Source organism: Vicia villosa, linkage group LG3 (genome assembly GCF_029867415.1).
Source record: "Vicia villosa cultivar HV-30 ecotype Madison, WI linkage group LG3, Vvil1.0, whole genome shotgun sequence".
Classification (NCBI taxonomy): Eukaryota; Viridiplantae; Streptophyta; class Magnoliopsida; order Fabales; family Fabaceae; genus Vicia; species Vicia villosa.
The window spans coordinates 51,546,594-51,607,541 of NC_081182.1; the positions used below are offsets into that span (position 1 = coordinate 51,546,594).

The 60,948-nt window shown below is 35.7% G+C and overlaps 4 protein-coding genes across 4 annotated transcripts in view; 1 reads left to right on the forward strand and 3 right to left on the reverse strand.

The window, feature by feature from the left end:
* Positions 1–104, reverse strand: part of LOC131655701 (NAD(P)H-quinone oxidoreductase subunit M, chloroplastic-like) — a 1,032-nt gene extending 928 nt beyond the window's left edge. Inside the window, exon 1 of the mRNA XM_058925525.1 lies at positions 1–104. This exon is cut by the window's left edge and continues 490 nt beyond it. The gene's annotated coding sequence lies outside the window, so the exon portion shown is untranslated.
* A 33,708-nt stretch (positions 105–33,812) lies between these two features.
* LOC131655702 (protein kinase STUNTED-like) lies at positions 33,813–37,357 on the reverse strand. The gene is made up of 9 exons (XM_058925526.1): positions 36,962–37,357; positions 36,786–36,883; positions 36,461–36,713; positions 35,661–36,362; positions 35,160–35,572; positions 34,985–35,064; positions 34,756–34,903; positions 34,521–34,670; positions 33,813–34,405 (listed from the first exon to the last, which is right to left on the reverse strand). Exons 1-9 carry the CDS (start codon positions 37,116–37,118, stop codon positions 34,160–34,162), a joined length of 2,247 nt encoding a protein of 748 aa, XP_058781509.1. The 5' UTR covers positions 37,119–37,357; the 3' UTR covers positions 33,813–34,159.
* Positions 37,358–52,961: 15,604 nt separating this feature from the next.
* Positions 52,962–54,044, reverse strand: LOC131658036 (uncharacterized). Its single transcript, XM_058927373.1, has 2 exons — positions 53,396–54,044; positions 52,962–53,311 (listed from the first exon to the last, which is right to left on the reverse strand). Exons 1-2 carry the CDS (start codon positions 54,042–54,044, stop codon positions 52,962–52,964), a joined length of 999 nt encoding a protein of 332 aa, XP_058783356.1.
* Positions 54,045–55,498: 1,454 nt separating this feature from the next.
* LOC131658037 (uncharacterized) lies at positions 55,499–56,326 on the forward strand. The gene has a single exon (XM_058927374.1). It carries the CDS (start codon positions 55,499–55,501, stop codon positions 56,324–56,326), a length of 828 nt encoding a protein of 275 aa, XP_058783357.1.
* Positions 56,327–60,948: the final 4,622 nt, after the last annotated feature.

Below are 60,948 nucleotides of genomic sequence, written 5' to 3' on the forward strand. Positions count from 1 at the left end.
TTTGCTTTTAATGGCTTACAAGTACTTACAAGAGGGTCTTAATATTAGTTTGCATATTTCTTAGCTTCACTCCTTCTGGTATGGTTTGGATAAGATTTCTTACATACTAACTCGAAGGAAATGTTTGTGGTCACATAAGAAATAAAGAGAAATAGAAGAATTTCCAATTTTACCCATACCTATTCTTTATCATGAGTTCTAAAATATATTGTATATATTCCTCAAATTCAAACATTACATTATTACATATTTTATAAGCTTTTTTTGCTATCAAATAACAAAAAAAATTATGTAAAAAAATATTTTAAATTGAAGAAAGAAGAATTATATATATATATATATATATATATATATATATATATATATATATATATATATATATATATATATATATATAAAATTTGGTATAAGGTGGATATACACTTGTTATTGTATAAGAAAATATGAATGCATATGGGTGAGCCTTACCTTCTTCAGCGAATTTTCCATGCCTCCATGTAGGCGTATCTATCTCAGTTGGCAACATTGCATTCGTGCTAGGGGTGTTTGCAGTGCAGTTTGAGAGGTTTTGACGAAAAAAATCATCTGAACCGTAAGAGAGAAAATTGTGCGGGTTGGTTTGGTTTGGTTGGCTTTTAAAAAAAATCGAACCAAACCGAATCAATGCGGTTCGGTTCGGTTCGGTTGGTTTGGTTTTTTCAAATATTTTACTGAGCCATACATACACATATAGATGACAACATAACTTTGTATTTAGATATTCATACACTATCAAATAACAACAAAACTCGTCATATTTTGACAACAACTTCCCATTTAACATGTAAAAATTAAATTAGACAAAAGTAGAATAATAAACATAAAATAATAGCATAAAACAATATAAAAATTCTTATAATGAAACAAAAAAAAATAGAAGAGACGAGAGATTAGTGAAGATGAAAAAGAAAAAACAAAAGAGTTGAGAGATTAGAGAAGAAGATGTGCGATAAAAACAAAATTAAAATAGCGAACATTTGCATAAAAATGAGAAGGTGAAAAAGAAAGAATATAAGAGAGTAGATATTAGAGAAGAAGATGGAAGATGTATGTGGCAAAGAAAGCGCGATAATGCTATTAGAGATTTGAGAAGATCGGGACTGAAATCATATGTGTAAGGATGAGAAAGTTGTTCGTAATCATAAGACTAAGTTATAATAGGTTTAAGTTTGGGTTGGATGTGAATTAAGTAAAAGTTAGGTTGTAACATAATGCGGTTTGATTCGGTTTAGAAAATACAAACCGCAAACTGAACCGAACCGTGCGGTTTTGTTAAAAGATGACCCAAACAAATCCGAACCAAATGCGAGTTTTTTGCGGTTTCAGTTTGGTTTGGTTTGATTTGTGGTTTTCTATTGGGTTGGTTTGGTTTTGAATACCTCTAATTCGCGCCATAAACAATCTTGAATGACATTTTCTTATTGGTGCGTCCTATGATACAATCATAAAACCATTTCAGAATCCTTGTTTAAGTAAAATAGCACATGCCTTGGGCGGGAAGTATTTGATAAAATAAAGAGAAAATACCTTCTCTTTTTACCTTAACTTTGCCTCGGGGTCCATTATGATCCCTTAACTTTTAAAAAGTTCAAATCACTCCCTTAAATCTTAAAAACGGAGCACGTAGGTCCTTTCTGTCTATTTTCTTCAAACGACGTTTAAGTTTGTAGACGTGGCATCTGAGTTGACAAATTACCTTTGTCTTCCTTATTTTCCACTCTCTTCTACATTCGTGTTCTGCAATTTCCTGAGAAATAAATTAGGGGCTTAGGGTTCTATCCAATCCCATCTCAAATTATTCATCCAATTCTAGAAATTAATTGTTGTAGCAACAAGAATACTCTCCTGCAAACTATTTCTCCTTCAATTTCTTCTAAAATTTCCCAAATTCTTCCTTCACTCTCAAACACAATAGCACAATACAAATTAAACTTTTCATCTTCTTTTGTTATAACAAACCAAGCCATAAATACAACAAATTAAACTCTTCATCTTCTTGTTCAAACACAACTTCAATGGCGCAACACAACGACATTGTTCACGGCGACAACATCTTTGTTTACGGTTTTAACGGCGACTTTGTTTACGATTTTGACGACATCTTTATTAACAACGACAACAGTTTCGATGGTAATTTGTTTACGGTTTCAATGGAGATTTTTCTACGGTTTTGTATACGGTTTCAAAGACAATCCACCACTGTAGTAGAAACTGGTTTGGGGTTTAATAGAATTTTTTTATAAAACATTTCAAAAGACATCAGTATGTCGTATCCTTGCTGTCTTTCTTGTTATGGCTTTTTATAAACTTTTGTTTATGCAGAATTGTTATAGTGATTTTGCTAGTGTGGCTGTTGTGGCTTAACGTATCTATCTTGGCTCAGAGTTTGAGTAGTTTGAGTTTAGTTTTGGAGTGTGTTTATGTCTTAATTTTGAAGTTGTTTGTAATAGGTGTGTTGGTTTTTAGCTTTGAAATGGTTTGAGTTCTAGTGTTATATGCATATTTTTCATGAGATTTGCAATGAATGATGTTACTTTATTCATGTTAAATCCACATCAGCACATTACAATGTCACTTGGACGTTTTTTTTCATACTTTGACTAACGGACTCAGACGGAAGGACTAACGTGGTGCTATTTTAATAGTTAAAGGATCAATTTGAACATTTTAAAAATTAAGGGACGAAATTGGACCCCGAGTTAAAGTTAAGGGACTAAATATTTTCCCATAAAATAAAATAAACAAGAATGAATATATCTCGTGTAGTTATCATGTCTATAATTCCTTGACATCGTCCAACTTTTTCTTTTTTCCCTGAAAAGGTTTATTTGTTAGCAAATTTGGTCTGTCCGTTTGCTTACGGGCGGACTATCGAGACAAACTCTGCTTGTATTCCAAGCTGGTGGCAAAACTCCATCATAATTAAGATGGAGAAATATGTACTATTATTTGATATGATACTTCTTAGAAAATCAAAATGCAAAATGATCCACTTCCAGTAGAAACGTAGGACTCTTTCTTTCGTGATTCTAGATATTGCATTTACCTCAATCCACTTCGTAAATTAGTCTACTCCAAAAAGTAAGAACTTTAGTTGACCTGGCACCAAGGGTAAAAGGCCTAATACATCTATGACCTATTGATGGAAAGGCCATGTGGATGTAACCTAATAGAGGATGTACATTGGGGCGTGATAAAAGTTAGAATGTTTGAGACACTTTTCACATTTCCTAATGAATTTTAGAATGTCTTTCATCATGGTCAGCTAGTAGTAACAAATCCTTAACAATTTGTGGGAGAGGGTTTATCCTCCAATGTGACTTCTACATACCCTTTCATGAACTTCCATGAGAATAAGGGAGGTCTCATTATGGCTCAAACATCTTTGCACATGGGAAGTCATTCCCAACTTGTAAAGTTTTCCTACTACCATGGTGCATTTTATTGACGAAATATATCAAATGTTCACTTTTATCCTTCTCTTGGAAGAGCACATTGCTCATTGTTGCCTTATCTGATACTAATGAATAAACGAATAATGGAGCGACCTCTACTGGGAGTATTAAAATCAGGTGGAGTTTCTAGAAAGGTTTTCAACCTTATGAAGGCTTCCTCACACTCTTCTACCCATTCAAAATTATCCTTCTTTCTCAGGGTGGCGGAAAAATAGAAAGCCTTATCCCATATACTAGTAAGGAACCTAGAGAGGGCGGCCATGTGTCTTATCAACTGTTGGACTTCCTTAAATATGGTGGGACTCCTCATGTCGATAATGGTATGACATTTATCAAGACTTTCCTCTATTCCTCTTTTAGTGAACATGAAGCCTGTCGCTACCGCGAAAATTAACAGAGTCGCCACTAACATATTTATCCTGAAAAGGAAGGGAATGCCAGCAAACCACGAAACAAAACAACGGTCTCACGACCAGAGAATAGGGTAAGGGAGTCGGTTACGCGAGGGGAAGGTATTAGCACCCCTCGCGCCCATCGTACTCGATGGTATCCACGCTAGTGTCTAAATCTATGGGTGTGTAAGCAAACTACGCTAATCTGGACTAAAATGAATGCAAAATGTAGGGAAAAGAAAGGATTGTGCTCGCACGGGCCCTACCCCGCTGCCTACGTATCTGTTTTGCAGAATCAGAGCTACCGTAGCTCGGCTAACTAATTTCTGTTTGTTTTGTGTTTTTTAGGTGAACAAGTTACATTCACACTCCGCTGCTCGACCTTTGGAGACTTATGCTTGGGAATGGAGCGGAAATAACAAGCTCTTAAGAAAAGAAAATCAAAGAGTGTGGTTTGTGTTTTAAAGAATGCATGAGGAAAACCTAAGCTAAGGGGGAAAGCTTGCTACCTAATGTTATCATACAAAGGGTACAAGTCTAAGCTAAACTATCAACCTACGAGGGATAAGGGAAACAAACAATAATATCACACAAACGAGCATCCGCTCGTAAAGCAAACAATACCAACGGTACTGACCGAGTGGTAGAAAAGCGGCCCCGCCATAGCCAAGGGGAGCAGCTCAACCCAAGTCAACCAAGCATTAGACCTCGCGAAAATGATCGGGCCATAGACAAGAGGGCGGACCCCTCTCAGCAACCAAGCCGTCACAGATCGTAAAGGAAAACGGTGCGTGCGTACACCGAGCATCAACGTCGAGCGACGCGAGCTATAAGAAAGGCGGGGGTCCGGCTACATGAACCCTTTTCCTGACATACTCGATAACAAGATCTTGTGCAGGTTCAGAAGCAAGCGACGCGAAGCGTGCGCATAATGAACAGACTCGATGAGACTAGGCGTGGGTTGATTGCTAACCCTTTCCGCGTGCCTTCCATGAGGACTTAACGGAGTGCCATATAGGACTTATTACACCGTGACTCCCTGCCGCAAAGCACAAATATAAACACACCAACAAAACAGAGCCTCTTTCGAGGGCTTGGCCAGATGCATGTCTAGGTCCTACTTCTCATGTTAAAGGATGATGCGAGAAAGCGATAAAGTGCAATAGAAATAAAATGAAACGGGATCAATACCAAACGGATGATGATCCGTAAACTAAAGCGAAGCAAAGCGAAGAAACTAAGGATCCCGCGAGCGAGCTAGCAAAGCAAAAGCAAATAGTCAGCACACCGATTAGCCATGAAAGCACACAAAGGTTGACACGCGCGTCGAACACAATCACAATACACCTGCAAGAGGAACAAGCAAACCAAACAAGCAGATATAAAGTAATAGGAACGTGTCTCCAGGATGAGAACACAAAGCAAGTGAATGAACCCGTGTCCCGCAAGTAAAGCGGAACACTCATAGAATGTGCATCGATCGGTGACCGTCCAAAAGCCTCGAACACTAGCACACACATTAGAGATAACAAGACACCGCAATCGGAATTGCGTTATTGCTATTCTAAAATAAACCCGACAAAGCAAACATGGAAAAGGTGCGGTAACACACGAATAAGCATGCAAAAATCACGCCGGAAGCCGACAAAAGTACCATCATGGAAAACACAAAATTCAGCAATACAAATCGTTCCACAAAATAGTACATTTCACAAGCTTTCCAACGATATAAAGAACATGCAAATCGGAGTTACGAGTCAAAAGATATGAACATTCAAAGTTGGAAGAACAACTAAAAAAAAGCATGTAACCGGTTACATGAATCAGGTAACCGGTTACATCACTTGCAGAAACTATCTTTTTTGGAAAACATGGTCATGTAACCGGTTACATGAATCAGGTAACCGGTTACATCACTGGCAGTGGCTATTTTTGAGAAAAAAGGGGGCATGTAACCGGTTACATGAATCAGGTAACCGGTTACATCACTGGCAGTGACGTAACATGGTCAACAACAAGTCATGTAACCGGTTACATGAATCAGGTAACCGGTTACATCAGCATCAGAAGTGAAAAATCAGCAAAAATCAACATTCAAAAGCACTTCAATCATGCATCAAATAAGAGATGTAACCAAGCACGAATTTGCCTCAATTTGTACAGCATTATGAGCACCAAACAAACACAATTAGGCATCAATCCACATAGATTTCAAGTCATTATCAATAATCATCAAGCAACAAGTTCATGCAAGCATTATAACAAACACATAGTGCACCAAACTTGTATCCACATGCGATTGCAAGCAAAGATATCAATGGATCCAACATTTAATCATCATCAACATCAATTACGCATAATCAACCACTAGATCTAGCATTCGAATCATGTTAACATCAACAATTAAGCATTGAATTCAAGGTTCAAAGGCTTACCGGATGAAGATCTTTAACCGACGCGCGAACACGAACACGACACGAACGCGAACACGACACGAACGCGACACGAACGCGAAAGCAAGATCCAATGGGAGAGAGGGTGAGGCGCACGAGCTAGTGAGGAGAGAGAGCGAATCCGAACTCAAGATCTTGAACTTCAATCCATATTGCTCTTGATTCTTGAAGAAAATTGATGAATATTGATGAAAGTTTTATGTAATTTGTGGTTTTGATTCAAGAGAATTGAGAGAGAATTGAGAGAAAGTGTTTTTGATCTTTTTGGTGAATTGAAATTATGAGAGTCCTCCCTTGATTTGTGAAGAGCAAAATGTTTATATATTGTCAACGCGAATTGTCCAAATCGCCCTCGGTGCGTCTTATTTTGGCTCGTTTTTAAGGAAACTCGGTTCGGCTCTCAATTCCGGAACAAAACCAATGCCACTATGAAGATGACCAAATTTGTGACTCGTCGCCGCGAGAATCACCTCAATCCGATAAGCGGTGAAGAAAATACGCCCGTTTGAATGACGAGAAACGCCGATTCATCTGATACGACTGTGCAAAATTTTGTGAGTACCGTTCAGAGAACTCGATAAAACCCTACCTTCGGCTCAAAATCTGAACAAGCATGTGTGACGAAGAAACGAAGCTAACGAAATTTCCGAGAGAATGCCGCCGGAATGGACTTCATACGATAAAAATCGAAGGAGTTATGAATTTTCGAACTCGGCGTGACACACTCGAAAACACACTTTTTACCGGAACAACGCGACGATCCTTAAAATTCTGGGAATTTTCCGTGCAGAATTGGCCTTCGGTCCGAACATATAAAATCTTGGTAATGATGGTACGGAGCTCCAGTTAAATTTTCAAGTGAATCCGGCGAGCGGATTAGGAGATACGAATTTTCCGAGGTCCGAAACCCTACATTTTGCACTGTTTTTCACGATGAAACCTCAAGTAAATTGCAAATCTGGCAACCTTCCTCAAAGAATTGGCTTCCGAGCCGAACACAAAAGTTGTAGATATCGTCGAAACGGTCAGGTCAACGTTGGAACTTAGCTCATATCACCTTCCAAATATGACTTGCGAATTTTCTCGTATTTCCACTGTTTAAACCATTTTTCACGCCTTTCTTCTTAAACCCATGAAAACTCTTTATTATTTTTCTTCAATTTTTGGATGACGAAATAAACGTCATTAATAACTTATAGCTCAAATAAAGAGGGCAAATTTTGGGGTGCAACAGCTGCCCCTATTCAAACTTCTTGAACCTGACGAGTGAGAAACGAAAGTTTCGAATCGTTGAGGTGGAAGGAGATTGAATACCAGAATGAACTCGAAAATTTGCGCTCTTGATCAATAGAAGATTCCATCTTGTAATAAGAAGGAATGTACCACCCCGCAAGCAGGGAGAAAAAACTTCAATTGATCTGGGCATCGAGAATAAGTAAGCCTTCATCTGATCTGACAATTTCAGGGAGAGGGAGACAAACTTCTTCTGATTTAAACATCAGGACGAGCGCCCGTAATGATTAGGCGAGTTGCTCTCTGGGAGACATTTGAATCTGGATAAATTTCCTGCAGAAAGAAACAGATATGATATGCTTTATGCATGATACATGTATGAATGTATATGGAATAACGCTCCCGAGAGGGAAGGCGCTATACGCTTAGAAAATGCAATGCGAATGATGCATGATTCGAACGTTGCTTGGGGAAACAACTGAGGAGCACTGAATTGCTGAAGCAGTCCTGGAGAGAGTTTAGAACTCTGCGAGGAGGACGAGACGAGTGACCAGAAGTCACAAGTACGAGCTGGGAAAGATGGATCATAAATCTGCTGGAGACGATCAAATATGGATGCGAGCTCTGTTTGGGGAATAAATCTTGCTTGAAGATAAGAACATCCCACTTACTTGCTTGGGGAATACCCTGGCAACTTCATTGGAGAAGCAAATTCTCGACACTCTGGGGATGTGGAGATAAGAGCAAGTCATGAAGACAACTCGGATGGGGAGTACCACTTGTTGGTGTAGGACGCATTCCGCTGGGGAAATCCTTGACGGAAACATATTCTGCTGAGGATGCATGTGACTCTCTGCTGAGGAAAAACTCAGTGGGAAAGATGAATACTTCTGCATAGCGACCCGCCAGGGATAAGAGAGATCCGCTGGGGATAAGGAACCTGGCATAGGAACCTCTTGTTAAGATAACTCCACTGGGGAATAAGATGACTCTCTTAGGAAAAACAGGTCAATCTGTTTGGGAGAGAAACACTCTACTGGGGAAAGTAAGGAACTCGGGCAAGGAACCTCATTAAGAGCTCGCTGGAGAATCAGATACCATTCAATCATGATTCTACTAGGGAGAAGGCATTCCACCAGAGAATAAGACTTTTGAAGCACGGAAATTGCATTGAGATGAGCTTTGTTGAGGAGATGAGAATCTTGGAACAAAGAAAACCTCATCTGGATGCACTTAGTTGGGGAATGAGAATCTCTCACTCGGCTAGATCCGCCGATGTGCTGACATGGTGTACTTGAAAGGATGTACCTGTGAGATAAACAGATAAGAATGCCCCAGGATATGGCATGACGTCACGGGATTTCCTCACATGGAAGAGGATAGTGATTCTCACCCAGAGTGGGCAAATGCAAGAGCAAACAGATTGTCAAACATATGAGCCTGAAACTTTCTAAACAAGCAATGGATTCACGAGTTGACAAGCAAGCAGTGATTAGAACACCAAACAAGTATCGTTCAGAGCATCAAACAGGCATTGGTTCTCCAAGAGAATCCCACCAAAAAGTGAGCTTACGGGGTCAAGCAAGTGTTGACTTCAAAGGGACCAAACAGGCATTGGCTTTCATATCGTTCTACATATTCGTATTGATTGTAAGGATGCCAATCAAGTAATGGGCTTATAGACACATTAGGGTGTATGCGATAACCATCCGTAATTGTTGGAAATCCACGACACGAGGGTCGGAAACTCACGACTCGAGGGTCGAAAATGAAATTAAAACTCACGACTCGAGGGTCGGAAATGAGATAAACTCACGACTCGAGGGTCGGAAAGGGATCAAACTCACGACGCGAGAGTCGGAAAGGAATCAAACTCACGACTCGAGGGTCGGAAACGAGATAAACTCATGACGCGATGGTCGGAAAGGAATCAAACTCACGACTCGAGGGTCGGAAACGAGATAAACTCACGACTCGAGGGTCGGAAAGGAATCAAACTCACGACGCGAGGGTCGGAAAGGAGATAAACTCATGACTCGAGGGTCGGAAATGAATCAAACTCACGACTCGAGGGTCGGAAAGGAATCAAACTCACGACTCGAAGGTCGGAAAGGAATCAAACTCACGACGCGAGAGTCGGAAAGGAATCAAACTCACGACTCGAGGGTCGAAAATGAAATAAACTCACGACCCGAGGGTCGGAAAGGAGATAAACTCACGACACGAGGGTCGGAAAAGAGATAAACTCACGACACGAGGGTCGGAAAGGAATCAAACTCACGACGCGAGGGTCGGAAAGGAGATAAACTCACGACTCGAGGGTCGGAAAGGAGATAAACTCACGACTCGAGGGTCAGAAAGGAGACAAACTCACGACGCGAGGGTCGGAAAGGAGACAAACTCACGACTCGAGGGTCGGAAAGGAGACAAACTCACGACGCGAGGGTCGGAAAGGAGACAAACTCACGACGCGAGGGTCGGAAATGAGGCAAACTCACGACTCGAGGGTCGGAAAGGAGGTAAACTCACGACGCGAGGGTCGGAAAGCAAAGGACAACTCACGACACGAGGGTCGGAAAGGAGATAAACTCACGACTCGAGGGTCGGAAAGGAGATAAACTCACGACTCGAGGGTCGGAAAGGAGACAAACTCACGACGCGAGGGTCGGAAAGGAGACAAACTCACGACGCGAGGGTCGGAAAGGAGGCAAACTCACGACGCGAGGGTCGGAAAGCAAAGGACAACTCACGACACGAGGGTCAGAAAGCAAAGAACTCACAACACGAGGGTTGGAAACTCACGACTCGAGGGTCGGAAAGCAAAGGAATCACAACACGAGGGTTGGAAACTCACGACTCGAGGGTCGGAAAGTAAAGGAATCACAACACGAGGGTTGGAAACTCACGACTCGAGGGTCGGAAAGCAAAGGACTCACAACACGAGGGTTGGAAACTCACGACTCGAGGGTCGGAAAGCAAAGGACTCACAACACAAGGGTTGGAAACTCACGACTCGAGGGTCGGAAAGCAAAGGGATCCGATGTCCATATAACAGGACTCTGGTTGAGATATACCAATAGGCAACGGTTGCAACCTCTGGAAGGGATTTGAAAATTGCACTAAAATGCAAAGAGATGTCACTAAAGATTGGACTTTCAGCTTCAGAACATTGAGGATGACGACCCTGATGGTTCTCAAGTTCATAAGTTGTTTAGCTCACACCTGAAATTTAAACTGAACACCTCCTGATGAGGATAAAATGCCAATGCATAGTGTCTTGCCCCAGCCTGTAAGGACTTTGAAGAGATTAGTCTCGTAAGGACCTTTTGTAAATATCAAACTGACTTGCCCCAGTATCAAGTATTTTGGCACCATGCCCCTGCTTGGCTTGTATTGTAGGTAGGCCTGACTGTGCTTGGGTGAATGCCCCTGGTTACTTAGCATTTGAGAGAGTTTTTTGAATCTTGACCTGATTGCTTCAGATTGATTGAAAACTTACTCGACAAAGTATTTAAACGCTTTTGTGCCCCTGAAGGTGATCGGACTTTGAAATATTGCTGCATTTGCTCAACGGAGTTCTGAAGACAACTTGTCCTTTGGGAGGAATAAACTTTTCATCTGAAGTTCATGATGGAAACTTTCTTGATGTTAAGCACTTGTTCACATGCAAAGAATGTTTATTATGAGAAATATAATTCTAATGAAAAGAGTATGTTTGTCTTGAAGTTTAAAGAAACTTTTGAAAGTATGTCGTAACATCGATTTTTTTTTGAAAGAAAGATGGTGTGATACCAACTCAAGCGCTTAGCGGATCTCCTAGGAGTCAGCTTACCGTATTCTCATATATAGTCTGCTTTCGAATTAACCCTGCTTCAATTAGGACTTTCAAGGGTTGTAACGTGGCCAAGTTCACGGTTTGAGAAAAAAGGATTTTAGGCTCAAATTATTTGGTGCCCACCCCCTTCGTGATGTTCTCTAGTCCTATGTTCAATTAACTCGATGCGAGCATTCATCTTTCAAGAGGAATTTGAGATGATTGAGGAGTCAATGAGGTCTTCTGGACACGGTAGTCACTTTACCTTTTGTTTTTGGTGTCTAATCACACGACTTTGTTCTTTGCTAAGGATTCTTATTTTGTAATACTTGCTTTGCTTTTGCTTTGCCTTTTTTTTTTGTTTCCCTAACTTTTGCCTAGACAAATTCTTTTGAATTTTGATTTGGATGTCCAGCGGGATGCCCTAATTTTTGTCTAAGTCACATGTTTTCAACTTGTTGACTTAGCGGGCTTTTCTTCTTTTTTTCCTTTCCTTTTTGATTCATTCTTTTCTTTTGAACAAGTCGTGTGATCCTGAATCTCTGATTTGTTGGAAGTGCATAGTGACTGCCCGAGTCATTGATTGATGAAGAATTACCATTGTGGTATCGTCATATCTTGACCTCCTGATGTGAGGGACAAACCACAACGGCTTTGATGTTGGTCTCGACCTCCTAATGTGAGGGATAAATTTGATGTCTCGACTTCCTGAGGTGAGGGATAATCATTGTGGATTTGATTTTCCTCAATCTTTTGAAAGATAGCCATTATTGTATCCTTGGATGTGTGCTCCTGATGAATTTTGAATGCTCGATCAGGTTAACTGAATACTACCCTCCCCTAGGTTGAATGTGAGGGTTTTTTTGTATAGAAAAGAAACTCCTACTTCGAAGGCTCAGAGGGGTTATCGAGGGTTTCACTCCCTTATATCTCCAGCGTTTGGGGATTTGAAACAATGCTTGTACATCATTAACAGGGTTCTACTCAAAAGCATACCATTTGAGGTTATTGGTATTATGTTCATCATTCTCCCTACGGAGTTATCATGCTTTGTTAACAAGAGTTGAGTACCACAAAAGCATAGAGAAACATATAAGAGCAAAAGCGAATGAATTTTTTCAAGACAAACATATCCAGTGTATTATGATTATAGTTCAAAAACAAACAAGTTTTACATGCGAACAGTATTGAACAAAACAAGAAATCTTAAACATGAACATGCATGATGATTTAAGAACCGCCAACATTGAGGAGATCCTCTCCGTATGGACTTATTGCTTCCGAAGATTCGTTAAGTCAAATGAGAACTTCAATTCTGGCCTTCAGGTGCGAATGTGATAGCCTTTGAGTTAGTCAGGTCTTGAGCCTTGTCTATGAATGACTGTCAGCCTTCAATCAGATAACCAAGTGCCCCCAGAGTGGAAAGTACACCCAACAACAACATATATTCCTGTAGAACACTTTAGATTACTTCTTGGAAGAAGATTCCGACAAAGTCATACAGAAGTTGCAAGTGTCCAGCTTTTAGGGATTTGAGTCGTGCCAGTGGTACACAAACTCAAGATACAAGGTGTCTTGCTTATCCCTCGGTCGGGAGCCCAAAAAAAAGTGACAGGAGTTTATGAATGCTTTAGGGATTTGAGCTGCCAATGATGCGAACTCAAGAACACTGAGTCTTGCTTATCCCTCGGTCGGGAGCCCTAAATTTAGCTTCTGAAACAGAAAACACCATCATGAATGGAGGAAACTTGTATTACCATCGGAGAACAACAATAACATTTGCGCTTGGCTATCAAGGTCATTACTTGGAACACGCAACAACTGTTGGGAAGTAAGCCTCTGGAAGTACCAATTGCAAGTGATCCTTATGAGTTACTTCCTCGAGGAAGAACAGACATTCTACTTGTAGCAGATGAAATGGGATTGACCAGTAGAAACCATTATGAATAAACTCAAACATCTATATCGAGCTAGTCTTGGACCCTTTGTACCTTCACACCTTGTAAGGCTTTGACATTATGATCAGGTGCCCCAGAATGGAAAACACCGAGTATTGTCATCGAAATTAGGAGAGCAGTCTGTGGTGAGAAACACCCAAAGCACGAATCTTAACCAACTGAAATTCCAACAAGCAATGAAGCAAATGGACCCAAGGCATTAGGATTACATCCACTTGTTTCTCTTCCGTCTCTGTTGACAAGAAAATGCTAGCGACAAGGAAACTCCAGGAGGAGGAGGTGACTCGGAATATGAAGCTGAACCTTGAGAATGAGAGGTGTGCTCTTGCGGATCACTCGTGATTACTGTCTGGCGGAAGATTCTGGCGAAGTCACACGGAAATTGTAAGTGCTTTAGGGATTCGAGCAATGCAAATGGTGCAATACTCAAGATAGACAATGTCTTGCTTATCCCTCGTGCGGGAGCCCCAAGCAATTTCAAAGACTTGTAGATACTAACATCACGACCAGGTGCCCCAGAATAGAACTCACACCTAGTGTCATTGTCATCAAACAGAGAATCTGTAGACATCCATACAGTGCGGAGCTTAACCAGTTGCAAATAAAGCAAGCATGGAAGAAAATGAGCATAAGACAAGTCTTCAAAAAGAACCCCAAACTGAGCTTTCATCTTGGTCACCCCACAAAGTTGTTTCATGATTGATCTTTGAACACACAACAATGACAAACCAAGTCCGTGAGTCTGGAGAAAGTACCAAGTCTGAATAAGAAATCCTCAATCTTGAACACCTGTTATGCATGAGATGTATGAGATGCATGATATGCATACAATGTGTCATACCCCAAAATTTGCCCTCATATATTTGCAAATGTCATTTTTATTTCGATAATTGACATGGTCCAGTTGGTAAGAACTTAAGCGTGAAAGGTACAAAGGTGAAAAGACCCGAGTTCGAATTTCGCCTCCTTTCATATGTTAAACTTATTCTCTAATGTCATTTTGCATTTAATTATAATTTTATTATGTTATTACTACCATAATAATATTATTACTATTAAATAAATAAAATAAAATAAAACACTTACTATTAGAAGTCATGTTTTCTTTCTAGTTTTATTTTTATATTAGGATTTAGTATCATCATAAAAATAAAAAATATATGTATATATATAATAATTTCTTTGTGTCACGTTTTTAGTAAAGCTTTTTAGTTTTTATAGAATTTTAATTTCTTTAATTTTAGGTAGATTTCATTATTAATGTTGTTATTATAAAAGAATTAGTCAAAAGCTGCAACAAGAGATTTCTCACAAGTACCAGATTTAAAGCAAAGCAAAAGAGGACATCCAAGATTCACGGTTTCAGTTACAAACTTTCAGATACATTAGATCTCAACCATCCTCAATATCACTCAATCAGCATTTAACAAGATTGAATCTGGAATTAATTTGAAAGACCTAATTTGGCATTATAAATACAGAGCAGCATCACACAGAAGAAGGGGATGGGCCGCGGCAAGAAAGATAGGAGAGTTCCAAAAAACAAACCGTGAATTCAAGTGCTGTGGCAAACGAATTTTGAGGCTAATTCAAGCTCTCTCACGCATCCAAAACGCTGTTCTCGTGGCTTTCTGAAACGAACCATATCGCTTCCATTGATCGAAGCCTCCAGAAACTCAGTCTCACACCTCACGGTTTTCCTTTTTTTTTTTAAATCGAATTGCCGAATTTGTGCATCATAAACATGTTTGGATTGTACCATTGCGTTTAGAATGACGTTTGCAAACTATCTGTGATGTTTAATTGGAGTTTAGTTGCAGGTACTATGAATCACCATAGCCATGGTTCATGTTCGTGATTTTGGGGAAATCGGGTTAGAGCCAAAATCGGACGAAACTAATAGCGTAGTTGAATTCAGGGGTCGATTTCGCATTGATCCATGGTTTTATCTTGAAATTATCTGTAGTATTGTTTTGCTTTTGATTTACACAGGTCCACTGCAACATGAAGTAACCGTGGCTGAAAGTTCCAGTCTTCACGAGGAAGACAAAGTCTGGGCGTTTTTTTTTAGTTCATTAACGTCATTTAATTGTTTATATTAATCCCAGCCCTATTCAATATCAGTAATCGTAACTGGCTCAGTTGGCAGCGTGCTATGTCTTTCATACGCAAGGGCAGGGGTTCGATACCTGTCTCTTGCGTTTATTTCCTTTAATTTTTCATGAACTTTGTTGCTCGCAGATTCAGTATGGTTGGCTAACGCATGTGCCTGATGGACCCTCGCTACAGCAGCCATCCGATCAGCTTCTCAATGGATCCAACGCACCTGAATACGAAGGACCACCATGGGTCCTCAGACCTCCACCACACAGGATCAGAGCAGAGCTAAGTTTCTCAATTCTTCTTTTTATTATTTTTTTATTTTTAATCACCTTTTTATCTATATCTCCTTTCTTTCTTTTATAATTTCCTTTTTATTTATTTAACAAGCTAGTTTATCTTATTTTTTATTTATTTAATCGAAGACTCGTTTTTTAACTACTATTTTTAAACCGTAAAAATTATTACTGTTAATCAATTAATTTCGTTAGGTTTGTTAATTTTGATCCCTTTATAAACCTCATAATTATTAATTTTTTTTGGCTCATTTTGATCGAACTCATTAACCTTGTAGGGTTTGCTCAATCCCATTTATTTATTTTGTTTGCCTTTGGGGATAAAAATAGAGTTTGTACCGTAATACACTAACGCTTCTCTTCTTCATTCTTCATATAATTTCTTTTCAGGGTTACCCCAGTATCTTCTGACTACGCGCCATGCCCATAAAAAGCTAAGTTCTGATCCCTCCTTTTTATTATTTAAATTATTCTTACCTTTTATTTTAATTTTTGCCTGGCTTAAATTATAATTAGTAAAAGAATTCCGCCTACACTCACTCCTATTGTTTCTCTGTTTAATTCTCAGATAATTCTCAGATAATCAAAGTCGATCGGAGGTTCGAGGAATGTTAAGGCGCAAGATGAATTAAATTAATTATTCATTTATTTTATTTTATTTTCTGTTTTAATCCCCCATCCCCGCAGGTGTTTATTGTAATAGCGTAGGACCTTTAAATTCTGCCATTTTAACTGCGTGGTTAGTAATCTTAGGGAGTGCAAGCCTTTAACAGAATTAGATAACTAATTATAAGATAAATATTATCTGGATACAACCACGTGATTGGTGCACACACTCACCTTTAGTGTAATCCCTCTGGTTGCCTTGTTGCCTTATACTGTTGCCTTATTGTTGCCTGTTGCCTTTAAACGTAAAGATAGTCAAGTCCCTCGATTCCGAGGATACCTAAAGCAATGTTGCCTTCAAAGTTATTGAAACTCCCTCGATGTTGCCTCGTCCCTATTGCTAAGGTATCCTCGCATGATGCCTAAGAAAATTAAATGACTATTATGTCCTTCCCTTAGACTACCTGCCCTCTTTATGGCAAGGGACAGTCTTATGGCGAACGATTTCTCGATGACCCTTAACATCTAATTGAAAGGCTTCCTACCCTTTTATGGTACGGATATAGACCCTTTCGCCCTGAAAAGCTAAAAGAACGAATTTCTAAACTTAGGGTAGTTGCTATTAATTGCTTGCTCTTTTTCAAATTCAAACTCTTTTTCCCACTAATTTTCAAATACTTTTCAAAAAGACTACGCTTATTTACAAGCTAAAGTTCTTCTTCAAAAATCTTTTCTTATTCACATCTTACTTTTCAAACAATTCAAACAAAGTGAGCTACGCAATTAAGAGCCCATGGATAACCATGGATGCAAAGGGTGCCTTACACCTTCCCTTTGCATAAATTACCCCCCGAACTCAAAATCTTTAAAAGGTCTTTTTCTGTTCTTTTAGCCTTTCTTATTGGATAAAATAAAAGTCGATGGCGACTCATGCTTAACCGCGACATTTCGATAATAAAAGTCAGTTCACCGTATTACAGAACTGGCGACTCTGCTGGGGATGCTTTCGAATAAAAGAGGGGTTACCTTAAAGTTTAGGATCACTTTAATTGTTTGACTTGTTTGCTTTATCTTTAAAGGCTATTTTGGGTATTCTACTGTGTGAAAGATCCTACACCCGGATCTAGTGTACCTTAGGTATGTGGCATGAGACCAGGGAGGCTGTACGACATGTATCGTTATGGTTGAACAGGTGGCCACCGTTAGTGCGACGCTTTGGTTTGTCCTGATGGCCCTTGAATATGATCGAGGAGACGTTTGGCTACCGCGTGGTGTCACAAGCACTAATTCGCCCTTAGAACCTTAGTTGAACTTGACTTTAGCCTATAGGAAGTAGCGAGATAGCTGGCTTTGGATTCCTGACTGAAGCCGGTTGATACTCGATGCTACACTCATTGAGATTGGACTCTAGGGATGCTTTTGGCTGGCCGATCGAGTGCCATGTTGAGACAATGCCTGCGAGAAAGATCAGGGATATGAGCACCATAGAACCCGGTTACTATTCTAGGACAGGTTGAAACAACTTAACTTCACTGGGGAGGGTACTTACCTACGAACTTCACGCAAGCCTTTAAACCTAAGGACACTTGTGTGACTTGTTTGTGCTTGCTACTAACCCTTTGGTTTTCTTGCAGGTTTTTCTTGTGGGACTCACTCGTTCTTATTACCCTACGTTTTTTCTGATGCATTGCATTCACATGACATTATGACGTCATGACATCATGACGTCATGACATCATACGCATAACATGATTTAACTAACCCTTTCAAGGACCTTAGGGATTTAGGGCGCACAATTTAAGGTACCTCTATCAAAGGTTGATTTCCCAATCAAGGGGCAGGAGGATTTATTTTCCTCTGGCCACATACCTTCCAATTCAAAGACGCTGTACCTATCAAGGGGCAAGAGGATTTATTTTCCTCTAGCCATGTACCTTCAAATTCAGAAGTTCTCGAATCAGAGGCGATGACCCACTCGACATGGTGAGCTTGATTCCCATAGAAGAACATCCAAAAATCAGAGTTCTTCAAACGAAGAAGCGACCAAATTATTTTTTACGTTGCTAACTAAATTTCCGGAGATCCTTGAAAATATTGCATCTGCATTCATAACATTGCATCACAGGTTTCCACCACAGGTTTCTCACCTCCTCGCTGTTTATTTCAGCACAAATGGATCTCGAGCAATCAGTCAAAAAATTTCAGGCTCAGAACAACCAATTCCGAGAGATGATCTTTAACTTGGCCAAGGGGCAAGAAGAATTAAAGGCACTCTTATTCTTGGGGTACAATTACAATGCGAGATGCGCTTATTATTCAAACAATCCTGGTTATGGTGTAAAGGTAGACCGTTGAAGCGTGCCATTAAAGATTTAATCATGACACTCAAATCAGAAAAGACCACGACAATGAAGTCACGACAACTGAGTCACGACAACAAAGTCACGACAACTGAGTCACGATAATGGAATCACGACAACTGAGTCACGACAACAAAGTGACGACAACTGAGTCACGATAATGGAATCATGACAACTGAATCACGATAATGGAATCACGACAACTGAGTCACGACAACAAAGTCACGACAACTGAGTCACGATAATGGAATCACGACAACTGAGTCACGATAATGGAATCACGACAACAAAGTCACGACAACTGAGTCACGATGATGGAATCACGACAACTGAGTCACAACAATCAATTCACTCATATGATCCAGACGCTCAGGGCAATCGAGCCAACGAATTCTAACACCTACTATAAACCCAATGCGAGGTGCGCGTACCATTCCAACAGTCTTGGACATTACACAAACAATTGTTGGACATTAAAGAATAAGATTCAAGACCTGATCAATGAAGGAGAAATCAAATCCAACCCTCCTGAAACCCCTGTGGTGATCACCGCTCCTACGCCTAGTCATGACATGATTGATCGACGTCTCGATGGACGAACTTTTGGATCATTAGATCTACTTTCATTTGCAAGTTCTTTCCTGTTTGTTTAAACATTTGACTCATGATAGACATTATCTGTTTTAATAATCGTCATCAGTGCATTGCATATATTTGTCTTGAATAAATTATTTCGCTATCACTCATTTTTAATTGCGTCTTTACTTTGCATATATTTTGTGATACTCGACTCCTGCTAAAGCTGTATGCCTCTTGAGGGAGGATGACGAAAACGATACCGCAACCTCATACAGTATGCTTTTGAACGGACTATGCTGACGATGTACAGGCATTGTTTCAATTCTTAAACAGTGGAGATATAAGGATGTTAATCCCTCGTCAACCCCTTTGAGCCTAAGAAGTAGAAGTTCCTTTCTTGTGCTAATTAAAACCCTTGATCATAACCTGGGGCAGGGTAGTTCTCAATTAATTTGGTTGTGCATTCTATTTTAAGAGAATCATTCAGTACACCTTTCAACAAAGGTTTCAATCACAAGCGTTCATCCGCACACATCAAAGAAGTGTTGGAGATGTCAATCAAAAGACAAGGACGGTTCACCAATCATCCAAATAAGGCAGTCAATATCTTTCAAAAAGAAAAAAAACATATATACAAAGAAAAGCCTGCTAAGTCAAAAAATCAAAAGATGACTTAGGCAAAAAATCAAGGCATCCCGCTGACTGTAAACTCAAAATAGACAGTTCAGGCAAAAGTTAGGGATATCAAAAAGATGAAGAAAAAAAAAGAGAAGTCAATAAATTCTTGAACAACTCAAAGTTGTGACTACCAAAAGGAAGAAGTGACTGCCATCTCAAAAGTTCTCTCTGCTTGTGAACCATCATCATTATCAAAGGTGCAAATCCAAAAGTCTCTTGGAACCTGAATGCATAAGTCGAATCAACTGAGCTTAGGATTGAAGATCATCACGAAGAGGGGTGGGTACAATCAAATTTTGAGCCTTTATCCTTTGTTTCTTAAACCGTGAACCAAGCCACGTTACAACCCTTGAAAGTCCTAATTGAAGCAATGTTAGTTCGAAAGCATACTGTCACCAAAAAGGTATCCCGACTCCTTAAGGTTTACTACAAATGTTAAGTTGATATCCTGTTTTTTTACAAACATCATGTTTTTATAAATATCATGATTTTACATCTCCAGTTTTAATGTTTTTCAAAAACTCAAGACAGACGTATGCGTTGCATCTCATGAATTCCTTATTAAACATATTCTGCTACATAATTTCAAAATGTTAGCATCAGAATAAACTTGCACAGGGTATGGCTAATGACTGAAAGTTATCCCGACAGACAATATTACTCCAAGAAGCAATGTCTCTTACGTATACAAGGGGCATGACATAGTTTGCCCAATCAATCTGGGGCAATCAAGTCAAGATTCGAAGAACCGCTCGAATGCCGAAAAGTCAAAGGCATACATCACAAGGGGATTTCAAACTATATCCCGATCAATCTGGGGCAATCAAGTCAAGATTCCAAAAATCTCTCAAAAGCCAAACAGTCAGGGGCATCAACCTAAGTTTACGATTACTAGGGGCATGTCGCCTACAATATACACTTCATAAAGTCCTCGCGAGGTGAATCTCTTCAAGTTCCTACTAGCAAGGGCAAATCTCTGAAAGTCCAGTTTAACATCTTGATCAATACTTAGTGGTGTGTCCTAATCAAATCCAGGAATGGTAGTTACTATAAAACTGGGGGCAACTTTCACCCATGTCTCCCCACAGAGTAATCATTAAGAAGATATCTTCAAACGCTCTCGACAAAGACATGGCTCCCCAACAGAGTTTACATCTTCAACACCGCTGGTTCTCCAACACTTTGCTCTTCTCCAACATGGGTTACTAATACCTTTGTCCCCAATCAAGGTCCATCAAGTTACTGATCATCCCCAAGCCAGAATCATAAATTCCCAGCTGAGCATCTTCAAATAAGATCAGACATCAAAATCACAAGGACAAATAGATTTATTTTTCTCAATCATGACAACATAAATCATATTCACATATCATATGTCATAAACATATTCATACATTGCATACAATACCTCGTAATGAATTCATCCATAACATACAAAGTTTCTCATTTATTTTGAGGGACTCGTTACATAATACATGCATCATGACAGTGCATAAAGACCAACTATACCTATTGCAGGATACAGGTACCGACAAATGAACGAAATCTCTAACTTTCCAATATCTAATTCAGCTACTACGAATGGTACTGACACGGTCAATGCTCGAAGATCTAATTCATCTACCACGAACGGTGGTGACACGATCATTTTCAAGGATCTAATTCAGGTACTACGAACGGTACTGACACGATCAAATCTCAGAGATCTAATTCCATCATCACGAACAGTGTGGACACGATCAACTGTTTCTAAAGTCTAATTCAGTTACTACGAACGGTGCTGACACGACAAGAGATCTAATTCCATCATCACGAACGATGTGGACACGATCAACTATTTTCTAAGTCTAATTCAGTTATTACGAACGGTACTGACACGACAAAAAGATCTAATTCAGTTACTACGAACGGTGCTGACACGATCGACCTTCAAAGATCTAATTCTATCATCACGAACAGTGTAGACACGATCATCTTCCAAAGTCTAATTCAGTTACTACGAACGGTGCTGACACGACCAACTCTCCAAAAATCTAATTCATCTACTATACGATCAACATCCAAACAACTACTCCTCAAACACTTCAGTCTCGACATCTGGATGGCATCTTTAAGCCCATCTCCAACAAATATTCCTCAATGCAAAAAATTTCAGCCTAACGCACGGCATTCCAGACATCTACGGATGCAATTTGGATTAGTCTAACGCACGACTCATCCATCAACCTGACGCACGGTTTTCCAGACATCTACGGATGCAATTCGGATTAGTCTAACGCACGACTCATCCATCAACCTGACGTACGGTTTTCCAGACATCTGAGGATGCAATTGAGAATAGTCTGACGCACGATTTATTCTTCGACCTAACGCACGGTTTTCCAGACATCTGAGGATGCAATTGAGAATAGTCTAACGCACGATTTATTCTTCGACCTAACGCACGGTTTTCCAGACATCTGAGGATGCAAGCTAGACCCAGTCTAACGTACGACTCAACCTAAGTCTAAGGCTCAGAAACAGTCTAACGTACGACACATTCTGACTCTCAAGTATATCAAGTCGGATGGCATCTTCAAGCCAATCTCCATCATACATCTTCTCGGAACACCTGGATGGCATCTTCAAGCCCATCTCCAACAAAAGACCCTACTTCAGCTAGGGCAAATTTCTTGGTATTCTAGTGTTCAATCATCTTCCACCTTCAGATACCGACTGGCATACAAACCACTCTACATCTTCAGGTTTAAGAAGATTGAACAGGGGCAGCTGTCATACCCCAAAATTTGCCCTCATATATTTGCAAATGTCATTTTTATTTCGATAATTGACATGGTCCAGTTGGTAAGAACTTAAGCGTGAAAGGTACAAAGGTGAAAAGACCCGAGTTCGAATTTCGCCTCCTTTCATATGTTAAACTTATTCTCTAATGTCATTTTGCATTTAATTATAATTTTATTATGTTATTACTACCATAATAATATTATTACTATTAAATAAATAAAATAAAATAAAACACTTACTATTAGAAGTCATGTTTTCTTTCTAGTTTTATTTTTATATTAGGATTTAGTATCATCATAAAAATAAAAAATATATGTATATATATAATAATTTCTTTGTGTCACGTTTTTAGTAAAGCTTTTTAGTTTTTATAGAATTTTAATTTCTTTAATTTTAGGTAGATTTCATTATTAATGTTGTTATTATAAAAGAATTAGTCAAAAGCTGCAACAAGAGATTTCTCACAAGTACCAGATTTAAAGCAAAGCAAAAGAGGACATCCAAGATTCACGGTTTCAGTTACAAACTTTCAGATACATTAGATCTCAACCATCCTCAATATCACTCAATCAGCATTTAACAAGATTGAATCCGGAATTAATTTGAAAGACCTAATTTGGCATTATAAATACAGAGCAGCATCACACAGAAGAAGGGGATGGGCCGCGGCAAGAAAGATAGGAGAGTTCCAAAAAACAAACCGTGAATTCAAGTGCTGTGGCAAACGAATTTTGAGGCTAATTCAAGCTCTCTCACGCATCCAAAACGCTGTTCTCGTGGCTTTCTGAAACGAACCATATCGCTTCCATTGATCGAAGCCTCCAGAAACTCAGTCTCACACCTCACGATTTTCCTTTTTTTTTTTAAATCGAATTGCCGAATTTGTGCATCATAAACATGTTTGGATTGTACCATTGCGTTTAGAATGACGTTTGCAAACTATCTGTGATGTTTAATTGGAGTTTAGTTGCAGGTACTATGAATCACCATAGCCATGGTTCATGTTCGTGATTTTGGGGAAATCGGGTTAGAGCCAAAATCGGACGAAACTAATAGCGTAGTTGAATTCAGGGGTCGATTTCGCATTGATCCATGGTTTTATCTTGAAATTATCTGTAGTATTGTTTTGCTTTTGATTTACACAGGTCCACTGCAACATGAAGTAACCGTGGCTGAAAGTTCCAGTCTTCACGAGGAAGACAAAGTCTGGGCGTTTTTTTTAGTTCATTAACGTCATTTAATTGTTTATATTAATCCCAGCCCTATTCAATATCAGTAATCGTAACTGGCTCAGTTGGCAGCGTGCTATGTCTTTCATACGCAAGGGCAGGGGTTCGATACCTGTCTCTTGCGTTTATTTCCTTTAATTTTTCATGAACTTTGTTGCTCGCAGATTCAGTATGGTTGGCTAACGCATGTGCCTGATGGACCCTCGCTACAGCAGCCATCCGATCAGCTTCTCAATGGATCCAACGCACCTGAATACGAAGGACCACCATGGGTCCTCAGACCTCCACCACACAGGATCAGAGCAGAGCTAAGTTTCTCAATTCTTCTTTTTATTATTTTTTTATTTTTAATCACCTTTTTATCTATATCTCCTTTCTTTCTTTTATAATTTCCTTTTTATTTATTTAACAAGCTAGTTTATCTTATTTTTTATTTATTTAATCGAAGACTCGTTTTTTAACTACTATTTTTAAACCGTAAAAATTATTACTGTTAATCAATTAATTTCGTTAGGTTTGTTAATTTTGATCCCTTTATAAACCTCATAATTATTAATTTTTTTTGGCTCATTTTGATCGAACTCATTAACCTTGTAGGGTTTGCTCAATCCCATTTATTTATTTTGTTTGCCTTTGGGGATAAAAATAGGGTTTGTACCGTAATACACTAACGCTTCTCTTCTTCATTCTTCATATAATTTCTTTTCAGGGTTACCCCAGTATCTTCTGACTACGCGCCATGCCCATAAAAAGCTAAGTTAGATCCCTCCTTTTTATTATTTAAATTATTCTTACCGTTTATTTTAATTTTTGCCTGGCTTAAATTATAATTAGTAAAAGAATTCCGCCTACACTCACTCCTATTGTTTCTCTGTTTAATTCTCAGATAATTCTCAGATAATCAAAGTCGATCGGAGGTTCGAGGAATGTTAAGGCTCAAGATGAATTAAATTAATTATTCATTTATTTTATTTTATTTTCTGTTTTAATCCCCCATCCCCGCAGGTGTTTATTGTAATAGCGTAGGACCTTTAAATTCTGCCATTTTAACTGCGTGGTTAGTAATCTTAGGGAGTGCAAGCCTTTAACAGAATTAGATAACTAATTATAAGATAAATATTATCTGAATACAACCACGTGATTGGTGCACACACTCACCTTTAGTGTAATCCCTCTGGTTGCCTTGTTGCCTTATACTGTTGCCTTATTGTTGCCTGTTGCCTTTAAACGTAAAGATAGTCAAGTCCCTCGATTCCGAGGATACCTAAAGCAATGTTGCCTTCAAAGTTATTGAAACTCCCTCGATGTTGCCTCGTCCCTATTGCTAAGGTATCCTCGCATGATGCCTAAGAAAATTAAATGACTATTATGTCCTTCCCTTAGACTACCTGCCCTCTTTATGGCAAGGGACAGTCTTATGGCGAACGATTTCTCGATGACCCTTAACATCTAATTGAAAGGCTTCCTACCCTTTTATGGTACGGATATAGACCCTTTCGCCCTGAAAAGCTAAAAGAACGAATTTCTAAACTTAGGGTAGTTGCTATTAATTGCTTGCTCTTTTTCAAATTCAAACTCTTTTTCCCACTAATTTTCAAATACTTTTCAAAAAGACTACGCTTATTTACAAGCTAAAGTTCTTCTTCAAAAATCTTTTCTTATTCACATCTTACTTTTCAAACAATTCAAACAAAGTGAGCTACGCAATTAAGAGCCCATGGATAACCATGGATGCAAAGGGTGCCTTACACCTTCCCTTTGCATAAATTACCCCCCGAACTCAAAATCTTTAAAAGGTCTTTTTCTGTTCTTTTAGCCTTTCTTATTGGATAAAATAAAAGTCGGTGGCGACTCATGCTTAACCGCGACATTTCGATAATAAAAGTCAGTTCACTGTATTACACAATGCAATGTTCATTCAATTTCCAAGGAATCCTCGTGTTTTGATTTTTTGCAAGCAACAGATGGAAAAGCTCGACGTGAGGCTTAAAGATATGATTCCTTGGAAATGGGAGGAACATGTATGTTAGTTATTTTTGTACATCATTTTTTTTGAAAGTAAATATGCAATGATGCAAAGTGGCGGGATTTTGGATGTTTCCCACCGGACATGTCTGAATTTCCTCAAAGTTACACAACTCAGGTTCAGAGGTTCGGCACCAATTCAAAACTCCCCGTAGATCACGGGACATAATCAATAGAATCAGAACCATGGTCACCACCACGGAAATGAAACCACTCGAATAAGAACCAAAGTAACCCTCGAACAAGAACCACGGTAACCCACGAACGAGGATAGCGGTAACCCACGAGCGAGGATAGCGGTAACCCACGAACAAGAACAGCGGTAACCCACGAACGAGAACCAAAGTCACCATCAATGTACCTGTTAAGCAATGATTGATTCCCGCCCCACTCACGGGTAAATCTAGGCCAGGGTAGGTTAAAAAGCCAACAGAGGATCGAATGTAGGCGTTATCATACGATATTGCCTCATTCCACCAAGCTCTGCCCGTGGATACGTGATCAGATCAATCAGGCATACGCCTTCTGTCCGTCACGGCCACTCTAGTCCTAGTTCCTATGGTATCACTCATGACCTGGGTATTGGTTCTTTTACCTCTTGAAACACCCACCCACAGATAGAAATCCAGACAGTCCAGAATATGATGCAGAAAAGTAAAAGCGCACATAGAATGCAATGCAAACAGGTAAATATGCAAAGCAGTAAAGACACCCAAAGATAAACACACAAGCGCTAGGATCGACTTGCTAAGTCCGGACCCGCAATAGGTCGAGACGTCCCCAGCAGAGTCGCCAGCTGTCGCTACCGCGAAAATTAACAGAGTCGCCACTAACATATTTATCCTGAAAAGAAAGGGAATGCCAGCAAACCATGAAACAAAACAACGGTCTCACGACCAGAGAATAGGGTAAGGGAGTCGGTTACGCGAGGGGAAGGTATTAGCACCCCTCGCGCCCATCGTACTCGATGGTATCCACGCTAGTGTCTAAATCTATGGGTGTGTAAGCAAACTACGCTAATCTGGACTAAAATTAATGCAAAATGTAGGGAAAAGAAAGGATTATGCTCGCACGGGCCCTACCCCGCTGCCTACGTATCTGTTTTGCAGAATCAGAGCTACCGTAGCTCGGCTAACTTATTTCTGTTTGTTTTGTGTTTTTTAGGTGAACAAGTTACATTCACACTCCGCTGCTCGACCTTTGGAGACTTATGCTTGGGAATGGAGCGGAAATAACAAGCTCTTAAGAAAAGAAAATCAAAGAGTGTGATTTGTGTTTTAAAGAATGCATGAGGAAAACCTAAGCTAAGGGGGAAAGCTTGCTACCTAATGTTATCATACAAAGGGTACAAGTCTATGCTAAACTATCAACCTACGAGGGATAAGGGAAACAAACAATAATATCACACAAACGAGCATCCGCTCGTAAAGCAAACAAAACCAACGGTACTGACCGAGTGGTAGAAAAGCGGCCCCGCCATAGCCAAGGGGAGCAGCTCAACCCAAGTCAACCAAGCATTAGACCTCGCGAAAATGATCGGGCCATAGACAAGAGGGCGGACCCCTCTCAGCAACCAAGCCGTCACAGATCGTAAAGGAAAACGGTGCGTGCGTACACCGAGCATCAACGTCGAGCGACGCGAGCTATAAGAAAGGCGGGGGTCCGGCTACATGAACCCTTTTCCTGACATACTCGATAACAAGATCTTGTGCAGGTTCAGAAGCAAGCGACGCGAAGCGTGCGCATAATGAACAGACTCGATGAGACTAGGCGTGGGTTGATTGCTAACCCTTTCCGCGTGCCTTCCATGAGGACTTAACGGAGTGCCATATAGGACTTATTACACCGTGACTCCCTGCCGCAAAGCACAAATATAAACACACCAACAAAACAGAGCCTCTTTCGAGGGCTTGGCCAGATGCATGTCTAGGTCCTACTTCTCATGTTAAAGGATGATGCGAGAAAGCGATAAAGTGCAATAGAAATAAAATGAAACGGGATCAATACCAAACGGATGATGATCCGTAAACTAAAGCGAAGCAAAGCGAAGAAACTAAGGATCCCGCGAGCGAGCTAGCAAAGCAAAAGCAAATAGTCAGCACACCGATTAGCCATGAAAGCACACAAAGGTTGACACGCGCGTCGAACACAATCACAATACACCTGCAAGAGGAACAAGCAAACCAAACAAGCAGATATAAAGTAATAGGAACGTGTCTCCAGGATGAGAACACAAAGCAAGTGAATGAACCCGTGTCCCGCAAGTAAAGCGGAACACTCATAGAATGTGCATCGATCGGTGACCGTCCAAAAGCCTCGAACACTAGCACACACATTAGAGATAACAAGACACCGCAATCGGAATTGCGTTATTGCTATTCTAAAATAAACCCGACAAAGCAAACATGGAAAAGGTGCGGTAACACACGAATAAGCATGCAAAAATCACGCCGGAAGCCGACAAAAGTACCATCATGGAAAACACAAAATTCAGCAATACAAATCGTTCCACAAAATAGTACATTTCACAAGCTTTCCAACGATATAAAGAACATGCAAATCGGAGTTACGAGTCAAAAGATATGAACATTCAAAGTTGGAAGAACAACTAAAAAAAAGCATGTAACCGGTTACATGAATCAGGTAACCGGTTACATCACTTGCAGAAACTATCTTTTTTGGAAAACATGGTCATGTAACCGGTTACATGAATCAGGTAACCGGTTACATCACTGGCAGTGGCTATTTTTGAGAAAAAAGGGGGCATGTAACCGGTTACATGAATCAGGTAACCGGTTACATCACTGGCAGTGACGTAACATGGTCAACAACAAGTCATGTAACCGGTTACATGAATCAGGTAACCGGTTACATCAGCATCAGAAGTGAAAAATCAGCAAAAATCAACATTCAAAAGCACTTCAATCATGCATCAAATAAGAGATGTAACCAAGCACGAATTTGCCTCAATTTGTACAGCATTATGAGCACCAAACAAACACAATTAGGCATCAATCCACATAGATTTCAAGTCATTATCAATAATCATCAAGCAACAAGTTCATGCAAGCATTATAACAAACACATAGTGCACCAAACTTGTATCCACATGCGATTGCAAGCAAAGATATCAATGGATCCAACATTTAATCATCATCAACATCAATTACGCATAATCAACCACTAGATCTAGCATTCGAATCATGTTAACATCAACAATTAAGCATTGAATTCAAGGTTCAAAGGCTTACCGGATGAAGATCTTTAACCGACGCGCGAACACGAACACGACACGAACGCGAACACGACACGAACGCGACACGAACGCGAAAGCAAGATCCAATGGGAGAGAGGGTGAGGCGCACGAGCTAGTGAGGAGAGAGAGCGAATCCGAACTCAAGATCTTGAACTTCAATCCATATTGCTCTTGATTCTTGAAGAAAATTGATGAATATTGATGAAAGTTTTATGTAATTTGTGGTTTTGATTCAAGAGAATTGAGAGAGAATTGAGAGAAAGTGTTTTTGATCTTTTTGGTGAATTGAAATTATGAGAGTCCTCCCTTGATTTGTGAAGAGCAAAATGTTTATATATTGTCAACGCGAATTGTCCAAATCGCCCTCGGTGCGTCTTATTTTGGCTCGTTTTTAAGGAAACTCGGTTCGGCTCTCAATTCCGGAACAAAACCAATGCCACTATGAAGATGACCAAATTTGTGACTCGTCGCCGCGAGAATCACCTCAATCCGATAAGCGGTGAAGAAAATACGCCCGTTTGAATGACGAGAAACGCCGATTCATCTGATACGACTGTGCAAAATTTTGTGAGTACCGTTCAGAGAACTCGATAAAACCCTACCTTCGGCTCAAAATCTGAACAAGCATGTGTGACGAAGAAACGAAGCTAACGAAATTTCCGAGAGAATGCCGCCGGAATGGACTTCATACGATAAAAATCGAAGGAGTTATGAATTTTCGAACTCGGCGTGACACACTCGAAAACACACTTTTTACCGGAACAACGCGACGATCCTTAAAATTCTGGGAATTTTCCGTGCAGAATTGGCCTTCGGTCCGAACATATAAAATCTTGGTAATGATGGTACGGAGCTCCAGTTAAATTTTCAAGTGAATCCGGCGAGCGGATTAGGAGATACGAATTTTCCGAGGTCCGAAACCCTACATTTTGCACTGTTTTTCACGATGAAACCTCAAGTAAATTGCAAATCTGGCAACCTTCCTCAAAGAATTGGCTTCCGAGCCGAACACAAAAGTTGTAGATATCGCCGAAACGGTCAGGACAACGCGGGAACTTATCTCATATCACCTTCCAAATATGACTTGCGAATTTTCTCGTATTTCCACTGTTTAAACCATTTTTCACGCCTTTCTTCTTAAACCCATGAAAACTCTTTATTATTTTTCTTCAATTTTTGGATGACTAAATAAACGTCATTAATAACTTATAGCTCAAATAAAGAGGGCAAATTTTGGGGTGCAACAAAGCCCAAAAATTTAGCCGTTTGAACCCAAAATTAGCATTTGGATGGGTTCAAGTGCATGTTATACTTCTTGGCCGACTTTAAAATATCCTCTAGATCAAACTTATGACTCTACCTTCCTCAGAGGTCATTAAAACCATGTCCTCTATGTAGACCTTCATATTACATTCTATATGATTAGAAAAACAGCGACAATCAGCCTTTGATAAGTACCATTTGCATTCTTTAATCTGAAAGGCACAATCTTATAAAATAGTTGTAGTTATTGGACATGAATGTCGTCTTGGGGGCTTCCACGGGTTCTATCTTGATTTGGTTATATCTAGATTATGCATCCTTGAAGCTTAACTTTTTGTACTCCAATGATTTGTCAATCAACCTGTCAATGTTTGGCAATGGGTAGGGGTCCTTAGGAATGTCAGGTTTAAATTAGTGAAATCCACGCACATCCTCAATTTCTAAGACGCCTATCCAACTAATACCATAATTTCCAACCAAGTTGTATTTAATTTCAATCATGAAACTGACTTCTTTCAATTTCCCAACTTTTTCATCAAATGTTGCTCTTCTCCTCGCCTACTTTGTGTTTTTTCTGCACTACTAACTCCATTTTGGATTTGATGGCAAGGAAATGACATGCAACTATGGTGTTAATCTTTTCCATATCAGAAGGGGTCAAGGCAAATAAATCGATATATTTCTTGAGAAAAGTGACCATATCCTGTTCTTCATCTTCACTCAGGAAGGTGCCCAACTTGGTGGCATGGAATTCCAACGGCCCTATTTGGAACTCATTTAGGTCTTGTATAAACATAAGTTTTTCTCCTTCAAGTTTCTCACTGGGATCTAAATCCACGAAGTCCATCCCAATGATGTCTGGCTGTAGTGTGATGCATATTGCCATCGTTTCTCTTTTGATCCTTAAACTATCTTGGTAACATCTACGAGAAGTTTATTAATCTCCTTGGATCACGCCAATATGCTTATTCTTTAATGGATACTTTATGCTCAAGTAAAGCGTCGATAAGGCTGCCTCTAGAAGGTTAAAAGCAAGACGCTCGATGAAGATGCTATAGAAGGATGAGGCGTATATGATGAGGTACCTGACCTTTATCATATTTGCGCTCTCATTTAATCAAAACACCATTTTGAGAGTGATATAACCATTCACTTGGACTTGTTTGCGAAAGACACCGACCAAGGAACCCATTAATGTGATTGAAGGTGGTCTGGGTCTTATTTTAGTCTCTCAAAGGCATCCTAGTACAAGACATCAATCGAGCTCCCCAAATCTATTAAAAATCATTTGATCTACCAGTATGATAGTTATACCTTTATCAGCTTAGAGTCATTTTTATGGGGGAGGACCCCCAGCGGCCCTTTACGGGAGACGTTGATATCAGGGTATGGTCGTATGGATTTTTTTTGGGTATGATTCTATGGGAAGAGATGCAATTTCCACCCCTGCGAACCCTCTCACAATGGTATTAAGTGTATGGATGACTAACTTCTCCTCTCCTCATCTTTTCGACTCTTTGTCTTTTCTAGATCTAGAGCATCTGGATTGGTCTCACCCTTTGACTTCATCTAATCATAGATCTTAATCATATTTCAACACATATAAGCTCATATTCCAAACAAAATTTATAATTTATAATGTAATTTATAAATAAAAAAATTCTAAAATTAAGATAGACAAGTTGTAGATATAATGTTAGTATCTATTATGATATATTTTTAAATTTATTGTACACTTCTGAAAACAAAAAGATAATTTTATTTTATTTCTTTGAATATGATATATGAAATCAATATGATTAGTGATGACATAAAAAAGTATCCGTAGGCAAAATTCGTTAAAGGCATGAGTTAAATGATAATTAACAATTATTTTATTATTTGTTAGTTCACAAGTCGGATGAATATTTGATGATACGCATACTTGTGAGTATTTGTATCCGTTAATAATTATCAAAATTACTCAAATATTATTTTGTTGAATTTAAAATTATTATTATTAATATTATTATTTTGTTGAATATAATATAATTATGTGATAAAAGATGAAATAATGTGATTTATTATTATTATTATTATTATTATTATTATTATTATTATTATTTTGTGCTAAATTTGAAACTACTTTTATATATTTTTAAAAAGAGAATAGTTTTTTTTAGTTAACTATAATTTTTTCTCAATTTTTTATTAAAATAATAGTATACAGGATATCCATAAGTATTTGCAAATATTTCAAAATTATTTTAACTTTTTGATTTGCTATTTTTAAAAGTCGTTCATTTACAATGTGTAATCACTTCGCATTCCATCTTATAATATTGGATATAATTTTCAATTTTATTTAATAATTATATTATGTCTAAATTTATTTAAGAATATAACTAATTATGTTATATTTTATTTTAATGTTATATTTCCTCCATCTTATATTATAAAAGAAATTTATTTTTTAAATTATTTGAATAATTAATATATCATGTCTATATAAATATATTAATTATTCAATTAATTTAAAAGTAAATTTCTCTTATGGTATTAATTAGTTATTAAGCAAGACTCCAATAACTAGTGATTATTTTATAATATTTATATTTTAGTATTATATATAAGGCTAAATTCTTAATACTGAATTAAAAGTTGAATATAAAAAACTATAAAACCATATCACTTTTTCTTAGAGAATACGTATATAATTTGTATAGAAAAACTTTTAGACGCCTTCTCAAAATGGCATATTTGAATCAATCCTTTTTTCTTTGAATCAATCCTTTTAAAAATAATAGTTTACCTATTACATATAAACTAAAATAGCATCACTTACTTTTTTTACTTTTAAAATCACTTTTAAATATTTATTTTGACTTTTTAAAATATTTCATTACAATTTTTTTTAAAAACTCACATATTTGTTTAAATAATATTATGTTAAATGTAAACTTTTAATTAATAATAATAATAAATATTTAAGATGCATATTTGCGTTAAATAAATTTAAACTAATGGTTTAGAGTTCAATTTTTTACGACAAAATTTATTTATATTTATGTATTAATTTAAACACGTTATTGATATTAACCTAAATAAATTGTTAATATTTATAAATAATCATTTTTTTTAAAAAGTTCAAAATTTATTTAAAAAGTGATTTTATATTTCACAAAATATAATATAAATATGTTTTTGTAAAAAAAAAAAAACCTAATATGTTAAAGTAATACATAGCACTATGATTTTAACAAAAGAAAATACCTGCACGAAGTCAAATTACAGATAGATGAAAGAATCCAAGTAACAAAATTTCTATAATGCTATTATGATTAGAAATAAGAGCAATGATCTTAATGCTCTAAAATACAACTTATTCATCCTATACAAAAAACTCAATGAGCCAAAAAAAAAAATGGACAACATTTGAAGTATAAAGAAAAAGAGAACTAGCCCAACTAATTAATGAGGCTTAGTTTTCTCATTATTATGGTAAGGAGGAGGGTACACACTCACAACCTCTCTCATCCTAAACCCCCTCTAAACTTTGAATGATGGCAAAGCTTATGGAAAATGCAAAGAAAAAACTTTATGTACAAGTTATTATAATGAAAAGTATAAAAGAACACAACATTTTTGTGCTTAATTTTCTCAATCAAAACTTGATGCTCTACTCCATCTTCCTCTCAAGTATTCCTCTAATGACACACTTTGCTCAACACTAGACATGGAGAGTGAGTCATCTTCCACATCAAGTAGTGCAAGATTAATATGTGACTTTAGTAGATTACTAGGTGGACATTCTTCGTCTTCGAGCTTTTCGCGCGCTTCCAAAGCATTGACTTCTAACTTTGCCCACTTGACTGCATCATCGTCGCCTCGAAGGAGCTTTGATACCTGTTGTCAAGTATAGAATACATGAGCTTTGAAACAGACAAAGAACTAGTGGAGAGAATGAGAATACTTTTCTTAGTGCTCGAATGGCCCGAAAATATGGTAGTGGACCACTTACAATGCTCATTTGAGGCCTAGCTTTTGGAGCACGTTTGATGCAAAGAGTGGCTGCTAAAACCATTCTTTCCATCTCCTCATGATCATACTTATCACCCAAACTAGGATCTAACAATTGTGACACCTTTCCATCACTTAGAAGTGGAGTAGCCTGCAAAAACGTTTTTTTCGATTATTTTTCCCGTGATGTATTCATGATGATTAGGAAAAAAAAGTGCACAATCACGGATACGTACCCACATAACAAGACTTTGTTGACCTTTTGGATAATCGACACTTATGGGCTTTCTCCCTGAAAGAAGCTCAAGAAGCACGACTCCGAATGCATAGACATCGATCTTATCGCTTACTTTGCCGTACATGAAGTATTCAGGAGCCATATAACTGTATAAACGAGTGCAGCACATAACTCAGGATCGTTCTAAAAACGGATTGAAAGATTTTGATGTGTTTGATAGTACTAACCCGAAGGTTCCAGCAACATCCGTGCACGTTATATATGATGACGAGGTTGACGCCCACGTAGCCAATCCAAAATCAGATAACTGAAAAAAAAGAATCAAAGCGGAATGGTGTGAGCATTGATTAGTACAACAAACATTCCAAAATATTAAAACTTTATCGATCAAAACATAAATACCCGCGGTTCAAAATCTTCGGATAGTAATACATTAGAGGATTTGACATCCCGATGGATCACAGGATGATCATCTTTACAATGCAGATAATCTAAAGCCTCCGCAACACCTGCAGCAACCTTATATCTCTGTGCCCAACCGAACTCGCGAGGGTTTTTCTTAGTACCGTGAATGTTCTCTTCGAGGCTTCCTCTTGATAAGAAATCGTAGACAAGAAGAAGCTTTCCATTCTCAAAGCAGAATCCAAGGAGTGTAATAATGTTTTTATGATGCAATGTAGTAATGATTTCGATTTCCAAAAGAAACTCTTTCAGAACATCATAAGAAGGTTTTAAGATCTTGACAGCAAGTTCCTTGCCATCGCGAAGGCAGCCTCGATAAACCAAACTACTTCCTCCTTTACCGATCAAGTTTTCTGAAATCGTATTTGTAATAATCTTGTTAAAAATAAAACGGCTTTGTTAAAATTGAAAACGCAATCAAAGTATTACTAGGAAACAAACCACGCGAAAAATTTGATGTCGCGGATACAAGTTCTTGGTACTCGAACAATCTACAAGTTGATGAGTATTTCTCAGGAAGGCCCTCCAATTCTTTAGGAATGATTTTTAAAGTGCTTTCAGGCAATGAATATGTTTTCCCTATTACCGAATCTACCGGAACAAGAGCGACACATTCACTATTTAATGCCGTCGATTGATCCCAACCTTGTTCACAAATGCTAAGTTGTTTATCATGATCAACGCCACCATTTGATACATTTCTATTCGGCAAGCTCATTGCCCACTGGACGACAGAGATCTGGTTGCGCTTGAACGGTGTAACAGGTAATCCTCTTTCTGATAAAATCTTCCGGTGAAGTAGCGGCCAACCCGGTTTCAATTCCGGCTGTTGTCCTACATCAATTGTCACTACAGGTACTATTGCCAAAGAATTCTCTTTCTCACCATCACGAGAAGAAGAGCCTTTAGATTCTCTCAAAGGCTCTTCTCCACATAGATGGCAAGAAGTCTCTTCCATCGCACCGCAAATCAAACAACTTCGATCTCTTACTTTCTCTGTAGAATCAAGTAAAATCTTACCTAAACTATGATCCGAAACCCGTTTGATTCCCTTAACATTATTATCATTCGATACTTTCTTATCACTACCAAGTGTCGAACGAATCGAACCAAGCAGACCATCCTCACGATGACAATCAAACCCTATCAAAACAAAACCAATCACTGAAAATCAAACAAAATTCATGAATCATAAACAAAATCCACACAAAACCAAATCAAGAAAAAAAAAAGTCCAAAACCTTGTACATCAACAACACTTGATTCTTCCAATCTACCGCGCTTGAACACAACTTTCCCATTATTAACAGCAAGAACACAACAATCATGAGCTATCTTTCCAGCACAGTACTTAGCCACAGAGCTAGAAGTTCTTATTCTATGGAAGCCATGAACACTCCCAACAATAACATGAGTAGCACAATAAACATTCGCTTCTCGCACCAAAATTTTCTTCACCGATGAACCACGGCAAATCTTCAGCTTAAGATCCACCTACAAAATCAAAAAACGAAAATCAAAATCTTGAACCTACATAAAAGTAGATGAGAAGAAATTGAACCGAACCTGCTTCAAATTACAGAACCCTTCATAAACATTAAGAACAGAGTCAAACGCTTTAACAAGAGAAAGCAACGACGATTTTCCATCTCCATTCATAATTTCTACACAAACCCATTTCACAAATCAATCTTCAATTCATCACAAAAAGTAAAAAATCAAAACTTGAAATCATTTCTCACCATGGGTGCCAAGAACATGCAGAGCAACAACAAGATCACCGGGTTGAGCAACCTTAACTAAAGCCCAAGTGAGAAGCTCTTTACTCGGAGAATCCATTTTGACTCCGACAACAACCGTCCGGCGACCGGAGCCGCCGTCATGAGATATTTTTTGCATATTTTTGGTCAGATGATGACGATCAGAGTAAGAGTACGATGTTGTTTTGGATTATACGAGGTTGTTTGTTAGTCCTATATGACACACAGAGAGAGAGAGGTTAGTGTCGGAAAATAAGGTTTGGTTTGGTTTGGATTTAACAGTTGTTGGAAAATTAGAGTTTGAAGGTAGAATCCGACAGAAGAGAACGGCACAAGAAGTAGAATAGGTGGAAGAAAGAAGAGTGACACGCTTATACACTAACTTTTCGGTTAAAAACATCATTAAACATGTGACTTTTTTAACAACATTCTAACAACGTTTCATGCTTTTTTTCAATTTTGACTACTGGACCCCACTTTTTTATTTATCTGTATTTTTAAAATAGACATATTATTATGATTTTTTTTAATCATTTTTTTTAATAAAATTTAAAATATGATAGGTATAACTTAGCATTTCAATAGATTCAAAATGTGTTAGGGGTGGTCAACTGTATATAAATTATGGGTGGGTGGGGAATTTTGCTTGGGTTTTCAGATGATAGAATGTTTCGTGTATACATAAAATAATTACTATTTGCAACTATTATATTTGTGTAAGAAGAAAACTTGATGTGTCATTCTCATTTTAATAATATCATGCTTTATTTTGCATGGTTTTTTCATTGTGTTGTGTTAACATCCTGTTGTACTTTTTTGTGTTGATGTATCCCATCTACGGATGCTTTGAATACATCCGTATATTGTTGGTTAATTATTTTTTTCAATATTGAACTTAATTTTAGGGTTTATTTTGAACCGTTAACATCAAAAACAATTATATTGATCTCCTAATAGTCTTAAGTTATGTCATGTTAATCATTATTATTCATTCTATTAGTCAAGCCGATGTTTAACAACAATTGAATTTGATTTGCAGACTAAAAACAAAAACTAATTAACATGTGAATATTAGGATCTAAAAGCTAGGAAGATGAAATGATAACAAAATTCTGTGTTGAAGACACAACCTTACATGTGACCGGAAAATATGATTGAAGTTTTTTTATCAAATGGCAAGTCATTTATAAGGAATTATATTTAAGTATATTTATCATATTTTCATTGAAGAATAGTAAAAATCACATCTAAAGAATTATATCCAAATTTTATCTTAAAATGAAATGATAAATATACTATTTCTTTAAGGGTTTGTTTGGCTCAACAGGAGGAATGAGAGGGGAGGAAATTTAATAGATGGGAGGGGAATGGAAGGGGGAAGGAGGTGGAGGAATTTAACTAAATGTACATTTGGTTCAAAGAAGGGGATGAGAGGGATTTTTAATAACATGTATGTTTTGTAATTTTGTTCAGTAGAGGGATTTTAAAATTAATTTACCTTTCTGGCCTTAAAAATATTATTATTTGTGCTTGGTAAAAATAATTCTAAATAACAATAGTATTGAGTAAATTTCACCAAATAAAAAAATAAAAACCAGTTCACTCATAAACCATATTATAATAGTAAACGACAGCACACATTAGATGAACTATATATTTTCAACGCAAATCAAATCATTATCTGATCTTAATAATTCATCTAACCCAATAAAACAATTTCTATAATTAAAAATAGATAAAATAATATTAGAATGTTAACAAAATTGGACAAATAATATTATACTTAAAATCTTTATTTATAACATAAATATAATATATTTGTATATTGTTATAAATTTTACCAAATAAAAAAATAAAAACTTGTTCACTCATAAATCATACTATAAGAGTAAACAACAGCACATATTAGTTGAACTATATATCTTCAAACGCAAATCAAATCATTATCTAATCTTGATGATTCATCTAATCTAATAAAACAATTTCTATAATTAAAAATAGATAAAATAATATTAGAATGTTAACAGAATTGGACAAATAATATGACACTTAAAATATTTATTTATAACATAACTATACTATATTTGCATATTTTATTATTAGTAATAGTATAATAAAAAAACTTTACTACTATTATATATTATAAATAAAAACTTATATAAGTATGATATTATTATAAAAAATAATAATATTAAAAAGGTAAATTCAACAAAATAAAAAAGAAAAATAATCACTTGAGAACAACAAGGCAAAAAAAAAACAACAGCACAATAGAAGAAAAATGAAACATGAAATAACACAGAGAAAAAATTTAGTCATTAATAATTCAATAAAGACAGTCTTGGAATTAAATAAATAATTGAGGATAAAATAAGAAAAATAATAAAATTATGATTAATAAATCTTCTCTACCCTCCAAATCCCTCTAATTTGGAGGGGAGCAAAAAGTGAGTCTAGGACGAATTTTGCTCTCCTCGCTTCTCTTATAAAAAATGAACCAAACACATATATTTATAAATATCTCCTCCCTTCCGTCTACTCCCAAAACAAACGCTAAAACAATCAAATAAATATACTATTTCTTTTAGTAAAATTGAAGAAAATTTTATATATTATAAAAAATTTATAATTAAAATATCTCACACTTAGAAAAATAAATTCAATTTTTTTTTTTATGATACTCGATAGAATTCAATTTCTTTTTGTGTTTTTAAATGTTTTTTTGGGATAAATTGAACCTATCTATCTATAACTTTTATTAACTATATGATGGATTATGTTTTGTATCTCCAATCATTTTGGTTTTTTTTTTATTTTATTTAATTATTTGTTTTTCTTATAATAATTATAAATAAAAAAAATTATTTTTGAGTAAGTTTAGTAAAAAAAAATCTTTCAGAATAAGTCAAATACTTTTTATAAATATAAAGTTAAATTATTATTTTTAAAGTTTACGGAAAGGGAAGGGGAGGACGAAAGGCATGTATAAAAATAACTTCTATCAGTGTTTTAAAAGCCGGACTGGACATCAAATCGGTGAGGGTATTAGGTTACTGGTTTATTGGTCGAACCATTGGGTCACTGGTCGAACTGCATGACTGAATCGGATTAAACCGGATAACTCAGTTCAATAGACCGATTATTATAACAAAATTATATAGGAATAAAATATGTCAAACCGGATGATTTAGTCTCTATAAAATATAACTAGCACTTGAATTTTTTGAAAATATCATATCATAAAGAAATTTATAAAGAAATTTACAAGTTCATAATTTAAATTCAAATTTTAAACATAGATATCATACATAATAAAATAGTAAAAAATTATAAAGTAGAACTGCAAAGAAAATTTAAGAAGAAAAATTGTTTAAATGTTAGGATTTTCTTCAATATCAAAACCATATGCAACAAAGTCTTCCATCTGCAACATCTTTATTATTATTCTTTTATTTTTATTTCTTTTATTTTTTATTTCTTTTATTTTTTTTATTTTTCATTAAAATAATCAAAATGACGTCGTTTAAATTTTTTAAATTTTTTTTTTGTTAAAATGCAATTAAACCACCGGTTCATGAAAACCACCGATTTTAGCGGTTTATATCGGCTTTGACCGGTTCACACCGGTTCAATGACATATCTGATCCAGTAATTGAACCAAACTGATTATCTAGCCGGTTTTCGGTTGAACCGGTCCGACCGACTGATCCGATTTTTAAAACACTGCATAAATATTAATATCAAGATATTACTAATGGATGTATACTTATACATATGTTACTTTCTTAGCGCATATATATATATATATATATATATATATATATATATATATATATATATATATATATATATATATATATATATATATATATATATATATATATATATATATATATATATATATATATATATATATATATATATATATATATATAAGAAGGAGAATTTATACCATTTGGAATAAAGAATATTAAAAAGAATGTTGATTTATTTACTTAAATAATTAAGACATGAACAAGTTTAATGGGTCAAATTAACTGAATTCTCTGAGGGTTAATCTTAGTTAGGAAGCTTTAATGCACGTGATGGGCATTTTTTTTGTAATAAAAGTGGAGTATGAGTATGAAAATCACATCGTGTGGGTCTCTACCATATATAAATATCAATCACATTCAAATGAGTCATCAATCAATCCACCACTATTCTTCAACTCAAAATCATTCACTAATAAATATCACCGCAAATATCCCCGTGCTTAGTTTCATCACGGACAAATTCTCATATTATTTCATTATTGTGTATACTCTACTTATTTAAAGTATTATCTTACTACTTATAGATTTAAATAGTAAGTCAAGTTGAAGGGCTTTTTATTTTTTATTTTTGATGTTTATTTTGGAACAAGTCTTTAAATATTGAGATTAATTTGATTTTTTTGTATTTTTTAGAACAAAGATCTTGTATCAAAAACATGTCAACTTATATGGACAAAAAGATTTTGTGTGGGGTGGAACAATGGATTATGCCTGCACACGTTAACGTGTCAGTCCTAATCCACCCCATTTTTTACTGACATATACAGTAATATTTTTTTATGTATTTTTAGACATAAAAAGTGTAGTGTCAGCAGATACGCTCCTCCCTCACTTTTTTGCAAGACGACCCAAGATTTTAGACCGCACTCTCAACTATGTCTGCTCTGTTTCGTCCCAATTTTTTCGGACTTTTGTAAGGCGGGTCTAAACGGGTCGGGCATGTCCGTTTTCCACCTCTACTTGCGTAGGATAGAATCTAAGGGCTTTAGGGTATCGAATATGTGAAAAGTGAAGTCCTCCATAATTGTAGGGGTTCGAATATTTTTAACCACGATTTATGAGCCAAGTTGTGAGTGAAGAATCAATTTCAATCTCAATTGCTTGGATGGAACATGGAGATAGGAAGATTTGGTCTTTCCTCTTTTATGGGAGAAAAAAATTTTCTCACTGAAGTTGTGATAATGACAATTTTTACTATTACAACATGACATGACATATCTTCATGTATCATCAGATGGATCCACGCGCTAGTGAGACAAGCGACCCATGCCCTGGGCCAAGTGGTTCATGTGCTCACTACGTGAGGCAACCCTTACCCTTCTTGCAGTCTCTTATGATATTTTGGGAGCAAACTTAATCATAGATTGTTCTCTTACAGGGCTTAACCTAATAATCCCCGTCCATAGTCTGTCAAACATGAGACTAAGGAAAGATGTAGTGATTTTAGACAATGGAGACGAAAAACCCTTTCTGGACGTGACTATGATAGGCGAGTCCCTTAGGCAAGAATATGAGGGCGAGTCCCGCAGGCAGGGGCACATGAAACATTTAATGCTTTGTAATGATGATGTTGCCTTGGGAAGATATGAATGATATAAAATGTTGATTAATTTCATGTATGAAATATGGGTCGTGGATACTTTATTGCCCACTAGTAGGCGTAAATCTACTTCTTGGTAATAATGGCCTACTCGACATAGTTATCTTGCCTTATAAATAGACGGAACTCAATATTCTTCTACTTCCTTCTTCACTCACATTCTGCATTTCCCTAAGGAGTTTTTCTTCAAGTTCAGCCTTATCATCATCGTCAAATTACATGCTCAGGTATTGAACCTTCTCCTTTTATTTATCTTTTCTTTGGGAATGACGATTATTAGGAAGCTAGATGAGAATAGAAATGTTGTAGAACCTAACACCCATGAATCAGTTTGGGAGATAGGGGGCATTGTGTAGAGAATGTGAGATGGCCAAATGAGACAATTGATTATAACCTTGTAGAATTTGTTGAACATGTGACTCCATATACAAGAGGGGGTGAGAAGAGTGAGAAAACTCATGATTCTTGATGTGAAAAGGGGGACACTGAAGTTGCATGTCTCTGATACATTAAGGGGGAGACTTCTATGTGGTTTTGTTGTTTGTTTCTTAAGCTTAACTTTGAATTTAGTTTTATATTTGAGACTTCTTTTCAATTGCGCATCTTTAAGGATCGAGTTTTGGATATGTGTTTTAGCATGCATAATTCAAATTGTTTGTATTTGAGTATGAACATTATGCTTCAAGTTAATTAGTCGAGTGTTTGGAACAAAAATCATAATTAGGATTGATTCAAGTCCTAAAAAAAGTAGAATCTCAAACAAGGCAGAGAAGAATCATGGCTTTGTGTAAGCTTATGAGTCGAATCACAACTTACCATTGATTCGAATCATGCACTCTGTCAGTCGAATAACAGTTTGTACATTAGTCAAATCACAAATCCTTCTTCAGTCTCTACCAAGTTTGAGTCGAATCATGACAGACCATGACTTGAATTATAGGCTATGTGAGTCAAATCATGATTCACTCTATACTCAAATCACATTTGAATGGGTCTCTCTTTAACTGCATGTATTGTCCCACATTACTTTTTCTACTTGACTCAAATCACCAAATGCTCTTGACTTGAATCAAAGTTATTTTTTCACTATTTTGTGTGCTTCATCTCCAACACCTATAGATATTTTTCTCTCTAAAACCTTTGATAATGTTGTTAATGTTAAAAAGCACATTCTTTCATTGATGATTTTAAAAACCATAAACCACTTTTTCATTCATTTTCAAAATAGTTTTGAATCTTTCTTGAACACTTGCGAACAATTTCTTTCATCTTCTATCTCATTCTTTTTCAATTTTTGCATGGATCTAAATCTCATCTTTGAATATTCATGATTGATTAAGAAAATTAGTTTTGGTTTTAACGTTTCTTTGAAGATTTGTGTAAGATTTTCAAAGGCTTGCAATATTGTGTGGTGTTGTGACTGGTTTTGACAATTCCAGTGAAAAAGAAAGAGGTTCTTCTCTCCAAGTTGACCTTGGTATTACTGTGTGGAAGTCTATAGACATGGTAGGAGTTCTTCTCAATACCAACGCTCAAGATACCGACAGAATTGTATGGAAATTATCGTAGACAAAGACTTAGGAGCATGTTGTTGGGGCTGGAAGATTCAAGAAACGATCTCGAGTAAAGATTTTGCATAGAGTTCAGTTCATGGAGCTGTGTACAAGTCAAGATCCAAAAAAGGAGAAATTTATTTTTCAGTATTTACTTGTTGGCCTAAATGATTGTACGACTCTTATAATATTGTTGTAAATCATATTGGAAGACTAACAAACTTTCAATGAGAAACCATTGTAGATTGGATTAAGCACAAAGCGAGGATGAACATGCCAAACCATTATAAATCCTAGTGTACTCACTTCTCTCTCTCTCTCTCTCTCATTTAAGTTCGTAGTTGATTGTATGATTAGGTTGTTTCTATTTGTTTTTTAGAATTTCATGTTGATAAGTGTATCTATTAGTAGCGATTTATTGCATAAGTTGTAGGTTTTGTTAGAATTGGAAATGTAACATTGTGTTAGTGTGGATTAAGTTTGAAGACTTTGATGGTAAAATATTGTGTGTGATTAAAAATCATTCGATAACATGTCTTATGGAATTGAACGATTTTACAATACAGTTAGTTTATAGTTTGGGGAAATCATTAGTTCAATTTGATACACTATAAACTCATTAAGCACATATGTGAATCTCTCAATATAAGCATAATACCAAAAAAAAGAGTAAAGCCCCTAATCACAGACTGTAGATCGATAAAAAGATCCAAATCATATTCAAAGAGAAAAGGTCTCCTCCATTTGAGGTCCTAGATCCAACTCCCCCTCCCATCTGTCAACCTTCCCTACATATTTAGGCTTGGTCAAAAATCATAAAAAGTATAGGAAATCTAAGGCGAATGGGAGTATTCGCAACCTAAATGTCCTTCCAGAAAGAGGTAAGGAGACTAGAACCAATTTTAAAGAATAACCCATCCTTGAACCAGTCAGAAGTGTCATCGGCTTTAGATCCTAAAATGGAAACCCCTCTCCACCAAGGTGAGGCCGATATGAGGCAATCAACTATTCCACCCATGATTGAAGTCATAGAGGAAACTCCATATCTTGCTGTGAGAATATCACACCAAATGCCATAATCCCCCGAAGGCATGTGCCACCTCCACTTACCCAAAAGGGCCAAGTTAACCAACCGAAGGTCATGAATGTCAATGCCTCCTAACTTTTTAGGCTTGCAAAAATCCACCCATTTCACCCAAGCGATCTTATACTCCCTTTTCACTCCTCTCCAAAGAAAGCTCATATGAATCTTCACTTTGTTTTGTCAAGCCTTAACAAACATCTTCATAAAAGATAAGAAAACATATAGGAATGACATTAAGAACATAGTTAACGAGGGCCAATCTCCCAACCATGGAGACTTACATATAGTTCCATAGAGAATAGCCTTGATGGTCCAAATATTATCTATAATAGCATCCACCAGGATAATCGTGTCGTCTGCATACTGAAGATGGGAGACCATCAAGTTCGAGGATACGATTCTAACACCTGATAAAAGGTGTATCTCTACAGCCTTAGAAATTGGACCACTCAGGCATTTAGCTACCAAGATAAAAAGGAAGGGGGCTAGGGGATTTCATTGCTTAAACCCCCTTTGGATACTAATCTCTTAGGTCATGCAACCATTAATCAAGACCGTAAGATTTTTCAGAAAACACACAAGCCCTAAACCAACTCCTGCACTTATCATTAAACCCAAATCTAGAGAACATATAGTTAAGAAAAGACCAGATAATAGAGTAATAAGCTTTCTCAAAATCAACTTTAAAGATGAGACAAGAATTCTTAATTTTCTTAACAAGATCCACAAGATCATTCACAACTACTACCCCGTCCACTAAGAGTCTACCTTTAAAGAAGGAAGTATAGTTAGATAAGATGATTGATCAATGAATTTTGATGCACGTTCCTTTATGTTTGTACTTAGAAATTTCTATGGTTTGGTTTGTTTATTTTTCTATTTTATCATGTTTTTGTATTTCAGTTTATTTTTATTATTATTTGATTTTCGCACTTAATTTTTAGCATTAGCAGTCTGTACTAAAATGATCATAACTGGAGCTATGAGAATCCAATTGACGCGTTCTAATAATCGCTGGAATGCTAAGAGAAAGAGCTACAACTATTTTGTTGGAGTCAAAGTCAGATTCGGAGCGCATATTTTCCAGAAATTCGTTTGAAGCTGCAGCATTAGTTATTTTTGTTTTGGGTCATTTGTATTGGGCCTGGGTTATGTATTTGACCCAGTTGGGCTGTAAACCGTTTGGTTCTCTCTAGTACCTAGGTCTGGCCGTACTGTTAATTCTGTCACTTTTTACTTTTCACAAAATATTTTTCTGCTGGTTACGGTTTCCAATACTTTGAGGTTTTTAATCTTTAATTCAATTTCTTTTCCCTTTCGATATTAATCTATATGTCTTATTTGCTTAATTCGAGTTATATAGAATATTATTTATTCATACCGATTGATTTATGTTCCTTGACTTTTGTCATACTTTATCGTTGCTTAATTGTTAAAGTGTGTATGTTAGAATCATGTTTGCTTAATTCGTGATTGTGTTTAATCTGTTTGCTTTATTCGGAAAATAGGAATGAAACCTTATAATGTCAATTTCGCTTGTTAGTTGGTGTTGTAATCGGTAGGGGAATAGAATCCGCTTAGGGGATTGAAGTTTATTAAACCAGTGATAAGTCGGTAACTGAATCAGTAGAATTGTCGTTTTAGCTTATTTACATAATCATTTATTTTAATCACTTTTTCAATATATTATTATTAAATAGATCCTAAACCAAACCTCCCTAAATCGACTTACCATTGGTTGATAATCAACAAGAATCCTTGTGAGAACGATATTCGAGTTGTCGTTGCCGCTAAACTGCCGTTTTTAAAAATACTCGTTTTTTATTCGTGCGCGACAGCGGATCAATAATCTTATCCATAACACCATAGAACCTAGAGACCCAACCAAAGAAATGGGTCTAAAGTCTCCTAACTGAATATGGGAATGTGTAGCAAACTGATGGAACTGATCAATCATCATTCCTATATCCTCTCTCAATAAGGGCTAAACCTCTTAAAGAATGAAAAATTAAAACCATCAGGGTTAGGGCTCTTATTCCCATCACGAAAAGCAACTGCTCGATCGATCTCAATTAAAAGGAAAGGCGTAGTAAGACTTGCATTATCCTCTTTTGAGAGAGAGAATTGAAGGAAACCTCATCTAACCGGAGACGTTCATTGTAGGGTTCTCTAAAGTGAGTAGAAAAATGATAAACTACAATCTAATGGATCTCAAAGACCTCTTCAACCCAATCATCCCTACTCTTAACACATGTATGGAAAAAAATTCGTGTTGGCATCACCCTCTTTGAGCTACTTAGCTCTAGACCTCTGAAAAAGTTGTGAATCTTTGATCCGGAGGAGAGACCAAAGATTTAAGGAAGCCTTACTCCTCGACTCCAACTCCTCCACAAAGATAACACCCTGCTCAACTCTCAAATCAATAGTACTCGCCAACTCCCTAAGAGACTCAATGTGGGAATTAATATTACCAAACACATGATGGTTCCAAGCTTTCAAGTCCCTTTTAAGAGCTTTAAGTTTTTCTTTAAGGACACAAATTTTCTATCCAGAAGACAGAGAGCTAGACCAACTATTGAGGACCACTTCAAGTAACCGAAGATGGGTGAATCATGATTATTAAATCGAAAAGATTTCAGACTCCGCAACTAATTGCAATACCAAAGAATGATGGGTCACTGGTCTAAAACATCTCTAGGGAGAGTCTGCTGGAAAACAGTCTGTCATGCTCGATACAAATACATTTGTATAATTTTTTCTGACTTTATTACTTAAAGAAAAATGAATCGATTAGTTGTTTAATTTTCTAGCATTTATCTTGAAAACTGATCTTTTTCCCAAAAGGATATTTAATGGAAAAAAAAATCTTGAAGAAAATATCTCCAAAAACAAAGGTCTATTTTTACTTATAATTTTCACTCAAATCAAGACATGGACCATGGTCCCTTTTCATACAGTCTTCCACATTACAGTATTGAGGAGTGCCTAACTATTAGGATGTAATTGGTACCTAAATCGGCAATTACAAGCAACACATAGAGATTGTTATACTAGATACCATTGCTTGCTAAACAAATCAACCTATTCATTTAAACATAAGCACAAAATGAAAGGTTCTCTCTATCTTTTAAACATGAATAAATCCTTATTTACAAGAAAAAAAATTATATTTTTAGATTAATTGAATAATGATACATTGCTTAATAATGAGTGATTAGGAAATGATTGGTTAACTTATGAAACAAACAAACAGAAGTTGAATGTTGGTCACGAAGGAAGTTGGTTACATGCAATGATACATATAGAAAACCAAAACGACATATTAACCAAAAGGAAATTAAAACAGGTGATAACAAACAGCAATTGCTTGTCACAGTTGGTGTCTTGACTTTCCATGATAATGACACAATATTATTTTCTACTGGTTTTGTAGCACAAATCTAATTAAAAAAACATAAACATAACAGAAAAAAATATTTGTATTGTTTATACTGTTCCCACTTCCTTTTTAGTTACTGCCATTATAGTTGTAGGACCAAGACAAAGTACTAGTATTTATTTAGAGTATAGTGAAGTTGAAAAATTGGAACAGCACCAAACATAACGGTTCCTCTAAAATTGAATTTGAAGGCAAGTTCTTCAACTCAAGTACAACAAACAAACTGCACCGAATGGTTGGAAGTTGGAGCGTCAGATGTTACATGCACCCAACGTGATATATTCACCTTTTGTTTTCAATAACATAACACTTGACGTGTGAACTAGGTAGAGCTCCAACTAGTATATATACAAATTAATGTGCTTAATTTAGAGCACTAATTTCAGTAAGTTGTGTGTTATATTTATACTGCAGAAATAGTTAGATTAGTTACTAGTTCTTCTCATTGATTTATATATTTCAGGTCTATTTAAATTTTTGAAGGGTTTTGGAGGAAAATAATTAGATTAGTTACTAGTCTAGTTGTAAGTTATACTAAACTAACATAGCAGAAGTATGTAAGTATTCCCTCCAAACCTATATGTAAGAAAATATCATTTTTAAATTTATTGAGTAATTAATATAGTTAATTTATTATTAAATTAAATATTTTAAGTATTTATTAAATTTAAAAATTTAACTTTTTCTTACAAGTCTCTAAAGTTTATATTTATAAACAATATTGTTGTGTAAAGTCTAGTGAACTTCCAACGAAACCATCTTGTGCTTGAACATAAAAATCCTAGATTTTATGCTGCCACCTTCTGTAATTTCAACTGACACTTCCATATTTTTATAATGATAACAATATTTTGGTAAAATTTAACAAAAAATTTAAATGAAAAATTCGAGGGTATAATAAATTTAACGTTTTTGGATTTTTTAATAAATCTGATATGTTTTAAAAATATCCAAATTCTTTTGAAAAAAATTTGATATTTCATTTCCAATAGATAAAAAAAATTGAAAATTAACATCCGTATTTTTCAAAAAAGCTCGTACTATATCATATTTTTATAAAAAAAAAATTGAAAAACAATCGATAAGAACTCATAGATTTTAAAAAAAAAATCCGATAACAACTCAATTTTTTTGAAAAATCCGAGAGGAACTCATTGATTTTTTTGAAAAAGGTCAAAACTCAGATATTTTTAAAAATTCCATTGTCTATTTGAAAAATTCTTTGGTGTATTTAAAAGGTTCGGTAGTGTATATCTTGTAAATTTTGAAAATTTAAGTAAAAGCTCGTGAGATTCCCCTAAAATCCGATACAAACGGATAGATCCTCCAAAAATCTAGTAAAAGATAGGGGTGGTCGTGACCCATCGGACCGGTCTGCGCGTAGGCCAAAAAGTGACAGATTGAGTTTGGATCTTGGGCCCGTAAAATGTCCTGCGCACCCCGCCAGGCCGGCCCGCGGGCCATTATCCTTGCATGATTTTATTTTGGAATTAACAATTATATCATATTAATTTCTTCTTTCATGTGTAGTCAAAACTTAAATAAGTTCTCAATTATATTATATGTGTATATTTATAATTTTGAAAGTATATCATTCATGACTGTTCTTTTTACTTCCTAGTATTCCTATTTACATGATTTCGATTGCCATATTTTTTTAGTAAACAGTTTTGTAATAGTTGTCGTCCTGTTTTGATCTTGTTTACCGAAACAATAGTGTTGTGGTTAGGGGTGGCAAAACGGATCGTGGCCCGCCGGTCCGGTCCGCGTACCAATCAAAAAATGGTGGGTTGGGTTGACATTTTAGGCTCACCGTTCGCCATAGCCCACCCCACCAAAACCCGTCACCCGCCAAAACCCGTCGCTCCGTCAAAATCCGCTTTTTTAAGCTAATTCTACTAATTCTAACTCTTGATAATTTTATTTATACATTTATTTGTGAATATATGCAATATTTTTAAGTAAAATTTGTTAAAAAATGCTTTATAAAAAATTGTTTTAAAAACTATGTGAAAAATCTAATTAAAATGTAAAAAAATCTACTAAAAAAATAAATAGGCGGGCGGGGCAGGCTAGGTTTTTATGCCCATTTCAATTTGTGGGCTTGCTCGCCCCGCTCTTTTTTTTTGCAAGCATATGACGGGGCCGGGCGGAGTGTGGCGGACTGCCTGCTTTGCCACCCCTAATTGTGGTAATACTAAATCTACTCCAATACCGTAACATAGGTTTATATTCTAAAGCGGAATTTAGTTTGCAAGCATACTACTTTTATTATTATTATATTATTAAAATTACTACTTCTTGATGTTTTCATCACTCTAATCCATTCCATTTATTTTGTTTATAAACACAATAAAGTTAGGGATATTTGAATTTGAAAATACCATTGATATTGACAATTATAAAGCAAAATTTGAAATCACCAATAGTTAAAATCATTCCATTTTAAAAAGCTTAACATGGAACTATCAATTCTTGTTATTATATTTGTTCTTTGACAAATTTCTTAAAAAATTATTCCAAAAAAATATGTGAAAAATATAATTGGAATGTAAAAAAAAAAAACTTATTAATTTATTAAAATAAATAAATAAAATATGCGGGCAAACCCGCCGTCATATTGGCGGGGCTGGTTAGATTTTTATGCACAATTTCATTTGGTGGGATTGACCACGTGTCTATTATTTTACGGACTAAAGACAGGGCAGACAGTTCGTTTTGCCACCCTAATAAAAATTCTTGGAATTCTCTAAAAATCTTTAAAAATAAAAAAAAACTCTCAAATTTTTCAAAAATCTCAAAAACATAAAAAATCACAAAGAGTATTTTAGTAAAAGCACAGAATTGGGAGGGTGTAAAGTGAAACTGCAGAAGTAGTAGGATAAAATTCAAAAAAAAAAAATCTATATTACTATTGGACTTACGCTATTTTTGATTGGGCTTTTATCATTGGGTTCTGTTAAGTTCATACCTATGAAAATTTTACTTTCTACCCACAATAAATACCCTCACCTCTACAATTTATATGATATTTATTTGTTGATATTTATATGTTAAACTTAATATACGTACAATTTTATTCGTTATTTAGAGGATACAAATTAACTCAATTCAGCCCTTAAATTTAAATTTTTAATTAAGTAGATTAAGTATGAGAAATTTCATAGAATTTTCAAAATATATGATACTCTATCACATCATTGCATATATATTATTTAAAAGAGAAAGGTTATTTTGACACTAGATTGTATACTTACATCGTACGTTTAGACAATATGTATTATGTATATATTCATCAATTTTTTAATAGTTTTTTTTTTTTACTTTAGACAATTGTGCAGCACTAAAATAAATGTCTATACGGTGTAATTTTTTTTCTTTGACAACTGTGCGGCACTAAAATAAATGTATCTATATGATGTAAAATACATTGGGTGTAGTGTAGAAAGACACGGTAAACATAGCAAAACTCTAAAATATATGTAAATATCCGCTAGACCATTTACAATCGGGTGTTCAAAAAATTATTCAATAGTTAAATAGGTGCAATGAGGTGTTGAATAAAGAGTTGAAAGTGATGTGGATTAATATGTGTTGAAAACATTCAACATGTTGAATGAGAAAGTGTGGGCCCACGTATATTACTTTGCAAAATTTTATTGGTTGTTGTGATTGTTTAAATTGGTGGGATTGGGTGTTGAATTTTATCAAACAAAACCATTGTAGTAAGTAAAAATTAAATGAGTGTTGAATTATTATATGGAAGAAAGAGAAGATGATGTGGAGAATAAAAAGTGAAAAAAAAGGGTGTTGAATATGCAAACCATTGTACATAGCCTTAGAGTAACTTCAATGGTGCAACTCATTTTTGGGTTTTTTGTGGGACCTATTAAGTCACATCATCTTAAAGCAACTCACTTAATTTTGACTTCAATAGTGCAATTCTTAAGAACCCATATTGGGTCCCAAAATTTTATTATATATATTAATATTTTATTCATATTAAATTTTATTTAATTTAAAATAATTATTTAAATTATTTAAATTTAAATTAATATAAAATAAATAAATGACATATAATTAAAATGATAATTAAAATTAATCTCAAATAAATGATAATTAAATTAATATAAAATAAATAAACAACATGCAATTAAAATGATAATTAAACATAAAATTTAAAATGATAATTAAAATTAATCTCAAATACATGACATATAATTAAAAACAATAAAAATAAATAACATAATAGAATTACGAAAGTTTAATTTACATCATCCTCATGTCCAAAGCTTTCCCAAATATGCTCGATTAGATCTCCTTGAAGTTTGCGATGAACTTGCTTTTCACGAAGAGTTGCTCTTCTTTGTAGTCTTGTTGCAAGATTCGGATGAGGACCGTTAAATGTTTCCGTTGTAGAGTAGGTGTCATCTATATTATCATAAGAGTAATCAAAATCACCTCCATATGTGTGTCGTTCGTCATCAACAATCACATTGTGCAATATGATGCAAGCATATATGGTATGCTTGAGGGTTTCCATATGTCAGGCACGCGCTGGGCCACGTATAATTGCAAATCGAGATTGGAGCACTCCAAATTCCGCTCCACATCCTTTCTAGCTGATTCTTGATGTTGAGCAAATAGTTTTCTCTTTTCTCCCTGCGACATTGAAATGGTCTTGACAAATATAGTCCACTCAAGATATATACCATCTGCTAAATAATACCCCATGTTATATGGAGTCCCATTGATTGTATATTGCACAGTAGCAGCACGTCCTTCCAAAATATCGTTAAACACATTGGATTGGTTTAGCACATTAATGTCATTATTTGAACCTGCAATACCAAAAAATGCATGCCAAATTCATAAGTCTTGTGATGCCACTTCTTCAAGCATGATCGTAGGTTTACCATGATCACCTCGACAAAATTGTCCTTTCCATGCAACAGGACAATTCTTCCATTCCCAATGCATACAATCAATGGAACCTAGCATGCCTGGAAATCCACGTGACTCCCCCATTTGTAAAAGATGTTCAACATCATTGTTATTAGGCCTTCTTAAATACTCGGCCCCAAATACCTCATTCACATCCCTTACAAATCTCTCTAAGCACTCAATTGCAGTGCTTTCACCAATTCGAACATATTCGTCTACAATGTCAGCGGAAGATCCATATGCCAACATACGAATAGCAGAAGTGCACATTTGCAATGGTGAAAGACCCATTTTACCAGTTGCATCGACCCTCATTTGAAAATATTCATCATGATTTCCAAGGGCTTCTACAATTCGAAGAAACAAATGCCTATGCATTCTGAACCTTCTACGGAATTGGGCATCCGTGTATACTGGATTTTCTGAGAAGTAGTCGTTGAATAATCGTATATGCCATTCTTCATGATTCCGATCTATCACTGATCTTCTTTTTCTCCTTGATGAACTTCTAGATTGACGTTCCTTCTCGAGCATTGACAACAATAGTTCTTCATCTGTGTTGTCTATAAGTTCTTCTTCAATCACCTCCCAAAAAAGTTTGTTGAGGTTGTTTGAATTGTTTGAATCCATTGAAGTGAGAGAATGGTGATAGAAAAATGATAGAAGAGTGAGAGACTGATGAGAGAAGTGTGATATAAAAATGATAGAAAGAGTGAGAAAAGAATGAAAGTATATATAAGGCTAGTTAGAATAAAGGCTAGTTTGAATAATATTTAAATATAAAAAATACTAGAACATTGCATCTTATTACAATAGTCGTTGATATATAACAAGAACTACATAATATTTAAATATAATAAATAGGGTTAAATAAGTTTTTAGTCCCTGTAAATATGGCACTTTTTAGTTTTAGTCCCTACAAAAATTTTCTTCGAACTTTGGTCCCTGTGATATTTTTCGTCCCCATGGTTAGTCCCTCCCGTTATATTCCACTAACGGTGGGTGACGTGTAACGCATACGTGGATTTTTTTATTCTGATTCGCCAGCGTGGAACGATAAGGGTAACCTTTCATACATATTATATTCACCCACAGATGCACCCATTTTGTTTTCACTCACGCTCTCCTCTTTTCAACTGCAAACCCTAGAATCAGTATCATATTCCAACATTGTGGTCCCAACATCCCAAACACGAAGCATCTTTGTGGTCCTAAAACGAAGCATCTTGTGATACCAAAACGAAGCTTAGTTGTCTTTGTTTTGTACCTTCGACTGTGCGTGGACCAGGTATGTGCGTGGTTCCTCTTTTTTCATTTTCTTGTTATTTTCTAATGATAGTGGTTGTTAAACAAACATTAACTACTATAGGACAGAGATTTTGAATATTATATCGTATCTATTGAGTACAGCATTTGGATTTTGTTGTCGTTTTGTGTTGCCCTAATTAGAAATTGTATTAAGTCTGTGTCTGTTAAATGTACAAGAAATGTATAAGTTTAAAGTAATTTTCTACACAAGGGGCAAGTTTGTAAAAGACCCTGAACTGAAATATGATGGTGGGGAAGTGTATTCTTTTAGTGGTCAAGATGTTGACTATTGGTCTTTCTTTGAAGCATGTGATTTAGTGAAAAGTATCGACCCTGAGTTTGATTTTAAGATGGTTAAGATGTGGTAGAAACATGAAGAAGGATCGTTTGAAGCTGGTTTAAAACCATTCAGAGACGATGGAGATTCTACTGAGTTGGCTGCTTATGTTGTTGGTCATAAAACTGAAGTAGAGATATATTGTGAGCCAAAACCAGATGAAGGAGAACTGACTTTTATGGACTTTCTTAGGCAAAAAGGGAAGGGTAAGTCTTGTGCATCAGAGAAAGAACCATTATGTGAATGCAGTGGAGATTCAAGTGATGAGTCTATCAAGGATGTACACTTTGATGACAGTGAGGAAGAAAGGATGAATGGGTTTGAAGATGACTTTGAGGAAGTAGTTGGTGTAGGTGTTACTAGTTAAATTAGGAGTCCACCTGTTACAAACAATGTTGTCCCTAATGAACCAGACAATAACATATTTATTACAGAAGAGATGGGCAAGGCACATGTAATTGAGGAGGAATACATGACATATGAATTGGATAGTGGAGCTAATGATGAAAGTGGTGATGATAGGCCATGTGTTATAAGGTTCAATGTAGAGGATGCTTTCAGTAAAGATTTTGTTTTTAAAGTTGGAATGGAGTTTCGTTCACTTAGACAGTTTAAAGATGCTATACTAGAGCACAATGTTCTTAATGGGAGGGAAGTAAAGTTTGAAAAGAATGATGCCAATAGATGTAGGGTTGTATGTAAGGATAGGGAGAAGTGTGACTATACTGTGCTATGTAGTAGAGTCCTAACATCCACTACTTTTAGGATTAAAACCTTGTATTCTAAGCACAAGTGTGGAAGACAATTCTTTAATAAAAGTGCTAAAGCTGATTGGGTGGCTAAGGTAATTGTGAATGGGTTGAAGAACAACACAAAGATGAAGTTGAATGATGTGGAAGCAGATGTTAGGCTTAGATATGCAACAGAAATCCCAGGTTGTAGGGCACTCAAGGCAAGGCAGATTGCTAGACAGATTGTGGAAGGTGACTCTAGTAAGCAATTCAACCTCCTTTGGTTTTATGGTGCTGAGTTAAGAAGGGCATCCCCAGGGAATACATTCAAACTCAACACAACATGTTCTGGTGAAGGGTTAAATCCAAGATTTGAGAGGTGTTATATGTGTTTTGATGGGACTAAGATGGCATTAAAAAAAGCATGCAGACCTTTCATTGGATTGGATGGATGTCACTTGAAGCACAAGTATGCTGGAGTTCTGCTCATTGATGTAGGAAGAGATCCAATGATGGTTGTTATATGCTATAAATAAGCTATATGCTCACTTAAGGCATCTATATGCTAACTTCAAAAAGAAGTTTGGTGGAGGAACATTGTTTAGGGATCTAATGATGGCTGCTGCTAAGGCAACTTATTATGAGGCCCATGAGGCAAAGATGTTCATGATTAAGGAAGCAAGTGTGGATGCTTATGAGTGGTTTCAGGCCATCCCCAAAAACAAGTGGTTTAAGCATGCTTTTCCTTTCTACTCAAAATGTGATGTGTTAATGAATAATCTTAGTGAATCCTTTAATGCTACAATACTTTTGCAAAGAGACAAACCCATTATTACAATGTTTAAGTGGATCAGAAACTATTTGATGGGTATGTTTGCAACACTTAGGGAAAAGGTGAATGCTTATAAGGGGTATATAATGACCATACCATTAAGGAGACTAGATAGAGAAATAGAGAAAAGTGCTAGTTGGACAACAACATATGCTGGTAGGTTAAATTTTTAAGTAACACATGTTCTTTTCACTGATAGCTTTGTAGTGGACCTAGAAAAACATAGTTGTTCATGCAACTATTGGGAACTGATTGGGATACCATGTAGGCATGTTGTAGCAGCCATTCTTAGGAAAGTTGATGACCCAGTTAAGTATGTACACAAATGTTATCTTAGGACCACTTATGAACATTGTTACAGTGAGGTCATAACACCTCTGAATGGGCAAAACAAGTGGCCTAAGACAACACATCCTATTATCATGCCACCATTGTTCAAACGTGCCTCAGGGAGGCCCAAAAAACTACGCAGGAGAGAACCTGATGAGGCAAGTCAAACAAAGTGGCAAAGAACAAATACAAACCACAAATGCAAGATTTGTTTTGTCCTAGGTCACATTAAGAGGACCTGCAAGAAAAACAAGAAGCTAGTTGTTGTATCTCCTGTAACAACATCACAACAAGCTCCAACACAAGATGCGCCTACAACAGATATTCCTACACAGGCCAGTCAATCTAGCAAAAAGAGGGTATTGTAACTAACATATTTATTTCCTATTCCTGCACTTTTACACATTGAGACTGACCTAATTCTAACATTTGGTAATCATCAGGGGAGGCCTACCACAGCTAAAATAAGTCATGATAGTGACGGTTTTTACTGACCGAATTTTAACTTTGGTCTCTAATTCCTTGGTCGCAAATCTCAGTGACGGGTATTTTTATATTCATTTAATTCTTTTAACCTTGCTTTGTAAAAATCTAATTTATTTTCATATTCTAAAAGGTGTTTTGTAATTCTTTCAATTTCAACATCAACTCCCATTATTAAATAATAATCTAGTCTATCATATAATATTTTTATGTGACCTCTTGTTCTTTTAATTAAACTATTAAGTTCTATAATTCGTAATCTTTCATTAACTATACTCATTTTCTAGTTTTAAAATAATATATATATATATATATATATATATATATATATATATATATATATATATATATATATATATATATATATATATATATATATATATATATATATATATATATATATATATATATATATAAAATTTAATTAATTTGAATCTTAGTGCTCTGATACCAAAAATGATACCTCATTATTTATTGAAATAATTTTATAATTTATTTTTATTAGCTTAATCATCATCAAAATAGTCCCAAATTTCATCATTTTCTATTAAAGCTAAGTCTATTATAAATTCATCATCATAAAAACTTTCAACTAATAAAATATAATTTATATCACTTTCTAGTGCATAATCAATTTCATTTTCAAAAAGTATAGCTTGTGCACATAATTTCCCATATTCTTTACATATTTTTGTTTTTAGGTCATTTGGTAAAGTAAATTTCCAAATACATCTTATTTTTTCATAAAAATCTTTCTCTTTATTTTCAATATTATCAAAATAAGTTATATCTATTTCTTTTATTTTTATAACTATTTCTTTTTCTTTTATACTAAATTCAGCAATACTCATTTTGTTTAAGTTTATAATCTATTTTTTAAATATGTTGTTAAGTCCTTTACTTGGTTTGAAAATTTATCAATATCACTTTCTTCAATTTTTTCAGGTTCATAAAATCTAATTGGTTTTGGTATTTGATTTTTTCTTAACTCTAAAAACTTTGATTTATTCATAAAAGTTCCTAGCTCAGTTATTTCATTTTTCTTTGGATAATAAATTTTTCCTATATCTTCAAAAAGACTTGGAATATCAATTCTATTATTATTTCTAAAGGTAATACTATGGTGAGAATTAGTTAATGCATAATTAACACAATAAGTGATTGAAAATATTTTATCTCCTGATTTCATTAAATTTCCTCTAAGGAATTTGTGTTCAAGAGTTAAAGTTTGCTCTAATCTTCGAGTATTTAAAGGTATTCCAATATTTGGATGTATTTCAAATTTTAGTTTACCATAAGCTAAATTTCCTTCTACTACTCCAAGTATTTTATCTACTGGGTCTGTAATTCTATCATCTTTTAATATTAGTTCTACTGGAGAATTTATTCCTTCTTGAAAAGTTGCTTTGATTAATACTTGCACTGCTCCTATATGAATATATCCTATTTTATTTCTATGTTCATCTTTCTTTATATTTTTCTTGAGTTCCATGAGTTTCTTTTTATTTAATAATTGTATATAGGTATGTCCTTGGGCATTTGCTATATCAGTTGGTGTTTTATTAATTATTTTACCATAATATATAATATTATTCTTTTGGTTAAATCTTTTCATTATTCCTCCAATTCTATCTTTTTCCTTCATATTTGCATCCTTAGTTAAATCTAAGTCTTCCTTATGTATTTTTTGAAATAAGGTTGGATCTATTAAAATACTTCCTTCGTAATTTCCATCTTCTTTAGTAATATGTAAATGTTCTATATCATTTACTATTTCTTTTTCCATTTTTGTTATGCTAGACATGTAAGAAAATTATAACACTTAATAAAAGTAAGTAAATAAAGAAATTATACCTGATCATGATTTCTTCTGAAATTTTGGTTCACCGCTGCTTCCGTTAGTTTATGTGAGATAGTTGATTAATAGATATATATATATGTTGTGTAATTTAATTGAATGATTCTTGAATAAGTAGAAACATGATTTTACTGATATAAGTTTATGTTACAACAATGCACACAAAAGGTGCCAAGCTAAATCCTAAAGGATTAGCATATGTTTCTAAAGAGAAACTTACACAAAGGGTTGTTTTCTACAACTTGCCTCTTCCCATTGTAGAAGCACTTATTGATAGCCCTAAACACACATTATAATATTATTTTCTATTCACAATAATGCATAGTACTATTCATTTATAGTACTACTTATTTAAGACACTTAAACACTACATGACAAATGACTTTACTTTTTATCTACTTCATGACTCTATTATTACTTTCCCTTATCCTCATCTTCATGACTCTATTATTGCTTCCTCCTTGTCCTCATCCTTAAGACACATGAACTTTTCTAGAAACTTGGTCACTTCCACGACATCTTTCTCTTGAAAACATCTTTCACATGCATGATTTTCACTCTTTTTTATACTTGAACATAACTCCTTAAGTACACATGGCTTATAATTCATTGTCTCCTTATTAAATACATAGAATGGTAGCTCAAAAGATGTCAATAGATGTATGTCTCTATCCTTTAGTTCTTTTCCACTTGTCTTGCTTAGTAGTAGGAGATTAGGTGCTTTGTACAATACTTTCACACATGAATTCTTTCCAATAGCTTGACATTGAAAGAATATGCTTGAAAATTGATTAGATAAAATTATATTTAAGTAATCATCATCATACATTTCTTCTTTGGAGTCATCTCTTAAAGGAAATTGATTATTACTTACTCCAATGAAGACAAAATGCTTGGCTGGTTGATTCATTGTAAAATCCGGATAGGCTGAATAAAATTTTAAATAAACATTTCTTTCTCCAGCAATATTCTTTTTAAAATTCTGGACTGATTCTTTAAAATTATATGGGAAAAGATTAATTTCTTCCAGATTTTTACTTAAGTAAAGGCATTCAATGAGTCCAAATTGGAACATATTAAATGTTAGTAACTGGGATGCTCCTGGGGTAATTATAGCTTTTACTCCAAAAAGCTTTCTATCCACCATATAGAAACAATTAGTATTTTCTTTCTCGGTCCAGTAAGTAAGTCTTTCTAAATTCTCCTTAAATTTTTCTTTAGAGAATTTAACCTAATTTTCATGCTCTTTTCGAGACATAATTGGCAAATTATCCAGGGAATAAGGGATTCTTCCTAAGATTTTCATGGATGTTCTTTCTGGTGCATTATTCTTTGTTGTTTCTGAAAAAGTTCTTGGGCCAAGATAAATCTTTTTTCTTGATTTTTCTGATTCTCTATGATCATTCATTGCTTTTTCAGCTTCTTCTTTGGTGGCATACCCTTTATAAGTAACTCCTGAGATTTTTGTACAATGAGAGGCTGCTTTATACCATTCATCATAAATTCCTGGAAATGGTCCGTTAAATACTGCATACCATTTCTTAGGTTCTTTTAATTTAATTTATTCAAGTGGATTCTTTATTCTAAGTTGAGATTTTATAATTTCTATTTCCTTATCGATTAATTCCACTTCCTTTCCAATCAGTTCTTGCTCT

Bases quoted from the DNA above. Each gene is read 5' to 3' on its own strand.
- LOC131658037 (XM_058927374.1), top strand. From the start codon at position 55,499: ATGGGCAAGGCACATGTAATTGAGGAGGAATACATGACATATGAATTG.
- LOC131655702 (XM_058925526.1), bottom strand. From the start codon at position 37,118: ATGCAAAAAATATCTCATGACGGCGGCTCCGGTCGCCGGACGGTTGTT. The intron at 36,714-36,785 runs GTTCGGTTCAAT...TTGATTTTGTAG, and splicing joins GGTTCTGTAATTTGAAGCAG to GTGGATCTTAAGCTGAAGAT. The intron at 35,065-35,159 runs GTATTTATGTTT...CTTTTTTTTCAG, and splicing joins CCGAAGATTTTGAACCGCGG to TTATCTGATTTTGGATTGGC.
- LOC131658036 (XM_058927373.1), bottom strand. From the start codon at position 54,044: ATGGATTCAAACAATTCAAACAACCTCAACAAACTTTTTTGGGAGGTG. The intron at 53,312-53,395 runs GTGATCATGGTA...TTGGTATTGCAG, and splicing joins GAAAGGACAATTTTGTCGAG to GTTCAAATAATGACATTAAT.